The sequence below is a fragment of the Eretmochelys imbricata genome, chromosome 21 (assembly GCF_965152235.1).
Source record: "Eretmochelys imbricata isolate rEreImb1 chromosome 21, rEreImb1.hap1, whole genome shotgun sequence".
Lineage (NCBI taxonomy): Eukaryota > Metazoa > Chordata > Testudines > Cheloniidae > Eretmochelys > Eretmochelys imbricata.
The window spans coordinates 1853711-1925451 of record NC_135592.1 but is presented as its reverse complement, the minus strand read 5'-3'; the positions used below and the strand labels follow the sequence as shown (position 1 = coordinate 1925451).

The 71741-nt window shown below is 47.2% G+C and overlaps 1 protein-coding gene across 3 annotated transcripts; it reads right to left on the bottom strand.

Annotated features, from left to right (window-relative positions):
* Nucleotides 1-37960: 37960 nt before the first annotated feature.
* SLC16A1 (solute carrier family 16 member 1) lies at nucleotides 37961-69880 on the bottom strand. Of its 3 annotated transcripts, XM_077839344.1 has the most exons (7): nucleotides 69789-69880; nucleotides 64977-65090; nucleotides 61507-61562; nucleotides 50097-50354; nucleotides 43774-43917; nucleotides 42389-43261; nucleotides 37961-41589 (listed from the first exon to the last, which is right to left on the bottom strand). In XM_077839344.1, the coding sequence occupies exons 4-7, from the start codon at nucleotides 50311-50313 to the stop codon at nucleotides 41294-41296; spliced, it is 1530 nt and encodes a 509-aa protein (XP_077695470.1). In that variant the 5' UTR covers nucleotides 50314-50354; nucleotides 61507-61562; nucleotides 64977-65090; nucleotides 69789-69880; the 3' UTR covers nucleotides 37961-41293. The 3 variants fall into 3 exon arrangements, with proteins under 3 accessions (XP_077695470.1, XP_077695469.1, XP_077695471.1); XM_077839343.1 differs by lacking the exon at nucleotides 61507-61562; XM_077839345.1 differs by lacking the exons at nucleotides 61507-61562; nucleotides 64977-65090; nucleotides 69789-69880 and adding an exon at nucleotides 59679-59803.
* Nucleotides 69881-71741: the final 1861 nt, after the last annotated feature.

Below are 71741 nucleotides of genomic sequence, written 5' to 3'. Positions count from 1 at the left end.
CTGGTACCAAGGTGCTGCTCTGCCTTGCCCCCCTCCCCTGAGTCTTGCTGTTCCTGGGGAGGTACAAGACCGCTTCCCCTCCCTCTGCCTCTCATTAACTCCCGACTTGTGTCCTCAGTTCATTTACATAATGCTGTTCCATGGGTTGAAATATGAGATGACTCCTCCAATTAACTTGCATTTTGCGATACCATTGGTTCAAATATGAGCCAGAGGCCCATAAGGACAAATACAGAAACGAGCTGTGTGACGATTGCTGGACGGTTGGGTAGAAGGGTATGTACTGGGATGCACAGGGAGGTGGAGGGGCACATATGAGAATGGGTGGATGAACGGATGGCTAGCTAAGACATTTATTTGTTTTCTGCCTCAGAAAGAGCACTTCTTTACTCCATGAGGCTGTGAATTACCCCACATATCATCCTACCAGGGTTGCCCCTTCCATCCTCCTCTAGGCCCCTCCCCAACATCTTACAGCATCACCAGGGATCCCTGGGGGCAGGAGTCATGTCTTATCTGCATTGCGATGAGCAAACTCGTGGGCACCGTAACACCGCGGTAAGAGCACAGAGGAGGAGCACCCGGACATTTCCGGTATGATTCAAATGATGGGCCTGTCCTCACTAGCAATGTTAAAGCTGCCCCGGCAGCTCTGTAACGTGGCTGTGTAGTCGCGGCAGAGCGCTCTCCCAGCGCTATAAAAACCCACCTCCACGAGGGGCGCAGCTCCCAGCGCTGGGGCACTGTCTACCCTGGCACTTCACAGCACTGAAACTGCAGTGCACAGGTGGATGTTTTTTCACCCCCCTGAGCGAGAAAGTGTCAGCGCTGTGAAGTGCCAGGGTAGACGAGCCCTGTGACTCATTTCCCCATGAACTCCTGGGTGAATGGATGCCCTAAGGCCGGGTGCCCAGAATTCCTACTCCTTAGTGACACGAGGGCAGATGGCTTTGACTGACTTCCTCCTGAGTTGGTGTTTTGTTTTTTAATGTTTTACATTGTGTTGATCATAGGCCTTTGCTGAGTGACAGTGTTTGTGTGTGTGTGTAATGTAAGGTTGCACTCGGCTGAATGCATTTGCAGCACGGTTGTGGTAGCATGATACAATCAGGTAAATGATGATCCCTGTGTGTATCATTCATTCTGCCAAACTTAGATCACTAGTATTTTTTTCCTGTATTTTGACTTTTGAGTGTAAAGAAAAGTTGGCCATTACCTCTAATAATAATGAACCAGAGGACTGGAATAAGCAGACAGTGTGTTTCAAACACACCAGTGTTCTCCCTCAATAATAAATCTTGCTTAGCTACAAATCACTAGTTCTGAGAGAAGCTGCTGTCTCTGTAAATACAATGTGATCAGTGATCATCATGAGACTTGGAAATACAAAACATTCCCACTAGATGCCCTAAACATCACTGTGAACGAATGGGAATTGCTGCATTCTTCCCTCTCCCACTCATGCCACGTAGCGTAGTCACCAGTTAAAATGTTTTTGCAGTACAATTCACTTGCCTGCTGCCACTAGACAACTAAATCAACTCAACAAACACCTTTAAGGTATTTGGGGCCAATCTAATCATCCCTTAAAGTAACATTTACGTGCAAATGCTGGTAACAGCAACTTTAATGGTCTGCTTTAACATCACACTGCCCTCTTGTGTCTCCCAGTGCAAAGGACTCTGTTAGAGGCGTTTATGAGGAGGAACACGAGGAGTTAATGTTTCCTTGGCCTTTCACCCTGCTACAATGGGCTATTCTTTCAGGCCAGTCTCCTGCCTGACAAGCTAAGAACCAGTCAGACCTTAGACAACAGAAGGCAGCTCTGTCAGAACCAACAGAGAAGGGAAATTAAAGAAAAAAGGATAAAATGAAATATAAGAATAAGAAACATAAAGCAAGACTGAGCCAGAGAGATGGAAATGGAGCTGACATTCAAACACCAGGGCTACAGACCCCTGATTTCTGTTTATTCTGTCCCCTGAGACCACAGTCCTGGTGTGAGAGAGACACACAAGCCCCAGGGTGCAAAGCCAGTGAGAGAAATGGGGTGGCAAGTTGAGCAAATGCAAGCAGCACAAGGGAAATGAGGTTTAGAAAATTTGTCCAACTTTAGAGCAGCTACTTTGCAAAAGGGCAAGGAAAGAGAGAGAAACACAGAGGATGGAGAATGTGCAGCGGCCCGGAAGAAGAGAAAGAGCCTTCCTGGAAAAGAAAGACATGTAAGCAACTGTTTCAGATCCCAGATCAACTCCAGAATTGCCATCTATGCATTTCTAGCATGCCAGTCACCATGGAATCTAGGCCCCAATGTACATACAGGCTTAGGCATTGCAAACAGAGCTACAGTGTCAGAGAAAGTCTTTGACAATCATTCATTTCCCAGTCTAGTCCTGACCCCAGGATTCTGGGTTTCCTCCAGGAAGAGGTGACATGATCACTGAACCCCCAGCCCCGCAGGGGTGCAGGTAGCTCAGGGGATCACTACTCTGCTTTAGATGCCGCGTTGGGTGGAACAAACAGAATCCAGCAGCTGGAGCTAAGTGAGAAGGGAAAATGGCTCAGAAATAAGCCTCCACAGCTCCACACCCGGTCCTCTTGCTGGTTTGGAGTCGTACAGGTTGCACTCCCACCCTCAGCTCCACACAGCCCCTCCTTCTCTTGTACTTTCACTCCTCAACTCCCTTGCAGTAAGAAGGTGTCGGGTATTTGCTTGGTCCAGGAGAACCACAGCAAACGTCAGCTCCAGCTCCTTGTGAGCTCCGCTGCATGCAGGGCATAATTCATAGGCTCAGAGACAACATTTCTGCCGGGGGCCCAGTCCCACCAGGCCAGAACCCTCCCACCCCCCAGGGCAGCTGCGGCTGTCCATGATGCTTTTCAGTCAATATTTTGACACCCTAGTTTTGATTCATCGTCCGCACAGCTCGATGGGTCCATGAGCATTGGGCCAGACACACCTGGAAGGACAATGGCGTTCCTCCAGGTTTCTGCTGGGCTAACAAAGCACAATCCGGCTGGAGATGTGAAGAGATTCTGACCACTGGCAGAATGAGCAGAACCCCGCAAGCCCAATACCCGTGTTTCAGATTGCTGCAGAGGGCACATTTTTCATTCTTGCTTTCCATGTGACTCCCCCCCGCCTACTGTTTGGTGGGGCAGCAGGGAGTTGTTCCACTGTGAAAAGCTGAGGTCAGTGTGAAAGCAGTAACACTTCCCCACTCAACAGGGGATTTTCCATAAGGGGCAAACTTACAAAGGGATTCATGCTATTGAAATGGGCCCACAAGTTTCACACAGCTCATGAGTTCTGAGCAAGTAGCCCAGGCAGGTATCCTGTAGAAATGCCTATCTGTAAAATAAATAATTAAATTCATTACTTAAATGAAGGCTGTCGGAGGTGAGTCATGGGAACAGCAGTTAGTTTGTTGCATGCTGCACTTTTTGCTACCCAAGTATGTGGAAAAATTCAGGTTAGTATAGAGATAGACCCTGAGCTAGATCCAAACTTCCCCACATGGCACTGGTGTTAGGATCCTGGGTTTTGGTTCTGCCCATTAGAACCAGCCATAAAATCCAGAGCCAGCCCTAACTGACACCAATGTTCCAGGGGACTAGGATCTGCGGGTCTGGCTCTCAGCCCTTCTCTAATGTTCTACATGAGGAAATTGCAACTCTCTTCCTCCTGTTAGAGCCCTCCACACTGGGATGGGCAGATCATAAGAACATAAGAGCATAAGAACAGCCACACTGAGTCAGACCAAAGGTCCATCTAGCCCAGTATCCTGTCTTCCAACAGTGTTCAATGCCAGGTGCCCTAGAAGGAATGAACAGAACAGGGAATCGTCATGTGATTGATCCCCTGTTGCCCATTCCCAGCTTCTGGCAAACAGAGGCTAGGGACACCATTCCTTCCCATCCTGACTAATAGCCATTGATGGACCCATCCTCCATGAACTTATCTAGTTCTTTTTTGAACCCTGTTATGGTCTTGGCCTTCACAACATCCTCTGGCAAGGAGTTCCACAGTCTGACTGTGTGTTGTGTGAAGAAATACTTCCTTTTATTTGTTTTACACCTGCTGCCTAGTAATTTCATTTGGTGACCCCTAGTTCTTGTGTTATGAGAAGTAGTAAACAACACTTCCCTATCTACTTTCTCTACACCAGTCATGATTTATAGATCTCAATCATATCTCTCCTTAGCCATCTCTTTTCAAAGCTGAAAAGTCCCAGCCTTATTAATCATTCCTCATACGGAAGCCGTTCCATATCCCTAATCATTTTTGTTGCCTTTTTCTGAACCTTTTCCAATTCCAATATATCTTTTTTGAGATGGGGCGACCACATCTGCACGCAGTATTCAAGATGTGGGCGTACCATGGATTTATAGAGAGGCAACATGATATTTTCTGTCCTATTATCTATCCCTTTCTTAATTATTCCCAGCATTCTGTTCACCTTTTTGACAGCTGCTGCACATTGAGTGGATGTTTTCAGAGAACTATCCACAATGACTCCAAGATCTCTTTTTTGAGTGGTAGCAGCTAATATAGACCCCATCATTGTATATGTATAGTTGGGATTATAGATTATTATAGATCGAGGCTTCCTCTGCCAAATAAACCAGCTGACAGCTCCAGTGTAGGCTTATCAGCTTGTAATTGCCGGGATCACCTCTGAAGCCTTTTTTAAAAATTGGTGTCACATTAGCTACCCTCCATTGCTCTGGTCCAGAGGCTGATTTAAGTGATAGGTTACATACTGCAGTTCTGCAATTTCACATTTGGGTTCCTTCCGAACTTTTGGGTGATATCATCTGGGCCTGGTGACTTATTGCTGTTTGTCCATTTGTTCGGAAACCTCCTCTATTGACACCTCAATCTGGGACATCCCCTCAGGTTTGTAACCTACAAGCACAGGCCTAGTAAGGCAAGAAAGACCCCAGTGGTTGGTTCTTGCTGCTGCTGTCTTGCACACATGACCTGAAATGATGTAAGAGACACAGTAGCTCCGATTCTGAAGCCAAGGTTCAACCGTCTGCAGATAGACCAACAAAAGATGAGGAGTACTTGTGGCACCTTAGAGACTAACCAGTTTATTTGAGCATGAGCTTTCGTGAGCTACAGCTCACTTCATCAGATACATACCGTGGAAACTGCAGCAGACTTTATATATACACAGAGAATATGAAACAATACCTCCTCCCACCCCACTGTCCTGCTGGTAATAGCTTATCTAAAGTAATCGTCAGGTTAGGCCATTTCCAACAAAAGATGCCGGCTGTTCTCTCAGGAACTGCTGCCATTCTCAATTTCAATGGGCTTTGCAAGTGCATGAGGACATGTTTTTTAAAACAAATGGTTGTTTAACCACAGTGGAGATATGCCCAAGTAGGCAGACATGCTGCAGACACTGAGCTACATCTACTGTTTGGGCCCTGCTGCTCCCCCGCCTTGGACTTCATCTAGTCATTTACCTCTGGGCTGTGTGGGTTTACAAAGAATGCTCAGCTCACTCACATGGCTGGAGCAGTTTTCACCCACTTGGCAGCCCTGTAAATGGTTACAGTGGGATTCCAGGTAATGAAGAAAACGGACTTTTGCCTTTAAATAGTTTTGGGGGTGGAGGCTCTTAGGAAAAGTACAAAAGTCCAGCTGATAGCACCATGCAACCTGAAGAGAACATGAAGATAAACAAGCCCTGCGCACGAAGTGGAGAAGTTTGACCATTGGGGCTGTCAGGAAAGCCCTTTCCACCTGAGTCAAATTCCCCTTCAGAACTAGATGGCATCAAAGTGGAGGGGGGAATCCCATATGGCCTCACAGACCGATTTGTGATACCTCAGGTCTGAATTTCCAAGACTTTTTTCCTGTCATTAAAATCTTCCTGATCCCCAGGGGTGACTCTATTTTAAAGACGGGCTTTTTAGCTTGGAAGACCCCTGTGCTATGCACAGAATATAAAGGAGCCACCTCCAGTCAAAAAGCAAAGCCTGGGGCAAGGGGGAGGGCTCTGAATTCTTTTACCATTTGTTCCCATCTGCTCTCTCCCAGGCTCCCTGTATTGTTTTTCAGGGGATTGCTCAGAGGCTCTTTCCCCGTCCCTCCCAAATGGGAAATGAACACTACAACATTTTATGCCAAACCTTGGAGTCCCAGCTGGGCAAAGTGAGTTAATCCCGCCCTACTCTGAAGGGGAGTAGGGGCTAATTGGTGCAGCAGAGAGTTGGATAAATCAGGAGACTGACGGATAGTTGAGAATGGAGGTACAATATCCATGGCTAAGCCAGCACCCAAAGTGATAGTTAAGGTTATTGAGGTGACTATGAATAAGGCCAAACATGGCATGTGACAATCACAGCCGATTGGAGAGTAATGGGAAAGAGTTTAAAATAATCCATCAAACATGGCTATGAGAAAGACCTCAGTCTCAAACAGGATGAGTCATCAGAACAAGAAATATTTATGCAGACCAGGGAAGCCTATTAAAAAAAAAAAGTAAGAACATTGATCAAATGAAATTGCAATTACTTTGAAGTCTACTGGAGAATGACTAAGACAGGGCGAGTGTCTCTGGAGGTAAAACATGAGTCTCTCTTCAGCAATGCAATTAAAACAAAGAAATGGGAAGGCCTCTTTGGATGTAGCCCTGGGGAATTAGCAAAGGGCAGGAAGGATCTGGAGAGCATCCTGCTCCCAGTTTTTGCAGTGTCCTTATACACAAGGCGTTTGTGCAAACACTCTATATGACTTTTATATAGTAACAGGGCAAAATTGAAAACTGCAGAATGCTGAGAATTTTAACACCTGCAATGAGAAAGCAAATTAGGCTAAATCACATCTGATGGACCAAGAACAATGGAGTTGATTTGATAGGGGATGCATGGAAAGGAGTAAACTGAACACTGTGTAAGCCTGGATTGACCATCTCAAAGAAGCATCAAGAAAAGTGCATAGGGGAACTGGGAAGGCATTCCACTAGCTAAAGGTTAGCATGAGATTCTGCCCTAGTTTGGGAATTCATCCTTCTGGTATTCTTATAGCTGTCTATATGATGGTTTATTGGAGAATCAGTACAGTAGGTTTCAAATTCTTCAGTAGAGCTGGTCAAAAATCTTCATTTTAAACATTTTCCCATTAAAATGGCCTTTTTCCAAAAAATGACTTTTTTGTGTGTTTTTTCAAAATATTCCAAACTTAGTTGAAAAAATTCCCTGAAATTGTTTACATATTTTTCAATTTTCAGAAGCCCAAAATGAAATATTTTTGTTTTGTTAGGGATGTTTGTTTGTTCATTTGTTTTGTTGAGAGATTATTTAGAAGGGAGTTGTTTTGCTTTTTGTTTGGTTAGGTGTTTTGTTTTGCTTGGTTTATTTGTTTGTTTTTGTTACTTTTTCTCTCATTTTCAGTATGAAAAGGAAGAGAAGAGGGAAAAATCAGAAAAATACAATTTTCATTGCAAAAGATGTCAAGAAAATTATTTTAATTTTTTTCATAAAACATACTTTCCAGCTCTATTCTTCAGTGTAGGGTCTGAAAACATTTTGCCATTTAATAACTGAAAGAAAGAAGGAAAGAAAGAAGGAAAGAAGAGCTTCTTTCAAATGAATTCCCCTGAGGAAAACACCACTTGCCTTTAAAAATAAATAAACACTAAGTGTTGATCAAATATGCTCCCAATAATCAAAGTCAGTGTAATTCATCAGGGCGGGAGGGAGAAAGCTGTCTGACTTTCAGAGGGGTGGTCAGTTTTACAGACACCACTGCTTTGACCACTTACTTAGACTCACTCACGTGCTATTGGCTGGCGTTTTGAATTAGCCCAAAGACAAATGGAAGTTAACTCCACCTCAGAATATATGAGACTTGGAGAGCCCTGAGTATGGATCCACAATGGCTTTGGAAAAAATGAATCCAGCTCAGCTATACTAACTATTCAGTGAAACCTTCCCCCTCCTTGCTGGAGGTCCTGCTGTCCTTCCATTTGTCCTTAGGGGCCATTTTTTATTTTTCAGATCGCTGCCACAGCCTGAATACCCCATCTCAACACAGCTTGGCCCAAAGTGGCTGCTCTAAGAACCTCTGAGGTGAATCCCAGGGATCTTTAAGTCATTTCATGCCGTGGAATAGTAGGAGTAACAGAATCAAAAGATACTAGAGCTTTTCCTCACCAAACAAAGGCCTTTGAGTCAGTCTAACAATAAAGACAGCCAGTGAGATAGCTTGGGGAGAAATAAGTGCCCAGCAAAAGGAAACCAAACCTGGCTGCAGCTGCCTGTGACAACTTGAACTGTCTAGGAGACTGTAATGTGCGCTCACAAATCATTATAAATAATTATTAAGGCTGGTATTCTAGGGTAAGACCCCATAATTAAAAATAATGATTTCATGGTGCTTTGGCTGAGTAAGAACCAGACATTGCAAGATAATGGCTTTTCTTGCCTTTTATTTGCAGTGTGTTAGCTCCCCATACAGCCTGAAAGGCTTTTGTTATCACAAGTGCATTTAGGTTTATTCTAACTTGTATGCTATTCATTAACTACTTAAAATCAAACCTGATAAGATCTCGTTGCTAGGACAGGACAGAACTGAGGTCTGAACTAATGGGTGGTCTTATTCCTGTTGACACAGCCGTACATTGAGCTGTGGCAGGGCCTAATATCTATATCCCTTTTACAGCTCCATTAGGAGTAGTCACTCAGCCTCAGAGCCGGCCACAAGACACAATTTCAATACCTGCAAAGTCGAAGTTACAAAGTATAAGGATTTATAAGCAAATCTGTCGTGAGGTGAGAATGGATTCTGCGCAGCACCAGCGCTTTTCAAGGGATTATTGCCAAAGCTCAGAGGCCTTAACCGTTTGACCTGCACTGAGGAGTTGTTTTGTTTCATGTTTTATCCTGATTACTAAAGCAATCAAAAGTGTTTACGAATAAAATAAAAACCAGCAGGATCTTATTAAAGGGGAAACGGCAAAATACCACATTTATTGTGAATACAGAAAGAATCATAGTAAGCAGTTAGTTATAGCTATAACATTCCTTCAATTTCATATTTATTCACACATTCATTCATACACACACACACAGGTTCTGCATGGTTGTTATCATAGTTACCAGCCTTAGAGTTTTCATAGATTCATAGATTCATAGATATTTAGGTCAGAAGGGACCATTATGATCATCTAGTCTGACCTCCTGCACAACGCAGGCCACAGAATTTCACCCACCACTCCTACAAAAAAAAACCTCACACCTATATCTGTGCTATTGAAGTCCTCAAATTGTAGTTTAAAGACCTCAAGGAGCAGAGAATCCTCCAGCAAGTGACCCGTGCCCCATGCTACAGAGGAAGGCGAAAAACCTCCAGGGCCTCTTCCAATCTGCCCTGGAGGAAAATTCCTTCCCGACCCCAAATATGGCGATCAGCTAAACCCTGAGCATATGGGCAAGATTCATCAGCCAGATACTACAGAAAATTCTTTCCCAGGTAACTTGGATCTTACCCCATCTAAAACCCATCACAGGCCATTGGGCCTATTTACCATGAATATTTAATTACCAAAACCATGTTATCCCATCATACCATCTCCTCCATAAACTTATCGAGTTTAATCTTAAAGCAAGATAGATCTTTTGCCCCCACTACTTCCCTCGGAAGGCTATTCCAAAACTTCACTCCTCTGATGGTTAGAAACCTTCGTCTAATTTCTAATCTAAATTTCCTAGTGGCCAGTTTATATCCATTTGTTCTTGTGTCCACATTGGTACTGAGTTTAAATAATTCCTCTCCCTCTCTGGTATTTATCCCTCTGATATATTTATAGAGAGCAATCATATCTCCCCTCAGCCTTCTTTTAGTTAGGCTAAACAAGCCAAGCTCCCTGAGTCTCCTTTCATAAGACAAGTTTTCCATTCCTCGGATCATCCTAGTAGCCCTTCTCTGTACCTGTTCCAGTTTGAATTCATCCTTCTTAAACATGGGAGACCAGAACTGCACACAGTACTCCAGGTGAGGTCTCACCAGTGCCTTATATAACGGTACTAAAACCTCCTTATCCCTACTGGAAATACCTCTCCTGATGCATCCCAAGACGACATTAGCTTTTTTCACAGCCATATCACATTGGCAGCTCATAGTCATCCTATGATCAACCAATACTCCAAGGTCCTTTTCCTCCTCCGTTACTTCTAGTTGATGCGTCCCTAGCTTATAACTAAAATTCTTGTTATTAATCCCCAAATGCATGACCTTACACTTCTCACTATTAAATTTCATCCTATTCCTATTACTCCAGTTTACAAGGTCATCCAGATCCTCCTGTAGGGTATCCCTGTCCTTCTCTAAATTAGCAATACCTCCCAGCTTTGTATCATCTGCAAACTTTAGTAGCACACTCCCACTTTTTGTGCCCAGGTCAGTAATGAGTTGCTCATGCCAAGACTGGCCAGGTGGCCTGGACACGAGGAGGGAGCAGGGCCTTGTCAGATGCTCATCTGATGCTCCTGGAAGTTGGCTTGCAGAATCAGACCCCAAAGTTCTCAGTTTCTAGAGTCCATTTTTATAGGAATTTCTTCCTATGCCAGTCTATGGGAATTGCTTCATCATGCTGTTGCTGAATCAATCAGCAGATGGCACATTCCTGACGGCTCCGTGCTGCCAGATGTTATCTTGTTCTTTGGTTCTCCCATCATTAAGGCTGTTGGGTGGATTCCAGTCTGCCCTCCGGGGGATCCTCTGGTTATTTCCACTTGACGCCTTCTTCAGCCGATGGACACTGGATTCTTAGGCTGGCGCCTCCCTGATCATTCAGTTATTATCCACACCAACCATCCATCCACATACATCCTCTATCTCTATTTTAATCACAATTGTTAACAAAGCAAGATGAATACAACAAAAGGGCGGGGAGTCTCTGGGTGCTGTTTCTGTTGTTACAGAGTATTGCTTTGAGTCTCTCTCTGTGTGAGTGGTTGTTGTTACAAAGAATTGCTTTGAGAACAGACTCTGTCTTAGAATATTAAACCTGTACTAACACAATTAGCAGCTTGCAAGTTTCACACAGAGAGGGAGAGAAACAGTACCAAAAACCAAGAGACCTCTTAATTAGTAATATCCTAGAATTTAAACTATGGGGAATCAAACTCATTTGTGATTTTAATATAGAACTTCTTTAATATGATCCAACAAAAGACCCCCCTGGTTCCTCCAGCTCAAGAGCTAACACGACAAGGCTGCTCACTCCAAGCTGAGCGCTCTTTCTGGTCAAGGATGGCCCACTGAATCAGTTATTTTTCATTGGGGTGAAATTCAACTGTTGCATGGGGCCCACAGAAGGCTGATGCACCCTTCAGTCTCACTTAAGGCCTCTCTGGAGCGCTTAAGTGGTGTCTGGGCCTGGCACTGGGGTGAATTTCCAACTTAAGGAATTATTTTATAGCATGGGTTATTTTCTTTCTTTCTCATAGACCTGCTACAATCCTCCACCATTTTAGCTGATTTGACTTCATCAGCAATCTGAAATCAGTGAGAGAATATAACTCATTTGGCCCTGTTCTTTGAACCTGGCCCTGGAATTTTGAGCTTGGTGGAGGCTGAGATCACTCGTGGCACTCCTTGGGGAGACTGTGTATCTTGCACAAACCCTTGCAAAGTGCAGGCCTCAAGCTGCACTCCTAGAGCACTGAGTGCATCCTAGGTGGTGACACATGAAGGCTACAGGAAAAATATCACCAGCATTTAGTTTGTTTGTTTCCATATCCCCAGTGCAAGGTGCTGAGTACCCATAACTGAAGTCCATTGGAGCTTCAGGTCCTCACACCTCTGAAAATCAGACCTAAGGCATCTCCGGCTGGGCACCCAGAAATAGAGGCACCCTGGTGAAATGTCCAGGCCCCACCATCTGTGAGCCAGGGGCATCCAGGAGGAAGCATGGTGTCAACTGCCCTTTCTGTGGCACTCCTGTCTTCCTTGTAAAATATTCCCTGCTGTTGGGTCTTTGCCTTGCGGAGGGGCAGTGAATGCAGTTCTCAAGCCGGATAGCTGCACACGCTGTGAGAGGAACAGGCTTACCCGCAAGGGATAGCGAAGGCTCACATACTTCAGCGGTAACTACAACTTAGTTAACTTTCTGAATTATTATAAGTGTATCTCGGTTTGATTTTTAATGACCCTTAACTAAGCCAGAAGACTGTTTTGCTTTTAACTGACTCTCAAGAAGGCTACTTTACCATGACTATTTCCCACATGGATGGGGAGGGAGCTGAAAGGAAGCAAACTGTGTTGCACCCCATTTCCTGAGATGTCATGAAATTCTGATGAGCATACACTGGTCTTGACCTCCCCTGCTGTGTGCTTTCTCCAGCTCAGCAGTGTCCTTACAACAACAGGAAGCAGTATTCTCTTTTGTTCTTAGCATTCCACCAGCGTCTCTGCACTCAGGGCTGGGCTTACCGGCTCCCACCAGTGCTGGGCTCAAGAACAAGTTCTCATGAATAAAGAAGCCGGTCCATATGGAGCTAGTTCTGTGTCTAACCCCTTGGAAGGCAGAAAGGTCGGGCACCTTCATGCCATTTGCATTTTTGCTTTTGTGCATTGAAGATTGGAAACACTAACTGAGCTCCCACTTGCCTTTGTGAGACACTCTCCTTTCTTACCTCCTGGGGCATGCCCCTAGCTCTGCTCTCTGCTTACTGCTTCACCAGCTCAGGGTGACTCCCTCTGGGCACTCCTGCTTGGCTGAAGGTCCCAGTTTACTCTAAACCAAAGGGGAACCACCTGAGATTGCCGAATGTGAATCATGGCATTCAGATGCCAGTGTGTGCACAGAGGCTGGGACCTGAACTGATGAGTTTTCTGACCTTGATCACACCGCCCATTCCTTGGGGGGCTGGGAGGATGGACAGTGTTAGCATCAAAGATGTAGTTCTTCTTGCAAATAAAGGTAATGCCCAGGGGCCATATTGAAACCAATGCACATGCTAGGTAATTGTACAGGTGCCTTCTACCATAGGTCTGTCAGAAACAATTGTCTGGCTGCAGTTTTCAGCCCTCATTGCTCTCTAGCGGGGGGGGGGGGGCGGGAGGGAGAAGAGGTATTCAGGAATGTTAAGGATACTGCAGATTAATTTCCTCACACTCCTATTGCATGTCTCTCACCTTTCCTATCTTGTCCTTTCACTGAGCAGTGTTCTCTAGTGGTTAGAGAAGAGGTGTGGGAGTCAGGACTGCTGGGTGCTATTCCCAGCTCTGCCCCTGACTCATCATGCAACCTGGGGAAAGTCACATCAATTCTCTGTGCCTTGATTTCCCCATCTGTATATCAGGACTGCACGCTCCTGTCTCACAGGGCTATTCTGAGGATTAATCAAGCAGATGTGTCTAGATCACTTTGCTCTTCACTGGCCCAAGGATCACTGACTGTAACAAGTTTGAAATTAGCTGAGTACATTATTTATAGCAATTCCTCTGAGTTTTAACCCCTTTTGCTCTCATGTTTCTCATGCATGGTCTCTCTTCCCAGGCCACGTTTGAAAGCCATGTGGTATGAGCTAGTGCATATAATAAAGCATAACATGCTAAAAACACCAGTGTGATTAAACACACACCTCTTCTAGATTAAACTCCAGAAGGCTGGATTGCTAGTGTGCTGTATGGGGGCAGGGGAGAGAGAAGGGCCCCCCGCGGGCAGTGTGTATGGAGGGCGGATCTTGTTCATCATTCACAAAGCACAATGGCCGGGTGTGGGAGGAAAGGACGCTATCGAAAGGAGTGACTGCCATGCCTCTTGTTCTCCCACAGCAAAGGCCCTTTCATCGTCTGATGTACGAGACCCCTAAAGACACAGTGTGTCAGAGCTTGTAATCATCAGGCCAAGGCCCAGCGTTAGCCAGAACCTGCACAAGTCAGAGCCAGGAGTCCGCAGGCACTGCTGTGTTTTCCTGCTGCAGTCTCTGCCCCCAGGGCTTCTCAGACACCAGCTTCACTCTCTCAGGTGTGCCTTTTCTGAGTGCTGCCCACAACCCCGGAGCCTCCTGCATGCCCTTCCCATGCCAGAACGGCTACAAAAACTAGTGCCCTGAAAGGCATGGGGTGGCTGATTGCTAGAGGAGCTGGAGCTGAGGCCTGCCCTTCCATTTGGGGGATTTCCTGTGTATTGCAAAGAATCACATCAATAGATCTTAATATCTGCAATTGACTGATCCTCTGGCTTTTGGGGGAGAATCCTGGTCAGTTTCTGAAGCATTGTTCATTATTTAGATGTTAATCAAATGTTAATGGAAGCTCAGGTCAGCTGCGTCCATACATTTGCTTGAAAGTCTATTATATCACCTAGGAAATCCATTTTTCTTTCTTGACCTTATTACTGTTGATGGCACATGGCTAAGAGTTCCAATAAATCACTGCGGATAGTCTCGGAGTGGCTGTCACTCTTGCCTCAACTTCTACCCCACAGAGCAGGGTGAGCTGGCTTGCCCCACTGCTTTGCCTTCTCTTATGGCAAATCACCACTGAAGTCGTATGAGACAATCTTCCCCCAGCAGCCCACTGCCACAGCGGCGGTCTGGTGACTTTTTGCCATCCTTGGCACAGGGGAACACGTGAGCAAAGCAGGGGCAAGAGGGGTGTGTGCGGGAAATCTCCCATCAAGAGCCCAGCTGGGGCCTGTGTGCAGGGTTCTGCTGCCCCAGCCTCTCATTCCAGCAGGAGCCGCGAGTGAAGTGGGGACAACGTGCCCCAACCCCTGTCGCCCAGGAGGAGACACCTCTGCCCACTGGCCAGCCGGTGCTGCGAGCAGGAAGGTGGCACGTGGGGTCCCCGTGGGGCAGGAGCCCCAGGCAGCTCCCAGAAAGGTTAACACTAGCCCATCAATGGCAGCCTTTCATCCCTAGGGTGCATGCGTTGCTCTTACCACACTTGGATGCCACCAGGCCCAGCCAGGCACAGATGCTCTTGGGAATGTTTTGCTGCACAATGACACGTTTCCACGTGCTCAGCACCATCCCCACTTCCACCCTCGGCAGCAGGGGCAATGCTGCTAATGTACTCAGCCCCCATCTCCATGCAGCTGGGAGCGGTGCTGCGTAAGGGATTGCACCAGGCGACTTTCTGGGGAAAGCCCTGGGGCTGGGCAGGGAAGCTGGGCAAACACATCCATGTTTTCTGTAGACTCCTCTCTGCTTCCCTGACATCCTCTTACTGTCTCCCCGTGCCCCCAGACTGACCTGCACACTTAGAGCAAACCCCCAGCCTTAGGAGGAAACTAAACACGCTTTAAAGACGCCAGCACATTTCAGGGAGAGCCTGAAAAATCCACCAACAACTGTTTTGTGCCAGACACAGAACGTCTTGCTGGATCCCAGCGCAGTGTCCCCCAACAGTGTCCACATGCCGGAAATGCACCCTGGCAATCGGCCCACTCGTTGGGACCAGAGAGCGAGGCCAAGGATTGAATGGGTCACGCAGCCCCAGCTCCGTTTCCCCACTCGCGGCTGAGGCACATTGGCAAAGGGGCAGGCACGGTGTTGGAGGAAGCTTGCCCAGCACCCATCTTGTACCCGCAGTTAAGCAGAGGGATGTTTCTCATGCACCCCAACGATTAGCATCCAGTCAAAGCCAACACCCCAAGTCCTGGCTACAGGAGATGCCAAGCTCTGTGTCCAGTGACCATCCATCCTTTCCCACAATGCACTGTGGATCTTAAATAAACAAGCACATCTAAGGCACTCATCCATGTGCTTCCTGATCTAACCCTGGCCCTCAGAGGGATGGATCACACTGAATTACACTGAGAGAAGGTCAGGCCTGCCACGGCGCTGCAGACTGCGGTGTGCCATTTATCAGTGCCATGGCAATGCTGCCGAGCAGAGCCTGTGCCAAGAGCCTGTGAACAATAAATACAGAGCCAACAACTGTGTGCACGGGGGTGCAGGGTGTGCTTCACCTGGATCAATGATTGGTGCACAGCTGGGTACAGCTGGCACATGGGTGCTTGATTTGCCATTTAACAGCAAAGCTGGAGCATAGGGGAGACCAGGGACCCACATCATCACCCCAAAGGACCAACCAGTCACAAATCAACTTTACTTGCACCCACGTCTGGCCTGATCGACACACCTAGCTAACTCCACCCCAGCCTCGAAGCCACGCAGGCTACAAAACAAACTGCTTGCCAAGGGCCAGTCAGCTACACCTCAGCAAGCTGCTGGAACCACCCATCACAGAGGCCCTGCTATTCCAGTATGTGAACTCCACAGAGGGAAGACGGGAGTAAGGCAAATGGCTGCAGCATCAGACTGAACGCTCCCTCAGCCGGAATAGGAAGCACACATTCCCAGCACCCGGCCCCAGGTCTTCCCCTGCTTGTATGCAGGGGGGTGGTGATTGTAGGGTAGGGGGCTCGGGTGTCTATGGCCCTGGCTTAGGTGCTGGGCAGGATGCATTCTCGGGCACCAGTAGAGAGGGAAGAGGATTTTCAGTGCAAAGGATTTTTTCTTCCTCTGCATTCGTCGGTGGGAAATTGCACATGGTCCTAGCACTGGCAAGCTGACTCCCCGTCACTTCCAAAGATGAATCATACACAGCGCGAGGTCTCCTCTCGAGTGTTAATGTTTGTTTTCATCCCTGACTCGTAGAGCCCTCATCCCACCTGGCAGAGAGGCACTCCAATGATCAAAAACTTGAATGTCAATATTACCCAGGAGATGTCCAGGTGAATTCGCACCCCAAAAAGCAAGACTCAGCCCTACCAAAGCTATTCTGTCCTAGATTCATAGAGCTAAACACCAGACACCATCTGACACAGGCCATTCTATTCCACTCAGTTACCCTTGTGCTGGGCCCAGTGACTGCTTCTTTCACCCTACACCATCACCATCATTCAAAGAACCAGAAAGCCTGTCCATGTGCCCCTACCCACCCCCCCCACACACACACACACCTCTCTCTCTCTCACTCACACACACACACAGAATCATTCTCTTAGGCAGCAGCAGGGAAAGCTGTCACTTTGCATTCACTCTGTTGTTTGGCTGCGTGTGGCTATGCCAGGGCTTCAGGCAGCTGTGTGAAACCACCCCATCAGTCAATGGAACTTCAGCTGTTTTGGATTCCAGTTTGGCTTGTTGGATTGGGGGTAGCTGGGTTGCCCATCCCGGAATCCCTCTCTAAGGTGGATCACCTCTGTGCAGAGACTTATGCACCAATTAAGCCCTCACAGTGTGACCTGAGTGGTGCACAGACCTCTGCATGGGGGTGAGCTTTACCCTGAATTTCCACAGAATCAAAGAGCACTGAAGCAATTATTATTCATGATTAGGGCTCTTAAGTAGCTTTCCAGTGACCCAGATGCTCCTTATCCTCCTGGGGAGTTAGCAATATGTGAGCCCAGCCTGAGATGAGAAAGGTCCCGTCTCCCTGAGTAGCTGAGCCAGCACAATTCCCTGGTACATCTTCAGGGATTGATTATTCCCAAGCCTGAGGATTTCCCATTCAGACCTCTGCTACTAACTCTTCCAGAGACCACAATGACCTTGTGAAGCTGGGAAACATCATGCTCCATTATAGAGCTTTCCCTCTAGAAACTGTGACAAGAAACGCAGCGATGCCACCAAACACTGCCAGTCTGGCAACAGCCTCTTGTCCTCAGCTGCCGAGACAGCACAGGGGCTGGGCTCAGCAAACAGGGATAAAGACTGAACATTTTGTTTTTGCCAGGTCAGGGTCTGCTGAACACATTCAGCTGTGGCCGAGTGGGAAACAAGAGGCTGTGACTTGTCTAATGTGAGCAGAAGCCAGATAGAGAGCAGTAAATACACTAGGATGACCCTGACCTGCTCCAGAATGCCGTGGGAAGTTTACAGGAGGCACCTGTGCTCTTTTGATTATTTTATTCCCCTCTGCCTGCCCGTCACCTGGGACAAGGCATGGCTCCCAAGAATGAACATTGACATGACCCTGCTGTAAAGCAGGGCAGTTGGGATGGCTTCCATACTTCACCAGGGGCCCTTCTTAGTGACTGTGGTGTCCTGACACTGGCTTTTGACTCCCTGTCATGTAGATATTATTTTCCACCAGACCTGGCAACAAAGTAAGGGATAAGTTTAAAAGTCTAATTTTCCTCCCTGGCCTTTCCTCCCTGGGCAGGACATTCCCCCCTTCTCCACCCGTAGCTGCCCAGTGGCTCCCTGTATAAATGTGTCTAGAGCCCCGAGGTACAAATGGGCACCCGTTCCAGCTACCACAGAGAAGCTAGTGCTGCATGGATGAGCTTCGCTTGCACAGCTGGGACCTGTGGAGGTCGATCAAGGGCTTAACCTTCAGGTCTTCGGCAAGAAGAGACTATTCACCAGGCCATGTGATTGTGGGGGCGGGGATCCGCTCCCTCCATGCAGATAAAGGTGATGAAGATATCAGACAGGTGACACACTGCTGTGTGGGACTTGACTCTTCATTACTGAGTCATCAGGCTGCTGAATCGATTCCATTTTCACACACTTTATTGTAGTTCAAAGCTTGGTTGGGTTTTAGCATTTCATTGTCTGCGGGCACCGCGCTCTCCTTAGACAGACATCAAAGAGAGAGGAGTAGGAGAGGGGTCAGCAAAGCACTCACCAGCAGCATTAGCACCAGGAGAGCCAGGGCACTTCGTTCATTAAGATGTGAGACAAGAAGTCTTTCAGTGAGAACATTCGGAAGGAAACAGCCTGTAAAGAAGATGGCTTGTTAATGTCAGGCCAGGGGGGCGATTCGCCACCGCCGGCACACGCCTCAGGAAGGACTTGAGAGCCCAGAACAGAGCGTGGAGGCGATCTGTGTACAAGCAGAGTCTCACTTTAAGGAGAAATGCTTTTTCTTTTCCCAGCTGGCCAGAGGCAGTGGATGTATTGTTTCTTGACTTTAGCAAAGCTTTTGACACGGTCTCCCACAGTATTCTTGTCAGCAAGTTAAGGAAGTATGGGCTGGATGAATGCACTATAGGGTGGGTAGAAAGCTGGCTAGATTGTCGGGCTCAACGGGTAGTGATCAATGGCTCCATGTCTAGTTGGCAGCCGGTGTCAAGTGGAGTGCCCCAGGGGTCGGTCCTGGGGCCGGTTTTGTTCAATATCTTCATAAATGATCTGGAGGATGGTGTGGATTGCACTCTCAGCAAATTTGCGGACGATACTAAACTGGGAGGAGTGGTAGATACGCTGGAGGGGAGGGATAGGATACAGAAGGACCTAGACAAATTGGAGGATTGGGCCAAAAGAAATCTGATGAGGTTCAATAAGGATAAGTGCAGGGTCCTGCACTTAGGACGGAAGAATCCAATGCACCGCTACAGACTAGGGGCCGAATGGCTAGGCAGCAGTTCTGCGGAAAAGGACCTAGGGGTGACAGTGGACGAGAAGCTGGATATGAGTCAGCAGTGTGCCCTTGTTGCCAAGAAGGCCAATGGCATTTTGGGATGTATACGTAGGGGCATAGCGAGCAGATCGAGGGACGTGATCGTCCCCCTCTATTCGACATTGGTGAGGCCTCATCTGGAGTACTGTGTCCAGTTTTGGGCCCCACACTACAAGAAGGATGTGGATAAATTGGAGAGAGTCCAGCGAAGGGCAACAAAAATGATTAGGGGTCTAGAACACATGACTTATGAGGAGAGGCTGAGGGAGCTGGGATTGTTTAGCCTGCAGAAGAGAAGAATGAGGGGGGATTTGATAGCTGCTTTCAACTACCTGAAAGGGGGTTCCAAAGAGGATGGCTCTAGACTGTTCTCAATGGTAGCAGATGACAGAACGAGGAGTAATGGCTTCAAGTTGCAGTGGGGGAGGTTTAGATTGGATATTAGGAAAAACTTTTTCACTAAGAGGGTGGTGAAACACTGGAATGCGTTGCCTAGGGAGGTGGTGGAATCTCCTTCCTTGGAAGTTTTTAAGGTCAGGCTTGACAAAGCCCTGGCTGGGATGATTTAACTGGGAATTGGTCCTGCTTCGAGCAGGGGGTTGGACTAGATGACCTTCAGGGGTCCCTTCCAACCCTGATATTCTATGATTCTATGATTCTATGATTCTAGGTTCAGAGAGCTGGTGGTCTCAGCACCCTTCCATTAAGCCAGAACAGGTGTGACACAGGCAGCAGCAAGGTCCTTCCCCATAATGTGGAGGGACCCTGAGAGTGAGCCTGGAGGTGCAATAGACGAACCTAGAGAGATACACAGACCAAGGGACTGGTCTGTGGTTAAGGAGACCCTGAGACTCCAAATTCTGAGCTCTTACACCTTTGTCCCTCCCCTGACGCCAGGATGGCTGCACCAGTGTAGCTGGGAGCTGAACCTGGCTCTCAGTCCAGCCCTGTCCACCAGAGCGGAGATACATTTAAAATGTTAGGAGCTAAATAAAACAGCAGTCCAGGGTAGCCCTCATTTCCCAGCTGACTGTGGGTGCCAGCCTCATGACACAGACACACCCCAAGCAGCTGTCCCTGCTTGCGTGCAGAGGGCAGCTCCAGCTGTGTTTGTTGCTGTGCCTGTCAGTTGGGGCCAGGCAGCAGAGGAGGCTTCACCCACCCATTTGTGAGGGGCTGGGCGGTGGGGATCACACAGAGAGAGTGTAACAGTGCTATGGAGGGAGTCACCAGATGGGCTGTTACACCGTTTCATGAGCATGTGAGAAGAAATGCTGTGATGTGATGTGGTTTCTTTACAGGAGCTGTTGCAATAAGCGAGCGGGTTTGTTCTCTGTCCCAATCTCCCTAACTAGTCAGTGTTGTGGGTGGAGTTGCTCCCTGAAGCCTGGCGTTGTTGGGCTGAGACTCCTGAGGGGTGGGCTTTCCCTCCATGCTGTTTGTGACCACCTCTGTTCCAGGACTGGTGTGAATAAGCCAGTTACACTAAAAAACAAACTGATTTCTCCTGCAACAGGAAACTGATCTGCAAGGCCCCAGACTCTGCAGAGGATGCACCGAGCCAGCTCCAGCCCAGGACCACACTGATTTCCCAACTAAATTAAGGCTATGGACCTTATAGCAGCACAGATGTACCGCTACAGCTGTGCTGCTGCAAGGTCTCATGTGTAGACGCTCTCCTGCCGGCATAGCGCTGTCTACACCAGCACTTTTCTCGGTGAAACTGAAGTCGGTCAGGGGTGTGTTTTTTTCACACCCCTGACCCACAAAAGTTTTACTGACAAAAGTGGTCAGTTAGCCAGCCCTTCCTGGCTTTCATGTGACTGCTCTGCTTTAACAGGTGCTTATCAAAACAATTCAGACACTATTTGGTTGCAAAACCCTTATATATAACTCCAGAGCACAGCTGGTAAATGGCACCTTAGCATAGGACTCATTGTATTCCTCGGACTTCCTGTGTGCCCCAGTTTAGCTGCAATAAGACCCAAGAAATCCTTTTTGGTCGGCTTGCCACAGAAAACCCTATTGGCCTGCGGGAAGGGCTGGCACAGGGAGTGCCGTTCTGAAGCTCCATATGCCTTAACTAGAATTCCTATTTTGAAAGTAACTGCTCACAATTTGGTCAACACCAGAATTTTCCTTCTACTGGAAAAATGAACTCAATAAAATGTAATCTCCCCAGAATCAAACAGACACAGCTAAGGACATGCATTCTAACGGAACCGGGGCTGCTTCGCTGTTGCTCTGAGTGGATGAGCTGGTAGCTCAGCAGAACATGGAGAACGTACAGATTTCTCCGGTGCACTGGAGCCCAGCGTTTAATGGGAACTGCACCAGGCAGCATAATAACGCAGCAAACAATTGCTGTAAACAAACTGCATTGTAAAAAGGCCACGAGACCAGCCGGGTGGGCAGCAGGCATGGCCACTCTCAGCACCTTCACTTTTCCCCTGGTAGCCAGCCAAAGGAATGGAGCGGCTAGTTTGGTCCCGTTTCTCAAGTAGAGACAACCCTTATCCAGGTTACCCTAATTACCAGAGTCAGATAGGTGCCAGTTCAGCAAAGCACTAAAACATCTGTCATCTAAAAGTCAGGGTAGATAGTAGCCAACTGGTTAGAGCAAGGAGGCTGGGAGTCAGGACTCCCGGGCTCTAGTCCTTACTCTGGGAAGGAGTGTGATGCAGTGGTTAGAACTGGAGGTGGGTATCAGGACAGCTGAGCTCTATTCCAGCCATTGCTTATGCCAGTTAGACTGTCTGTTCCTCAATTTAGTCATCTGGAAAATGGGTATAATATTTCCATACTTGACAGGTCTGTTGAGTCACATTCATCCCTGGTCTCTCTTCACATATTCTAACCGGCTGATACCAGGAATGAACTTGTCCCCTTGTGAGGTTTAACAAATGAATGTCTCTAAACACTACAGGGCTGATTTTACCACCGTGATGCCTATTCCGTGCTACCTGCTGCTGCGAGCTCTCCCAGTGATCCATTGATTTCAGCGGGGAGTTACTTGCCGCTAAAGCTGGCAGTATCTCAGCATAAACACTTTGCACTTCTACATCACTTTGCATCTGAGGGTCATAAAGTATTATTGTTATTATTGTTTATTAGCACCAGCCCCCTAGAAGATGCAAATGCAAGCTGTGTTCAGTACTTGATTCCTGGATCCTTTCTCATGGGAAACAAGAAGAAGGGGCTATGACTGAGGTCCTTAGCTTTGTTGACACCAAAGCAGAGTGTGAGGGACTTATCATCATTTAAAGACCATTGAATGGCAATACGGCTTTCCACTGAGTCCTCTAAAACCACAGGAGATGAGAAAAATTGTAAGAAAATGGTACTGACAATGATATTTCTGTGTAACAAAGCGAAAAAGCAGCTTTTCCTCACCCATGCAATTAAGACGACTTTAAAGGAAAATTGAACTGAGGCCCAAATGAGGTCCCTTGTCTTGAGAGTAAATTGAAATATTTCTCTAAAACATCTTCCCTTAATTCCTGCTCCATCAGACTAGATCCTTGAGGTTGCTTGGCTAATTTCCTCCCCATTGATTATTAGTCTGCTTGGGCACGGCTAGAAGGGCTTTGGGCTTACACATAGAGTTTCTGAAATAAGCACTCAGCTAAGATTTAATAGGATTGTTTTCTGTGTTAAAATGCCAGCTTGTTCTGAATGAGTTTCGCTAGGCTGATGTTAAACAATTATGTAAGAGCGACACCTAGTTGCGAGGTAATTATCTCACAGGGGTGTGCAGCTTGTTGCTTTTTATGCCTCACTCAATAGCTGATCTCTGTATGGAACACAGTTAAGCACAAAGTGATTAAGATTCATCCTATGCGGAACCACTTACCCTCAATGCTTAATCTTCATCCCAAATGTAATGGGATGAAATCAGGAAACGTAAATTCAGTCTGAATATTAGGTAATGCTTCCCACAGGTAGGGTTATGGTGGGTTTCACTAGATGGCACTGTTACACGTAGTCTTACAAGTTCTTTTTGTTAACTTCGAGGCAGGAGAGAGTGTTTGAATCAATGCTGTCTTGTTAGTTTTGTGATGCACAGATTTTGGGGGAGTTGTGGCAAGCAGTGTGGGAATTTCCTACCTCCTTAATCTCTGTCTGTGCCTCTCTCCCCTCCCACTCGTGTATTCAGTGTTGTCCCGCAGTGCGGGGAGGTGCCACTGTCTCCATTGGGAGTGGGAAGGGGCCCTGCATGAGCCATGCCTCATCACCCTGAGCAAGTTTGCCCTCTGCAGCCTGCAGAAATCTGGTTAAAATACAGCCCCCAAATTCAATTAAATGAGGCTGCAGGGACAGCCGAGCACCCTGGATGAAAGTGACATGGGAAGAGTGCACCTCCCCCGGGGATGACAAAGCACCACTGATCCTTCCCCTCCTGCCTCCATCCTTCAGTGAGCGCAGGGTCTGACTGGCGCTGCTGGCCTCCCGCGTGAGAAATGCCCCTTAAACTACCTGGACCCTGTTCATGTGAACGGAGACTCCCCTCTGCTCCTTCCGTCAGCACCGGAGCAGAACAGGGGCCGCACGGGGGGAGCAGAGATGGCCGCACGGAGTGGAAGGAGAAATCATGCAGGTTGTTTGATAAAACTGTGCCAGAGCAAGGCATTGAGGTGAAATGGGCAGCCTGATGCCATTATCACTGGCTGGCCGGGATTCTCTCGGTCCATGAGAGCAAGGCCTCTGAGATCCCACAGCCAGGTAACAGCCAGTTGCCCAGGGTCAGAGGTGGAGGGGCAGGGTAGGGCTAATTAACAGGGTACGGCTAATTAACAAGTGGAACAATAGAACCGCCATCACCAGGGGCAGTGCTGCTGCGGCTTTGACACAGGAACCCGGCTCCGGCTCTGCTCCAGCTTCTTCTCGGTAATGGCTCACCTGTAACCACCCCCCAAGAGATTGGCATGTTCCCAGCCACGCTGGGCAGTCCAGTGAATCTGCTGCTTGTCTTGAAGACTCCTGCCCAGCTGGTTTGTTTATGCAGCTATGGTAAGCCTTTTCATGCATAGAAAGGTGATGCCATTACTCAGCAATAACATTTGCCAAGCAGTGAGTCCAGTGAGAGCTGGCAGCGTTCCCCTTCACTTGCTCCACTGCTCGATACTCATCAGCCGCTGTGTGCTCTGCTTCATTGCCAGCCGAAAGGAGAGCGAAATGGATGTACAGAGCTGTGCGAGAAGGGATGCAGCTAATTGCCTGACAGGGAGGAGATGAAAATGAGACACTGATCTTTAATTGCAAACAATTACATTCACAAGAAACAGGCTCATTCTCATGCACAGCGTGCCAGTGCTAATTAAATTTTAAACATGTTTCATTTTCTCTGCCCCCCCCTTAATTTTCTGTAAAAAGTAATTAACTTTTCTGCAAGTAAGTCATTAATTAATACTTTGTTAATTATGACCAGGATCATACTGTTTTGATTTATGTAGTGTTATTTTTTCCTAATACAGTTAGTCTCCAGCTCTCAGGAAGTAACTTTCTGGTGGAGGCTGATTCTCCAGGACCGGAGCGTTGCCCTAGAAGCATGTGACTCGTGAGTTCACCTCACGCCAAAGCCTTGGGGACCCACTGCCTGCACGCAGGGGACAATCCCGCACTGGCCTTTGTAGGGGAGGACCCATAAACAAGTGGAGATGTCTGTGCTCTGGTCCACTCGAGAGAGCCCACAGGCCACCTGTCCTGCCACAATTCTCTCTAAATCTCCATTTCCAAATGGGGCAGAAGCCAGAGAACGGGGGCCAACTTGCTGCAAGAGCCTCTAGCCACATGGGGACAAAAAGGGCTCCCCCAGCCCCCACTGTGTGCCTGCCTCCGGCAATCACCTCTCCCGAGCCCGGTCGCCATGCTGCTGTTCTGTTAGGCTCTGGTTCCGAGACGCTCAGACGCCCTGGTCCCCACAGAGTCCCGTCTCTACATGCCCTTGCCCACCTACAAAGTAAGAAAAGTCATACCTGTGTAGGGCCCAGCAATGCCCCTCAGTCCTGACCCAGTGTGCCCCCCCCCCAGCCCCTCATTATTCCCTCCCAGGCTTCCCACACAGACACAGCTCTGCTGATACCCTGCTGATCTGTATTCCCGCCCCTCCCTTGCTGTTCCATCCTGGGCTCTTCGCCCATGCCCCTCAACCTTGCTCTTCCAGACAGGGAAGTTCCTGTCTCCAAATGCTGCAGGACTTGAGTTAATCACCACGTTGTATAATACAATGTGACGACTAGAAGCTAGTGAGCTAAGCACACACACACAGGGCTCCAGTGCAGTGATCCAAGCCCTGGGCAGCAGACCTCCCTTCACATCTTTGGGAATATCCCATTGGATCTTTATTTATCCACCTTGCAAATTAAAGCAAACATCCCCCACACCCCTGGAAGAACAACTCTGTAAAATGCCTCAGAGAAAATCAGCCACTGCCATTCTCCTGCACAAACCCACAGACAAAGAGGCTGGGGGCCAGGGAGCCATTTATTCTGCCCCCTCTTGAAGGCATCTGTGGTTATCCCTTAACTATATGCAGCAACAGTCCCTCCAAGCTAAGCCCTGCATTAGCATTCAGATGTTCAGATTCCTCTTTCTGTACAAGGTGGCAACACAAGAAACGGAGACCTGCCAGCCCAGGACGGAGAGTCACCCTGCCCTACGGTAGCTGTGTCTGGAGCCATTTGCTGCACGGCCCCTGAGAAGGCGATGGAATTTGTCCCAGGTTCATGCTGCCCCCTGGGCTGGGAGCAGCAAAGGCTCCACATGCCCCAGGCAGGTGTGAGCTATAGGGGGCACACAGCGCTCTGCGTCTCTTATGGGGCCCTTCCGCCTGGGACACCTCCAGGCAGGGAGCTGCTATTTCTCCTGGCTTCATTCCCAGCCTCACACACACTGCTATGCGTGTAGAAAGACCCACGGGGGCCTGGGTCCAGCCTGGTCCATGTGCCAGCTCTGCAATAAGCAAACCGTGCAGAATGTTACCTGCCAGGACGGGACGCAGGAGCAGCAGGAGTGAGCTGAGACAACATCCCCCTGCTCCTGAGCTTGCAGCACGAGTCAGATGTTGGGAGGAGAAGTTGAAGCCATTGGCCACGAGAGGGCGCTCAAACTGCTGGGTTGTACCAAGCCATCATGCTTGGGGAAAGTAACTTCTCTTCCTAATTGCACTGAGCTGTCATTACCTGGGCTCCCTGCAGCTCCCCCAGGACCCTGGCCCTGGCCCTTTCTTGTGCTCAGACATCCGGCCACTGATGACAATCCATCTCCCGATGCAGGGAGATCCCGGAGCAAAATCTGCCTGACTTCCAAAACCAAATTCCTCCCATTTTTCCAATGCGAGTCGGGGGGTCTGATGCTGCTGCCTCTCACCTACCCCCCTGATCAGCCGGTCCAGCCAACAGGGCCTGAGCGGTGTGGGGTCGTCAGTGCCACAGACAATAATAGGTCCCCAAACTACCTGCTTCTCTCTTCGTCAGAGGAAAGATGCCTGGGGATGGCAAGGGAGCCAGTCCCCTTCGAAAGCAGAGGGGATAATTCAACTTGAATCGTTAGTTCAGTGAATTTTACCTTTTCCTGCTGGAATAATAGCATCACATCCACATCCACTCAGCAAATATCCAGCCAATCGCAACTAAGCAACACAGTTCACTTTTGGACTGTTGAGGGTCTCCCATAAAGCATTTGAAATGCTAGGTCACATGGTGTTTTGTTCTGTTCCTCGAATGGACAAACATGCCAGTGGTACCACCCCTGAGGGCCTGAAGGGTGTGTAAATGCTGGGCACTTCACCACTAGCAGCCTGAGCCTCAAGCACTGGAGCTGAATGAATAACTCCGTTAGGCTGCAGCAGCTGTAGGCTGTTGTCCTCAGTGTGAACCGCACGCTAGAGGTGAGCATGTGACATGCTGGACCAATGGCTTACACAGGCCCGTCCTCTCTGAATACCTGGGTGAGCCGATTTCACAAATAGTTTCCACGAACATTTGTGCCAATGAAACTTGGTCACATTGTGGAAAAAGAAGGTGGTTTGAACATGAATGAAGCAAATTCTCTTACTAACTCCCCCGACTATTGCCGTGAAGCGTTTCTCAGGATTCACCCAGAGCTATAGCCACCCACCAGAGCCTCTCAGTTAATTAGCCTTTCCCTCGGGCTGCAAAGCCGTGCCTTGCAATGAGCAGACGTGCCCTAGCTGTGAGGTTCAAAGGCTTCTTTGGGAGCGAGCAACAAATGACCACGCCCTGACACGCTGCGAGTGGGGCCTTTTATGCTGGGAGCTGCAGCCCATGTGGCTAAACCTGGCTGAGCGCACACCCGTTTGGTTGAGTTAGGAGCATGAGTTAGCTTCAAGTTACATCGCAGCCCAGCCTGCGCCCTCCCTGCTTCCAGGAAAGCACACTGCGCTCCAGGGCTCAGCAGGCCCCATACTCAGCTTGACTCACAGGATGGCCAGTGGGGCCATTTGTGGGTGGCTGGAGCGTCCATCCCAGCAGGGGTATGTCTCGGGCTCTGGCACAGCTGCAGGTCTGGGAGCAGCACTGGGGCATCTTGTGAAGTACGGAGACCTCGCCCCCGGGCCAAGGCAGGGGCATCCCAGCCTTCTCACTCGGCAGGCCTTTCTGGGGGAAAAGGCTCAGATGCACCAAAGGGCCTGTAAGGGCATTTCCATTTGGGGCTGGACACGGTCACATGGCCCATCCCGCAGGCATCTCTCCCCCAATACAACGACATTCCCTAGAGGGCCACCCCCCTGCCCCTGGTGCAGCAAACGTCCCATTCTGGCACCCTCCAGTGCTAGAACATCCCCACAGCTCATTCCCCTCCCAGTCCCTGCCCCTCTCCATTCCCACCCCCAGGACAGGAACCTTCCTTGCTTGACTAGCTAGTTGCTCTGGAGGGTGAGCCTATGGGGGTAGGGGTCGGGGGCTGTAGGTCCCGGACACCTTCCCCTCATCTTCATTCTAACAGCGCCCAGCTGCTCTGGCGAGAAAGCCCAGTGGCTAGCTCTGTAGTCACCGGTTTGGCATCACTGGCCATGATTAATAGCAATAATTCAATTCACATCAAACAGCAGGGAATGTAACGGAACAGCTGGCGAGAAAGCTGCTGCCCAGAGGCCGACAGCGGAAGATGGACGGGGACTCTTTGTGTACAGGCCTCAGTTGGGGAAAGCTCCCCGCATGGCTGGGGGAATTTACGGCAAGTTCAGTCATCGCCATGATGGAGAGGCGATCTACATATGCCCAGAATGAGCCACGGCCACACCTCCCCTCCTCCCCTGGGGAGAGCAGAGCCCCAAGGGGCTGGAAGGGAGCTCCCCAGTGGATGTGAGGATGGACTGGTCAGTGCTATACAGCATTTTGTACGTGCTATGTGCTGTAACTCAGCATTGCCCTCCCTCGGGGTGGGCACGCACGCCAGCCCAAGGCACGGCCTCGGGGTACTCAGCCACTTTGGCCACACCAGCTGCACCAGAGCTGGCTGAGTTCAAAGGGAGGAGCTGGGGAAGTGTCTGTTTCAGCTGCATACAGGATGTGTGCCAATATTAATCCCAGCTGCGAGCACTTGGCCTTGCTGCTGTCGATGAAGGTGGGGGGAGATGGGCAGAGCTGTGTGTCAGGTCCCATGGCCAATGGGCATTAGCGGGTCTGGGGGAAATGGGGTGTTCCCCAGACTGCAGTCACAGGGGGTGCTGCATCTCACCCTGAATTGCTGCTCCCTAGTTTACCTTCCATGCAAAGCTTTGCAACTGACCGGCTCTGCGAGGAGAACACACTGCTCGCTGCTGTCACTGACCAGAGAGACGTGGAGCTGGGTCAGGCCCCCGCTGCCTCCGGGGGAGCTACGTCCCACAGCCCAGTGCTCTAGCAAAATGCTTCGAATGCGACGGTTCCAGACACAGCAGCGGGAGCTGGGCTGTGAGAGCCCAGAACCAGACAGTGTCGCAAAGGGTTAACGGCTGGCACTGAAATAGAGAGCAGGTGAGCAGTGAGTTACATGCACCCCCAGGATACACAAGAAAAGGCACCATGCAGGACATGCCTGCGCCCAGCAGAGCCTCAGGCTAGCCTTACTCACATACACCTACGCTGGCTCCTTGGGCCTGGAGCTGCTCAGAACATGTCTGCACCCGGCCTGGCGCCATGATGCCAGCCTCACCCACTGACACATGCCTGCTCTCCTGCCGGAGACGGAGATGAAGGGATAGGGCTTCCCCCAAGGCTTGGCCTCTGTGCTACATCGTAATGAGCACCACTGTGCTTACACTGCCTGCAGATGCCAGCCCCGAGTGGCAGGTCACGAAGCACCCCCATGCTCCCCACCCAGAGCCATGCACTGCCAGAAGCGCTTCAGGCCAGGGAAACAGGCCTTCTGCTGCAGGGTGACAAAGTTCTGCCCAGGAAGCACAACGAATCCATGGGGCTTATCAGCAAGAACAAAGACCTTTCGGGCACCCACCCTCCTGCATTCCCTCTGCTGAGGCACCGAGCCACCAGAACCCGTTTGTCCAGAATAGGGGGAAGCAAGTGGTGATGGGTGGAATCGCTGTTCCTTGCCCGGCACTAGGCACACAGCATCTGTCTACCGCTCGTAATGGACGTGGGACACAAGTGCAGACTCTCATTAATAGAATATAATGTGCAGTGAGAATCATTGATGGCCATTTTGCAGCAATTATCTGTCCTTGGTGACACTGCTTTGTTAATATATTACAGGAGATAATAAGCCTCTCTCCACACAGCTTCTAACCAGGCAGGAGCAAACACAGCTGTCTGCTTAGAATTCTGTGCTGGCTGGCGTCACTTTCCCTGCCCGTCTGGATTCAGCACAAGCAGAGAATCGGTGCCAGGTTTCCTTGCAGCTTGCTTTAAATATTGCTTTTGCCACAGAGGCACTAGGAAACGGGCTTCATTGACCCTGTCTGAGGACTCAGTCTGGCAGTTTGCAGCTCCACTTCCTGGGGAACATAGTCACATGAGAGCCTGCCCCTGGGAGACAGGGTGAGGTCTGAGTGCATCATCACTGAAGGGAAAACTTGCCTCACTTCCTGCTGTGACGCGAATTCCCATGCAGGACATGACTATGTGATTTTTCAGTCAGACTCAGTTGAAAGCATCAAGCAGTTAATAGGTGGGAGAGGAAACCTTTTTTTAGCCACAGAAAAAGACCTTTCATCATGGGCTTTGCAATGGATCCTGCAGGGAAATCAGCACTGTGAAGTCAGTCATTTTCATGACAACAGACTACAACCACGTCTGCCCTTCACTCAATGTCCCAGACAGCCCCAAACTGAAACTCCCTCCAGCCCCTCCTCCTCTGGGCTTTGTTCCTTTCCCGGGCCAGGAGGTCACCTGATTCCTTTGTTCTCCAACCCTTTAGCTCTCACCTTGCAGGGGGGATGGGCCCAGGCCATCAGTTGCCAGGAAACAGGGTGTTGGCCATTCTCTGTGTCCAGACCCCTGCACACACCTGTCCTCTAGGGCTCTGCAATGATCATACACCCTTATCCCACCCCCTAGATTCTTAAGAACTGCCTAGGGGACACTGAGGCACCCCCACACTATTCAGAGGAACCATTAAGAACAGCCCCACTTCGTCACACCATCCTTTTTAAGGTCAGGCTTGACAAAGCCCTGGCTGGGATGATTTAGTTGGGGATTGGTCCTGCTTTGAGCAGGGGGTTGGACTAGATGACCTCCTGAGGTCCCTTCCAACCCTGATATTCTATGATTCTATGATTCTATGATGTCATATGCACATGATGCCCTCACTGCTAGATGTGGCAGGGAGGGGTGTGCAGGGAAAGGACGGGGTGGAGAGGCAGAGTCGCCCAGGGCTGGGATCAGGAAAGACAAAGCCCTTGCTCCGCATGGATACTCAGTGGAATATCAGTGTCAGACCAGGGCCAGGGCTGTCTCTTTTCCTACAGATGTGTTCACTGCAACATGCATCCCAAAGGAAAAGCTGCCGTGTCCCAGGTCAGGGCACAAGAATCACTTGGGTTCCTGGTACTCTGAGTGGATAGCCATCTGGCTGTCATCCGCTGCCCTGGGACCATCATGGCCTGCCATTGTTTTAGGTTAGAATACTGCCAGGGCAACCCCACAGGTTTACCCGGCCCCCAATGCCCACCTGCCCTTTCAGATCCATTCAGCGCTGCCTTGGCTCAGCCAGCCCAATGAGTGACGCCCCCGCCCCATGCCCTCCAGATGTCTTTGGGGCCCTGCAGTTCCTCGCAAGAGCCGCAGGGCCACAGCACATTCCCCTGCCCTGAACATCTGTGCTGCACCTCCAAAGGCACTGGGCTGAGGGGGACATGGCTCTGGGGCTGGGTAGTTACAGGCCGGCTGAGAGGGGAGCTTAGCCACTGAGGCTGGGTTTCAGCACGTCTCTCTGTTTCCTGGGCCTTGTTTTTCCAAGTCACTGAGCTCTGGATAAGCGGTGTTTTCACCCGTCATGTCCCTGCGCTCCTCCATGGCACTCACTCTGGCATCTCCACAGAGGCATTTGGAATAGAAACGAGTGTTTGCAGAGCTGCAGACACAGCAGAGCTCCAATGCCCTGGAAAATCGGAACAAACTGCCCTGAACTCAGAGCTGGGGAGCAGGGCAGCAGGGAGGGATGCAGCTCCCCTCCTCCAGCCCACCACACGAATGAGCTCTGCTACTTGGGCTGAACCCATCTGTCTCGGACGTGGATTGCAGTGCGCTATGGAGGGTTTAGGCCATTTGACGGTGGCCTGAATGACTCGGTGTGGGCGAGCTCCAGGGATTGTGGGAGAAGAACAGGCCTGGCACAAGGGAAGAGGCTGCCTTATACTGCAACCTGCCTCCGTCCCTGCTGGAATGGACCTGGGTGTGGGCACCATGCTCTGCAGGCAGGGCAGGAGAACCAGCTGCAGAGGCTGAGCCCACACTGATAGCCAGGTGAGCTTAGCCAGGAATGGCCAGACTGGATCAACCTCGGGGGCCATTTAGCCCAGTATCCTGTCTCTGACAACGGCAGTCGCTGCTTCAGAAAGAGAACCCCTGCAATGGGCAGATGTGGGATAATCAACCCCCAGGATGGTCTCCCTCTGGTCTGTAATAGTTAGAGATTGGAAACCCTGAAGCAGGAAGTTTTATCTCCCTTCTAAAATTTCTTAGCATAAACTACTCTAGCTCTGGATAGTCTGGTTGTCCATCAATGTCCAGTCCCTCTGTGAAGCTTGCAAAGTTCTTGGCCTCAATGACAACTTGTGGCAGTGAATTCCAGTCTAGTTATACATCATGTGAAAAAGGATTTCCTTTGGTCGGCTTTGAATTTGCCACCTTCCAGTTGTTCTGGTGTTAGGAGACAGGGAGAACAGAAGCCTCTAGTCACCCTGTTCTAGATCACTCACTTTTATCATGTCCCCTCTAAGGCACCAGACCCTCTTTTCAATCTCTTGCAGGCTCCTTATCATTTCTGTTGCTTTTCTGTGGGCCCCCTTCTCTGTAACGCTAGCCTTATCTGTGCTGTGCTGCGCGTTGCAGCAGAGAGGGAAAGCAGCTTTCACCTCTCTGGACTTTTGCAGCTCTGTATCGTTTTATCACTAAGGCAGATTCATTGTACCAGCCTTGCTATGGCAGTGATAGTAGAAAATTGTTTTGCCCACACTGATGATAACTTGCTTCAAATAGAAGGTAGGAAAAAAGTGACCCGAAAGTAGGGTAAAACTGAAGGATGGCCATGTGCCCACTCCTGTTACCAGGTGTCTCAGGGTAACGTGGATAAGGGGTATAGGAACAAAGCCACCTGCCCAGCATCTGCAATTCCTCTGGGTGCTCGCGTGACTCCTCGCTGCTCTTTGCAAGAATGGCAAGCTGCAAGGCCATTTGTTTTATAGAGGCGCCATCAGTTTCCAGCTCATTTTATTACATAAATAAAGAGTCAGGTAAAAATCTAGTGGTGTAAAGTAAAATTGCTGCTTGTAAAATTAAAAATGTTCAGGTTTAATGAGTGGAGAAGGTTACTTTTGACTCAGCTGCCTTAACGGCTGCAGTGAGTTGACATGTATTCTCCACCGCTGCAGCTGTACCGCGTGCTCTAGTACATGCCTTCAGGGTGTGAGAGAGCTGAGAGAAGAAACATTCCCCAGCCACACATCAGAGTCCTGTCCAGTGACTCCAGTGGGAACTGGCCTGGGAGATTCAGATTTAATCCCCAAAATTCTTTCCCATGCACCGAGAGAGAGAAGTTTAGTTGGGACTATTTATCAATTCCATTAAACTAGCCAGGAGACTGAATGTGTGTGTCTCTCTCTTGTGCACACAGAATGTTGGTCCAACAAGGCCAAGTTTCCATCTAGCCACATACTGACAGCAAGCCGATGAGCTTTGGAAGGCCTTGCTTTAGAGACATTTTCTTGTCACAGCTCAGCTGTTAAAGCTAAATATATTCAGGACCTTCTCAGTGCTATGGAACAGGCTCTGATGCTTTAAAAAAGAACCATTTATTCATCTGAAGACAAGCTGCACCAGAGAGCATGCATTGCAATTATATCCAGCCAGACACAGTGGCAGCTTGTGTGAAGTGAAATAGGGCCCTGTCCACTTCCTCAAGATTGTGGTTCTCTCTCATGTTTACCCGGCCCCCCTCCCCGTGGCGGCTGTGTCAGGTGACATCCGGAACATGCCACAGTGACTGGACTAATCTCAGGCTAACGTGTGGCCCCTATGGACCAGAGCCGACACATGCAGGAAAGGGGCAGCATAGGAACATGCATGTTGGACTAACTCACTCTGAGCTGCAGCAACAGACGTTTGCTCTCCTGTGCTGTTACACTAACACCGGTCACCTGGGCTCAGTGTATTAAGACATAATTGTACAGCGTCAGTCTTAGCCTGCAGCACAGCTGTCCCCCTGCCTCCAGTGCCAGGTGCATGCAGACTCAGCCTCACTCTGGCCGGGTTACCCTGTTGGGCTACTGTAGCCGTTTGCATGGCCGGACTTAGCCAGGCACTGGCAAGTCCGGCCTGCGCCCAGACGCTGCTAGTGCGTGGGCAGTTGCTTCAGAACACTTTGACCTGCCATGCACAGAACCATTGTGAAAGCATTTCTGGCAGACGGCCCGGAAGAAGATTGGGAAAACAAACCATGCGGGAGTTAATTTCCAGCTACTTCTACAATTGTGCCTGCTATGAAGAGAATTTTTGTTTGCTACCGACAGGCAAGAAGGAGGGGGAAAGCCTGAAAAAGCATTCCAAGGAAATCTCTAACAGCCTGCAAGGGCTTCTTCCTTTGGCCAAATGGGGGCTGGATGCATCTGGCTAGTGAAAACTCACCCATGCTTGCCTCCAGTTGGCAGCAGCTAACTGCTTGGTCTAACTAGCTAGAAGCACTCTTTGGACAGCTCCCAAACATGTAGGATAATCAAGATTCTTCAGTCCGAGGTGTTACAAAAGCTTTTTTTTTTTTTTTTTTTTTTTAAAAAAAAAACAACCACCAATTTTCTCCCCACTGTCAGACCCTTCAAGCATAGGATAATACTGATTATGTTAAAATCCAGTGCATTAAATTAACATACAAATTAATGGCAAGTCAGAAAACTGGCCTGAATTCAACAAGGTGCCATTCAGCAAAGACAACTGCAAAGTACTTCACTTAAGCAGGTAAAATCAAACGCACAACTGCACAATGGGAGATAACTGCCACGATGTCAGTACTGTGAAAAGGATGTGGTGGTTACAGTGGATCAGAAATTGAATGAGAGTCAGCAATGCAATGCAGGTGCAAAACAGGCTAATAATCTGGGGTGTATTAACAGGAGCATCATATGTAAGACATGGGGGGAATTGTCCTGCTCTACTCGGCACTGGTGAGGCCCCAGCTGGGGTCCTGTGTCCAGTTCTAGGTGCCAGATTTAAGGAAAAGTGGCTAAACTGGAGAGTCCACAAGAGAGCAACAACAACGATCAAAGGGTTAGAAAACCTGACCTGTGAAGAGAGAGTAAAAACTGGGCATGTTTAGTCTTAGGAAAAGGAGACTCCAGGGGGACTTGATAAATCTTCAGAACAGGCCTTAACATATTTGAAGAGGACAGGGATCAATTGTTCTCCATGCCCAGTAAATACAGGACAAGAAGCAATGGGCTTACCCTGCAGCAAGGGAGATGTAGGTTAGCTATTAACTAGGAAAACACTTTCTAACTCAGGGGAGTTCAGCTCTGGACCAGGCTTCCAAGGGAGGCTGTGGAATCCCCCTCACAGAAGGGGTTTAAGAACAGGTTGCACAAACAGCTGTCAGGGATGGTCTAGAGTTACTTGGTCCTGCCTCAGTGCGGGGGGCTGGGAGCCTCTTAAGGTCCCTTCCAGCACCACATTTCTGATTCCATCCAGGTGTTTCTGCTAAGAGCAAAGTAGTCCGAGGTTCTGTTCTGCATTTGAGCTCGGAGAAGCGATCCCCAGCCTGGGCAGGCACACCCACGCGAGCTCTGCTCCAGCTGGCATGCTACAAATAGCAGTGCAGCTCGGCCTAGGGCCCTGAATATGCACCCAGCTGGCCCCCCTGCACACGTACTCGTGCGGCTAGCTGAGCTAGTCCAGCACCACTATTTCTATTGCGCGGAGGAATCGCACCTTCCTGACCTAGCCAAAGTGAAAGCGCAAGGCTGCCCGTCACAGTAAAGCAACATGGCGGACGATTTCACACCTCCCCCGTCTGCATACCTCACTGCACAAGTCCTAAAAACAAGTGGTTCCAGAAAGCCTCCGCTCCCCGCTCGGGCAGGAGAGCGCTGTCATGTCCCCAGCCACATGGGCCTGGAAGTGGAAGAGGTGGAGACACATGAAGAGATTTGACTGTTAGGGACCTTCGCGGCTTCTACCTCTTCCACCCCCCATCGCCCAGGTTTAACCCGGGCATGCAGTCAAGGGAACTGAAGTTCGTTTATTATTATAAAAAAATTAAGTCCTGGGAAATCTTAAACCAAATACAACCCCCTCCAGACAAAGGGCCTAGAGGACAGTGGCAGGACTTTTCCTTGGCATGTTGCAGAAATGTGCCATCGCTGTTTTTCAGCTTACTGCAGGTCGAGTCACTGCTCATTGCCGCTGATTAAATAGGCCTGTCGCAGAGCTTTTAGAGCAACAGCCAATCTCCATTTTCAAATGGTCAGATGGAGAATCCACACCACACTTGGCAAGTTGTTCCAATAGTTAATTACTCTCTTGGTTAAAAATTTACACCTTATTTCCACTCCGAATTTGTCCAGCTTCAGCTTGCAGCCCTGGGACCATGTTATCCTTTTCTCTGCTAGACTGAAGAGCCCATCATCAAATATTTGTTCCCGGTGTAGATACTTGTAGACTAATCGAGACACCTCTTAACCTTCTCTTTGTGAAGTGAAATAGACTCAGCATCTTGAGTCTACATGCATCTACACAGATTCCATCTTCGGCTAGTTTCTAGGCTAAAAATGTTTTAGGCCCTGATACAGCAAAGCCCTTAAGCAGGAGTAGCCCTATGGACTTTACAGGGACTTCTATTGTGCACAGGTGCTTTGCCTGACTAGGCTACGGACATCTCGGTGGAAGAACACCTGGGAGAATGAGAACGCAGGGAGCAGAAGCCAGTGCTGGGAAATGGCAGCAGAGGTAGCAGCCTGGCCTTATCCCACAAGGAAGTCCAACAGCCCGATCGTTAGCTAAATATTAAATTTCCTGAGGTCTGGACAGTAAGTTTCTGTAAGAGGCTCTCCACCCCCATCTGCCAAGAGCTCCTTAAAAAATCATGGGCTCTCCTTCTAGCTAGAAGTAGGTTTTCACTGTGCTAACCTGTGCACATTTGCTATCCCACCACGCAGTCCTAGGAGGCAAGGCACTGTCGTTTTACCACTAGGTAAACCTAGGCAAGCTCCACCTCAAGCAGTGGGTGGTGCAATGCAGTGGTCACCTCATGGGAAGAGCTACGATGCCTAGTGTCCACTAGGATTCTACAGCGGGGTCACTAACCTGCATTATCTTGTTTAAAACCCCACCACCTCAGACCCCAAGCTTTTTGGCAATGAAGACAACGCCTAAGAGGCTCTAGTACTCATGGCACTGTGTAAGATTAAAGATACAGAAAGCACACTGCTTTGGCCAAGACTGCAAAAGGGCACAGTGCAGCCATTTCACAGCTCCTACAATCAAGAGAAAAGCACTGAAACCACAGCAAGCCCAGCACCAGTCTCCAGTCAGGGGTAGCAACCAAGAGTTGTCACTATATGCCTGTTTAGTGATCCAGTTCTAGGTGTTCACATCACCGTGAGTGGCAACCTTGTGGAAAGCGTAAGGGACTGAATGGTCCCTGGCAGGCAATGCCCCATAAAACTAGTCCCTCTAGGTCATGGCTGAGACTCATTGGTGGGGAAGATTGTCCAGCTGGGGACAGAACCTAGTCTCCAGGGGTCAATGTGGTACCTCACTGATGTGACATTTTTAGTGTTTCCAATTTACCTGGCAAGACTCCATTGTGCAGTCAATGGAAGGACAAACCAAGTGCAAGAATATGTAGCAGCTGGTAACTTGTCTCCTCGTATATACGAGAACAGCAACCACACCTGCAGCTCTTTAAGGTTAGTTTATTGCAATGTGAACTATGACAGACATAAGAAATTTATAAACATACAATATCTTGGTTTTACAAGGTCACAGCTCAGTACAGTACAATAAAAATCTGTTTATACAAAATACTCTATTGGGTTTATAACGTTATTCTAGAGTATGAAAACACCCTGACCTGTTCCTTTTGTAGGTTTAGAATAGACTGAAATTAAACAACAAACAAAAACAACTCACTAAGTCAGCAGCCAAGGAAACAGGGCAGAGGACTTCACAGTTCATTATGTAATACTGTCTGGGGCGCCAAGTGACAGAGCAAAGGCCACCTGCTGTATGTTGTACATATGTAAAGTCTCAAAAAAAAATTAGTTTCAACTTTATTCCTACTAGCCCTAGATCTGTATGAACTACCATCACTACTGTTTGTCTGGCATCTTATGTTGTGCAAACTCAGTTCTTCAGCAAAGTTATAGCTTAAAGTTTCTTTCTTCAATATGGAAATTGACCAGGTAAACCTAGGACAATGGAGAGAGGAAACACTAATAGAACTATGGAACCAGATGAGGTTTAGTTTCATAAAAAAACCCTATCCTTCAGCTGTCTGATTTAACATTTAGGTTTTTTGTTAAGAAATTTATATTTAGGCTTTTTCTTAAAACTTAAGTTATATATTTTAACAAGCCAAGACAGCATGAACGGCTTCTAAGGACTTGTCTACACTACAGGGAAAAGTTGATCTAAGCTACGCAATTTGAGTTACGTGAATAGCGTAACTCAAGTCAACATAGCTTAGATCTACTTACCACGGAGTCCACACTACACTATGTCGACCCCACTCTTCTCGATCTGGTGGAGTACAGGAGTTGATGGGAGAGTGATCTGCGGTCAGTTTAGCAGGTCTTCACGAGACCTCCTAAATCAACTGCTGATGCATTGATGGCCGCGCACTGGTAAGTGTAGACAAGCCCTAAAAACTCCTCTCTAAAACCAAGTAAGGCAGTGGCATCACTGTGTGCGGAGTCCCTGACCATCTGGGGCTACAAGCTACCACATAGAAAAAACCTCTTTCTGCAGTTGAGGAGACTTCTTAATACTTTTAATTTTTTTTTTTTTTTTAAAAGGTGTGTGAACACACTCAGCCCTCAGTGGAGCTACAGAGTCAGTATCTGGAATGGAACACTTCCTTTAGTGTTTTTACTTTCCAATGAGCTTTGTGGATCTCAATTTTAAACTGAGTTTGCATCCGAGTGTGTTGTACTCTCCAGACACACAGAGAACTACAAGTCTTTGTTTTTGTTCTGCTTTGACTTAATCTCACAAGAAATGCAGCGCAGATGATCCCCAACATGCTTCTCTGTGAAAGTGCTCATGGATTAGGTGAACTGCATTACACCACCACCTCTTACGGGCCAACCTGAAGAATCTGTAACTTCAAATATCCCACATGCTTCTCCCCTTAAAAACCTACCAAATACACACCAACTGGTACATCTCTAGAATGTGGCTATGAAACATACTAAAATATTTGACTAGGAAAAGAAAAAAAACAACATTTGATGGGTGAATTATACAAAAGTTTATTAGAGGAAAAAAACCAAAAACCTATGCCTCTTACAGGATATCTGTTTAACATTCACTAAAACACAAGCACCAGGAGCCTACGGGTCACAGGCCATCTGCTTAACCCTCTTCACGCAAGTTGTGATATTTACCAGTGCTAAAAAAATAAATATGTACAAACAGAAGATATCCTCCCCTTCCCACTTTAAGGGTCTTTGATCTGAGCAGTTAGAAATTGCTTTAAATTCTCACTTAAACAGGAGCAAGTAGAGTTTTTTGAGGGGGCAGTTACGCAGCTTTAGCTATTTTACCTCATGGGCATATGAGAGTATTTGACTGTATCTGGCCCCATTTAGTGTGCAAAATAATAGGCCTCAGAGCACAGGACAATATGCCACGTACTCAAGACCACATCAATACCAGTAAGGGAGCCAGTCATGCTCTGAACACAGGACAGACTCCGAGAATATGTAACACAACTGATACCCTCTTGCTAAAAGCCAACTCCACTCCCACTGAAGTGAGTTGCATCCACCCTAGAAGACCAGCAAGCCTTTGCAACATCTTGTTTGGAACAGAGCTCCATGAAGAGTAGAATACTCTATTTTCCTGGAGGGGTGCACAATCTAAAGGAAGCTTCAGGACAGAGAAGCCACCTCTTAGGAAGCTCAGGGTCAGGGCTAGGGAAGAGGAAGGGACATAGTACTGGCCAACACTGGTAGAGATGCTGATTTCCTAAATGAAGCAGCAGTGGAAGACTTCCAGTTCCAAAGCCAAACTCAGTAATAGGATGGGAAAGATGGATGCAGAGACCCGATATGTACCAGCATCAATTCCTTTAGTTCTGACTAAAGCAGGTTCCTAACTAAACAACTCAACTTTCTGCATTTGTACCCATTTGGTTTCATAGTGTTACTTTGAAGAGAGGCATCACAAAGAGAGTTTGGAAATTTCTTTGCCTAGGAAAAGTGGGATGATCTAAATCTGAATCCTTCCTGCATCAGCAAGTGTTCTTTATGAAAATGGGATGATCACAATAAAATGAGGATCCACCCCAAAAGGAGTGGAGTGAAGATAGTTATTTAAAAAAAGCCTTCCACTAATTTCAGTTATCAATTCCAACCCAAGTGTTCCATGAAAATTTAACTAAAGGGGGGAGGTTTAAAAAACTACAGTAGCTAAAAAATGTTTTCAAGAGGTGCTAGAAAAGCCTACAAATAGAGCCAGGTTGTGTCTGTCATCCAAAGGAGTTTGGACTTTGTCATATTTTAAGACCACCCCTCCCACTAACCCACCTCAAAAATATCCCAACTTCCACTAAGAATCTGGCAGTTAAGAAGTATGTGAAGCAGTATTCATTTTAGACTCAGCATTGAAGCCAGTTGAGCCTCAAAATATCCAGTAGCCTTTTTTGTGGCTTTAAAAACAGACATACCCTAAACAGATCACAAAAAAATTAACTAAAACATGGTTTACAGAGTGGTATTAAGGCTCTTCCAGAGTAGTCTAGAGGTGGAAACTTTAAGGCACCTATTAGTACATTCATGTTACTGTTAAAAAAGCCAGAATATAAAAAAGTTTCCCACCCACGTAAGAGGATATGGCACATTTAGCTGTTACCTCTGTTGAATCCAGATGGAAAAACAACTGAGAGCTTTGTTTAAAAATGAACACTTGGTTTATACACTTCTGATGACTGCTCACTACCAGCACAGCATTTTCCCCAGACACTATTTTAGAGGAACAGCACTTCCTCCAATCCTCCAGGATTAAAATCAGTCCCTCACATACGACTCTCCTCCTCTTTTATGCCATCTTCTGTGTTTTTCTGTGGCGCATTAGCCACATCATTGTTTGCCTCTTTTTGTTTCTCAGCCTCTTTTTGTTTCTCGGCCTCATCAATATTGGTTTCCTCCTCTCTCCCTTTGTTTCTCAGCTTGTCCTCTGCCTTTTGTTCTTTCTCCAGCAGCCGGTAGTTGATGCCCATTCCCACAAACAGGTAGATCCCAGAGACGATCAAAATGATTCCACAGGACCAGTATGTGTATTTGTAGTCACCGTACATGTCATTGAGTTTACCTGATGGACCAGAGAGGACAATACATTATGTGGCTGACCATCTCCCATTATACAGCAGGAATCACTCTAAGCTAACATGCATAAGCTCTCCCCAGATGTCTAACCCGTAATGTGCGTGCGTGCACATGCATCTGGCCACAAGAACAATCTCTGCTTGAAAGCTCAGGTTTTTTAAAGCTTGACCTAAGTGTTGATCAAGTGCAGTGCTGGTAAAATGGCAATGCACATGGCAGTAAGCTCTGATTAATGTCCACTTAAATTTTAAAAGCAAACCCACTAGGAAGAGGCTGTTCAGGTATGGTTTGGGTAGACCAAAAAGTCCAGCCATTTTCCAAAACTGTCTAGGAGTCCCCCAGAATTTCCTAGAAAACCTGTTTTTCAGGTGACATTCTTTTTTGACCAGGGTATCCAAGCTGTCACTGTAGCTTTCTCTAGTCACATCTCCCCAAGGTTAAAAGCCGAAGTTTGCTTTGCTTTAGGGGAAAAACTCAAACTTTCCTTGGACCCTGAAATTTCATATAGAAAAAGAGTGTGGACGCTCTCCTTGCGGGAAGACCCTCCCTGCACTGGGATATAATCCACACACACTCTAGTATGTCTATAATCACTTGGCCATTCCTGTTGGGAAGAGCCCTCCCATGTGTGTTCTGGCTACACTCATGCCTTTCTGCACTTCTGTGCCTTCAATTCTCAGCCTTCCCAGCAAGTGCCCTTTGGGAAGGAGCAGTAGTTGTTCCCTCCCCACCTTGGTATTCTCACAGTACACAGGCACCCCAGGAGATACATAAAAATACTCTACCTAGGAGAGGTGGTCCCAGGAGCACAGGGCAGCATTCCACAATAGTCACCAACCCGACAGCGCTGGAGAACCTCTGAGCCCCAACCAAATCCATCAATGTTTCAAACAAGACAGAGCTGAGCCAGCCAAAGGCAAATCCAAAGAACCCAGCATAGACGCAAAACCCAGCATAGGTGGTGGAGAAGGGTGCCAGGAGGTGGCACGCTCCATTATACACCACAGAGACAGCAAAGAAATATTGGATCCTTGGTCTAACCCACTTCGTGTTTGCCACCAGTCCCATGGAAGGCCTAGCCACCATGTCTACAAAGGCCAGAATGGAGAGCAGAAAGGCAGCAGACTCATTACCAAACTCTTTACTCTTGGCATAATTGCTGAGGAAGACTAAGGGAGTAAACAGTCCAAAGAACATAATCACATTGCCGGACAGATAGAGCAAGAAGCCTCTGTGTGTAAACAGGGACAAATCCAAGAACTTGTTAATAGTCTGGTAAACTGTGAGCTTCTGCTTCTTCGTCTTTCCAGCAATGAGGTCCATACTGGCATCACCAGCTCCTTCATCCGCTTTCACAGTGGACTTCCCAGCTTCCTGCAATACTTCTTTTGAGACCTCTTTCTTCAGCTGATCTGGCTTGGGGCCTATAGGTCGCATCAGAGATCCGGCTACACAGCAGTTCAGCAAAAGGCCACCAAGAATTAAAAAACTCCCCCTCCAGCCAAATATACTGAAGAAAAACTGGTTCAGGGGGGCCAGTGTAGACAAGAATACAGGGCTACCTGCCATAGCTAATCCATTGGCCAATGGACGTTTCTTATAGAAGTACTTGCCAATCATGGTCAAGGCTGGGTTCAAGTTAAATGCAAGCCCAAGACCTGGAAAATAAGAGAATACACACATGTGAGTTTAAAAATGAGAGATCTCTACACATCTGTAGATTCTGGGATTAATGGATTGGGTACTGGGCTGAGTTCTTCTCATGTTATACTAAATTTAACTTGCACTGATCTCAGAAGTTATGTAGGGAGTAACTAATGGCAGGATTTGGCCAGTTACTGCAGATTCTCAGTGATATAGGAAGAAGGTGCCAATTTTGCTAGTGAGCAAACTATTGGGGGTTTGTTTTTTAGAGCCAGAATTGAAGGAGTTCCAGGATACAAGAGATAATGAAGTTTACTAGTGTGAAGTAAGTCTGATTTGAGATAAGATGGGGATGTCCAAGTACCAGAACACACATCCTTTGATACACACATCCTTCGCTGAGGAGGATTTCAGATTCAGAGCGTGTATAGATATATAGCAATTTATATACTGACTTAGGACAAGGCTAAGATGAACTTTTACGATTCTAACCCTAAACATGAGGAGTCATGAAAAGACCACTCACCTCCCACAACCCCAACACAGAAGTAGAGCTCTTCCACAGTGTTACAGAAAGAGGCTGCAATCAAGCCACACCCAGACAGACAGCCCCCAGCAATCATTACTGGCCGACTGCCATACTTGTTCACCAAGATGCTGCTGATGGGACCTAGAAGAGATCAAAAGAGAGTTAACCAAAGGGGAGACATCTCTGGGTGGTATGCATGCACTACAAAGCAGATGGACACTAATAAGAGTGCACAGAGGTTTAGCTTCAGGAGTCCGTGAAAGCTGGGCATGGGTGATCAAGATGAGCATTAGCCATGGCTCTCCTGTCAAGAGGAGGGGGGTGGTATAGAAGCGCAGGAGAGCAAGGTGGATGACATAAGGCCATGTTGGGTTAAGTGCTCGGACATCTCACTCCAGAGCACCATGTTCCAGGCGGTTTAGAATCCAGACTGAAACAGTTCACAGTGGAACATCGTACTGGCTCCCCTAAGAGCCTGTCTACTCTGCTTTTTGCAGAGCTTGAGAAAGTTTTTAAGTCCGTAGGGTTGCAGAGAGCCTCACAAATATGAATGGATACAGTTCTGCCTCCCCAAGTTTATAGAGACACAAGGGGACAGATTAGGCCCTGGTGTAACTCCAGGGAATTCAGTGGTGTTATACCACAGATTAATTTGTCCCAATAGCTTTGACACACAAGATCTGGTCCCACCCATCCCTTTGGAGTCAGTGTGGCCTAGTGGATAAGGCACTAGGCTGGAACTCAGAACTCCTAGGATCTATTCCTGCCTCTGGCCAACTGGGTAACCTTGGATGAGTCACTTCCCCTTCCTTTGCCTCAGGTGCAACAAGCTAGTCATTTTTTTCCCCTCAGGAGGGGGTCATGATGTACAGAACGGATATTTTCAAAAGCCTGTATGTTGGATAAGATTCTCTAGTAACTTTTAGATGTTGTTGGTACCAAAATATCAAGTGCACATGGGGGCAGAAACAGGGAGATTTGAAGGGATTTTGTAAAATGCTTTAGTGAGTCAGAACAGAAAGAAGAACAGAGCTCAAGTGAGACTGGAGTTTAAATTGAGTCAATGTTGGTTTTTTTCGTGGTTTTAAAGTTTCACTTTGCTTCAGCCACAGAAGCCCGATGGAAACTTGAATGTTTGAGTCAAGCCATCCCACCACTGTGCCCCAGAGACCATATTACCATGATTGGTTTTGTTAGATCCTGCTCCTTATTTTCCACTGGAGTTCTACACATCAAAAGCCACAGTCACATGGAGATCTTGTCTGCATGCATGTTACCAATCTAGGAAAGGAAAAAGCAGGATGGTCCCCAAACTAAGTGTTTTTTCCCCAAGTTTTCAAGAGTCATCAGTTGCTCTTTAAAGCCTTCAACCAACTGACATCTGACTCAGTCTGTGATGCTAGCTGTGACCACCTCCGCCAGACCAGCAGAGCTTCTGAAACATCAGCATGACTCATCCCCTGCACTAGTTAGTCGCTCTAGCGCAGAGTACTATCTTTCTCTACAGCAGTGTGAAATGTGCTCATGTGTTTCCGAGGAAAAACCTTTTAAACTTGTACACACTCTACTCCTCTGGCTTGGAGGGCAGCACAAGAAAAATTCCCCCACCTTTATACCCAAAGAAAATAGTAACATGAACTTTCATTATAGCTACCCAGGAAAAGAAGTGAGGGGCAGAGAAGTGGGGATGCAGAGCAGTTGTAAAGAAACTTTCCCACAGCTACTTGGAAACAAGAGAGCTTGTGTTTATTTGTGCTGCATGTGATGCTGTCCACTCTTTAGGGATATTTCTGTCCTGAAGATCAGACTGCAGTTTTCCAAGCTGGGTTATGTGGGTCTATCCTGTTTTCAACCATCCAAAATTTGATCTATCGTTTATCTTGTGGTAAAACCCAAGGGAGTCAGCCAGACCGGGGCCCTACTATGCCAGGAACTCTGAAATGTAGGAACCATCCCTGCCCCCAAAGGGCTTACAGCTCAGGCGTAATATGAGGAGGAAACACAGAATCGGGTGGTAGAGCACAGATGGGTAACAAAAACAACAGGATGTTTAGCACAGACTAGCTGTGTGCTGAATGCACAACCAGGGAGTAGCCACAGCTCCAAAGCCCCTCCAGCAGAAATATTTCATGTGCAGGGGAGGGATTTTTGTTCATTTGTTATTTTAATTACTCTTCCAATGTTTGAGAAGTCAGATTGCTGTGTGCACCCACAGTTTAAAATGCTTCATTACAAGAAACCCTAATCCAAAGTAAACAGTGATCAGATACAGTAGTGCATGCTCTACAGACACTAAAATGTAATTAAATAAACTGAATGAGCACCCATTGAACATTAACAGATCTGGTTTCACTATTAACAGACAGCAAGGTCAACATGTTATTCCTGGCTACTCAGATGTGGTTTGACCATTTCACCTCTAGTTGAGCAGAACCTAGAAAATGTTTGAAGAGAGTCCAGTGGCTGTGTCAGCAGCCTGGCTTCCTACCTGGAGCCAAGGCACTCAGAAATCCCAGCGGTATTCCAAATGGCCTATGCCCTCCATCACACGCAGGGCCCGTGCAGGTACTTCCCAGCAGGCACAGAGCGCTGTACAGTTCCCGTAAGGAACCTCTGCAACTGAGCCAAGGCCCCATGCAACTCCGTAAGGACTGACTCTTCCTTTTCACATCCGCAGCACTGCATCTGGAGGCTGGGACGCTCCCTCCCTCACCCACCCACCCACTGTGTAGAGACACACCAGGAGTTTAGCAAAGTTTGAAAGATTTGCACATTGAACATGAAACCACTCCCTGATGTTCCTGGAGCAGATCCTAAGGACAGCACTGCAACATACCAGGGAATAGTAGGACTGAAGGCCTGCTAATATATTGTCAGGGAGCAGTATGCTAAGCTTGGCTTCATGACATTAGCTCTTACTGTGGCAAAAAGCAACGTTCATATCAAGTTGGGCCCAAAATTTAGGCTTCATAAAAAACCCAAAACTGCTCAGGGCAAGAGCCAGATCCAAAGTGCTCTGTGCTGGATGAGACACTTGGCAGTGCTTAAGGATCCCCACAATGGGGAAGGGGATCTTTGGTTTTGATTAAACAAAAGCTCAAAGATTGTGGTAGGACTGTAGCACGCACACCTTTAAAACTGGCCACAAACTTAACAAAATACTGACTAGTCTATTTTCAGTGTGGAGAAAACACAGCAAGAAGCGAAATTAAAATCTGTTTTTTCCTAATTTTATTAGTAACTGAGACAAGGTCATTTCAAATTATTAACTTGTGTCCCTTTAACTCACTTGGACCAAAATCAAAAGCAACAACTACAAACCAGCACCTGAACTCAAGTGCCCTCCCCAGCATAGGCCCAATTATCCTCTGACCATTAACTTCAGATGAGTCACAACAGTGTCAAACTAGCAAGAGTTCAGAATTAGGCCTTGCTTTGCTGCTGCCCATTCGCCTCTTATTCTGGGGAGAGCTAGACCAAGTCCATGTCACTTGGTCAATCTGGCAGCTTTCACCAGAATAAAGCATCCTTTCGACACTATGAAGAAAACTGAGTTCCTTCAAGAATGTGCTTTTCAGGATCCAAATGAGTCTGGGAGTAACAGACCATGCATTGTGGCTGCTCAACAAAGGCTCAGCCAAGCAGAGTTTAGTATTCTCTCTGGCTCTCTGCAGATTTGTGAAAAAGCATGCAGAGCAATAGTACAGTCTGTCTGGGGTGGGGGTGGCAGGAGGATGAGGAGCTGCCTTTGCAAACATCACACACACACAGAACTTCCTCCAAAGATATATTCAGAAGCAGATATTGTATGCAAAGCACCCCTACTTCCTGGAATGAGAGTTAGTCAGACATCCTAAGGTTACAAGAAATGAGTTACTTGGGGAAAGAGGGTGGGACTGATGTCACATCTGGTGACTAACGCTTAACTCTAGGCAACACAGTTTATTATTTACTTAATTATCTCTTTACAAGCTCTTGGCCCATACTGTAAAAAGCTGTGGAAAGCCTGAAAGCAGTAATGCAGTCCTTGTGTGTACTTGTGCCACCCCTAAGTGAAACACCAAAGCTATTACAGAGGAGCATTCCTGCTCTGGAAAATTCTAGACAGTTTCAAACTTGGGCCATAGCGCAAAACAGCACTTAGGTCACGTACACATCAAAAAACCAGTTTGCAGGACCAGGCACGAGTGAGCTGTTGGGATTTTAAGACTTCTTCAGCTGTCATTGTGAAGGAGCTCCCCTAATGCCTGGCAACTGAGAGAGGGAGGCAAATCACTTTAGAAAAAGATTAAGAAGCGTTTCTCATTCCAAGAGCAGGTGACTGGTTCCGTCTTGCCATGTCCCTGTTAGCCATTACTGATCCTTCTGCATACAGGCTCCCAAGAGCGTTCAAGAGAACACGTTCACAGGACCACTAGAGACGGACAGGGAATGGCCTAGATCAGGTCCCACAAAGTCAGTTACAGTTTACAAGCTTGTTATAACATGGAGGCAGGGAAATGTGCCGGCTGCCTCACTAGCTGAGCTAGGACAAAGCAGGGACTGTTCCCCCATGGAAAAGCCTCATGCCCAGCTCCTGCCGGTAGCTGCTTTTGATGCACAAATGCAAATATGCGTCAGGCGGTTTGCCAGTTTGGGACAGCGGCAGCACGACAATCACCAATACTCAGAGCTGCCTCCAGGGTGGACACTATGGCTGTCACAGTGGGAGCTTCTTTTAGCCACGTAGTTTACCACGCACATTCACAGGCTGCTACAGAATACTGAGGAAGAGAGGACGGTGGTAAGAACCCACCTTCCCCATGTAATCAGAAGTTACCTATTTAAGGAAAGTAATGTAAGATTGGTGGTGGTCTGGAGTCTTGCCCCCATCAGTCCAAACCCCCAAGATGTGGCAGAGGGGGGCTTCACCAGCATTTAAAAAAAAAAAGTTGCTGTTTGCCTTGTCCAATTGTTTTCCTATACTTTTGGTCCCTGCTGCCATCTTTCTGCTGTTAAAAGGGGAGTTTGAGACAATCCTTTTGGCTAGGTTTGCAAAATGCCCTTGCTAAAGTTAGCCCAGGACCAGGACTCCCTCTGACCAGGTCAGATTTCTCAGCACTACAAGTGAGAAACACACTGAAAAGAAAGAAAATAAAGGAAGAGCAGTTGTGTTGTTAGTGTTTGGGCCAGATCCTCAGCTGGAACAAATTCACAGATCAGTCCAAAAGGGAACACTGATAGTCTAGTCTGACCTCCTATAGAGCACAGGACATAGAACCTCCCCAAATTCTTGTTTGAACTAGAGCCTCTCTTAGAAAAATATCCAGTCTTGATTTAAAAGTTGTCAGTAGATTACAGCCCCATGGTAAATTGTTCCAATGGTTAACTATCCTAATTATTAAACATTTGAGCCTTATCACCAATCTGAATTTGCCTAGCTTTGGCTTCCCGCCATTGGATCTTGTTATACCTTTGTCTGCTAGACTGAAGAGACCATTATCAAATATCTGTTCCTCACCTACCGACTGAGCAAGTCAATCCTTAACCCTCTCTTTGTTAAGTTAAATAGATTGAGCTCCTTGAGTCTATCACTGTAAGGCAGGTTTTCCAATCTTTTAATCATTCTCATGCCCTTTCTCTGAACCCTGTCCAGTTAAACATCCTTCTCATACAGTGAACATCAGACCTGGACAGACTATTTCTGTAGGGGGCACACTGGTGCCAAAGAAAGAGGTAAAATAACCTCCCTACTCCTACTCAAGATTCCCATTTATACATCCCAGGATCACATTAGCGCTTTCGGCCAGAGTGGTGCTCTGGGAGCTGATGTTCCAATATTATCCACCATGACCCCCAAATCCTCGTCTGCATTCTTTGTTCCTAGATCTATCACTTTACCTTTGGCCACACCACAGTGCATACTTCTATTGATTTGCTGGGTATAGAATCAGCTCTGCAAGCTGTAATTTCTTTCATCTATGACGACTCTCTGTAGGGACTCCTGCATTCACCATAGCTTCGTATGCCAGCTTTCCAGAAGATGTTAGAAGCAGACAAAATGTCACAGGTACATTCTAACGAGGGCAAGTGCAGAATTACGCAAGTCCTAATTCCTTGGAAAGATTTTACTTATAGCTTTGCAGAGGAGCAGGACAGATTAACCTCATTTTCACACTTTGGGCATTAAATAAAGTTTACGCCAAACTTTTCCAGACAAACCAGTTTAGAAAATTTCACCCAAATGGGAAACAGTCAGTCCCTATTCGTGTTTTGGAGAAAGGCAATACAATAGGAGACCATTAAATCACCTCCCTGTTGTCTCTCGTCTGCTTGCTTACCTCCTGCGTACATAACAGCCAGCATGATGGAGGAGATCCAGGAGACTTTGCTGCTAGATGCATCGAAGATGACCTCAATCTCTTTGAAAAACACAGTAATGGATTTGGGAAATGCATAGGAGAAGCCAATGGAGATGAAGGCTCCGATGACCACAGCCCATCCCCATCCTCCTTCTGGTGGGGTGTATCCCTGAGGGCCTCCAATTGCTGGCGGCATCTTGAGTGAAGTTGGTGGTGATTAAGCTGGGTTTCAAAGATCTGCAGAGAACACAAGACGTCAGCACTTAGTAAAGAATACAACAGCATTTTACTCTAGAGTCTTTAGGAAGAAGCAGGTCCCTGGAGCTGTCCAACTGTCACCCTTCTTGGCTTCCCCTAACACACAGAAGAATTCCCTATCAGTGATGGATCAGAAATAGATGCAACACTCACGTGAAACTCAGAAGTTGTTTAAGGGCGTTAGAATGGGGGCAAGGAGGTTACCTGAGAGATTCAACAAGGATCAAGACCACCACCCATTTAAAATAATAAAAGGCAATATTTTCAAGAGTGATTAACGATTCCAGGTGCCTTGATTTTTAAGATTCCCAACCGGCAACACCTTGAACAGAGCAGATTTTTAGAGGGTGGGTGCTCAGCATTTTCAGAAATTCAGACTCCTGAAAGGTGTCAAGACAGTCAATCAAAAGATGCTTTTGAAGGGCTTTGCCTTAAGATATTTATAAGCAGTGAATTAAAAGCATAGATAACCCTTTGAAAGCTGAAAATAGAAGGCAGCTTCCTTGCCAACTACAGATCAGTCACACAGGTTTATTGTGGGGTTGGTCAGCAGTGCTGAGTTATTGGCAGCATTGAAAGTCTTGCTTCTGGAAAGTGCAGGGGTTTCGCATGCTGTTCAGTTATTGTAGAGCCATGGGATTTTACAAGGAACATACTGTACAAACACAATCATGCACTGTCATTTATATTTTAAAATACTGTTATGTGGATTTTTTCAAATTAACTATTTTGGGCCTCCAACCTGGCTAGTATCCACTTCCTCTTCTAAGCTTTAACATTCACAGAGCCATTATCAGTTCACTATTTATCACAGTGAGGGGGAAGACAAGATATATTCCTGCAAAAGTAGGGCAGCACAGGAAATGCAGACTAGCCTTGGGAGGCACCGACCTTACCACAGAGAAGGACAGTGTTAGAGCAGTGGTCAGGGCAAATTAGAAAGTGACTGGAGTGTGAAATAATTTGGGAAGCTGGTTTTGTTTTCTATAGGAAGTTAATATATGCTGGCTAGCATCCATATATTACGCTGATAATACTACTTGCAATACACATTCTAAGCATTTGAAGTATTAATATAGCAGTTATATAGCCCAGATTGCCCTGTACCTTTGTTATAATCCTGTACACTTATGCTAAGTATCCCATAACACTTTGCATTAATTAAAGTAAGTCTTGGCTTGAGTAGATAGGAAAACTGTCAGTATCAGGACAGATGTCTTCATAGCAACAGGAAAGGAGTCACCCATGCAAATCTAAGAGGTGCCTTCATGCCCCTTAGTACCAGGAATCTATGTGCTCAGAACAAAAATAAGGGAGCATCATGACCTGGAATGCATGGGTTCAGAACAAAAGATAAAGGGGTACACCATGATACCAGAAACAAACAAGATAGATAGTTGATTAATTAAATCCAGTTTCAAATGACATATGCAGTACCTTTTACTGGTAAACAAGTAGGGTGTACAGGGATGGATTTAGAGATGTAACTTTGGAGAGCACACCTTCTGCATAAGGGGAATATCACGGCACAGGACTGCTCTTTGGAAATTGGGTATCATACAGAACCTTCTTCCTGTACCATATTAATAAACCTGACTGACATTGATTATTTGGTCTCTTGCGTATATTTCATAACAAAATACCACCACAAAGTACAGCCAAACAACCACCCCTAGTGCCCTTACTAAAAGGAAATTGCTTTAGAAGTTAGTGCTGGACTCTCCCCTTATATCCAAAGGGTCAGATTTTAATACCATCAAAAGGGGGGATGGCAGGTGGAAGTGGGAAGAGACAGGAGAAATAATATCAAATGACTGAAATGTGCCTCTCAGAGAAGAAACAGACGTCTCTCCTTGAGCTAGGTACCATGTCAATGCTTCTATTCTGCTTGTGCGTGTGCATGAAGCAATCTCTGAAGGTCACTAAATGCAGCTAAACTTAGCAATGACTGATAACAATGGAAAGTTTCAATAGGTGCCTACATGCTTGCCACAGAATTCATAGGGCTTGAATTCTTGTCTGCTTTGATGCAGCTCATGTTGCAATTTCACTATCAGGCCATCCCATTATATATAATTCAGGGTGCTTTAAAGTCTAATTTCACAGGCTGAAACCACCAAAGGTTTCCTGCAAGATTTTCCAGTTAGCCTTTGGCAATTTCTAGGCATTTGGTTCATCCTTCCCAATTTCTCCTCTCTGGCCCACTCCTTAAATACAATTCTGCTACTCCATCACCCCCTCTGTTGGGCCCTGGGGTGAAAGCAGCACTGCTGTCTATGCTCAGGATTTTCATCACAAATCTCATGCTATTCGTTGGTTTCGGTAAAGCCCAGCTCCTGGAATCATGTAGTTACAAAGTATATCAACTTTCATTTTTAAAGTAGTACATTTCTAGCCAGCCTGGTTGCAGAGAAAAGCTTGAATGCATGAAGCAAATTTATGCCAAAGGCTCAGAAACAGCAGACAAATACAGAAGCTAGAATGTATTTTTTTAGTCTCATGTTATTTTAGGGCAAGGGTCATAGTTTTTCAATGCTTATGGCTGGCCACACTGAGTAAAATTACACTCATACCAACAAGAAAAGGAGGACTTGTGGCACCCTAGAGACTAACCAATTTATTTGAGCATAAACTTTTGTGAGCTACAGCTCACTTCATCGGATGCAACCTTGATTGTTATCTCAAACTGAACTGACTTGGGACTTCATTGTGCAGCCATAACACTACAATGTGTAGTTGTAAGATAGTTTCCATTATGAGCCCAAGAAAGTCAAAGGAAAATAGCATTTAGACACATTTCTGTATCTCCAAACAGACTGAAGATCCCTAAAGTTCTCCCTTGGTCTTCTGTCACGGTAAGCATTGCTAAAGGAGGAAGAGCTGCTCACAAACAGATTGCAGGGAGGATGTCATGCGGAAGGTAGAGCTCCATGCTGTAGGATGGACATAGCTATTTCATATTATGAAATGGCCTTGTTTTGACAATGCCTCTCACCACAAGCAGCAGTTGAAACAAAGATCATGCACAAGAGCGAGTGCTGAACATTTGTGCTGACTGCAACAATGCAGGGAGAGGATGGAAGAACTTGAAAGGAGCAGATGAGCCGAGGACAAATGCTGTTTGTTTATACATTCGCAAGTGCTATTGACATGCTTAGCTGCAGTTATACTGACATTTCAAAACAGCACCCAATACCTTCAGACCCAGGATACAGAGCAAGACAATTAGAGCACCCCAGACAGGAACCACAAACTAACCAGCCTGCCCCTTCAAACAACAGCTTTGCTACATACAACATAGCAGGCATTCCTACATGCACATGGGACCTGCTAAGGATTTACAGTGTAATCTTGTGAGCACTTATCTCCCCACCCCATAGCAAGACAGGCTCTTGAAAGTCACCATGGAGGAAATGCAGAAGCATGTGCAGCTTTAAGCAGGAAACAGAAGCTTCCTTAAAAATCAGGTAATTGTCAGTTGGCCCATGAGTCTCAGCACAGTCACTGCACCTGAGTTGTTGCAAACCCAAAACGCAGAACAACTATATCAGTGATAACAGAACGCTCTGTAAAGAAGGCATCTCAGGGCTGGGAAGCTCTTCCAGGACTCCATAAGCATGGCCTGGCAGGATAGCATATGGAGATTAATCCTACTCTGGCAAACTGCATCTTGTGAGGAGAGGGTTCCAGGTATTCTGCTGCTGCAGAATTTGGCACAGCATCTACCCCTTGCTGAGCAATTGTGCTCCACAATCTAGATGTTAAATGAAAAGATGGAAAGAATTTCTCGTCTGTAGTTAGCGATTTTTCAAGGTTGACTGGATGTAAACAGACATAGCACTGTCTTCCTGAACCTGTGAGCAGCCTGAAACAATGGCTCCAAGAGGGGCAAATGGCCCTATTTGTAGCAATGCATTCATTCAATGGTAACTGTGAATATTAATTCACATATGACTATGGGCTTTTCTCCACTTACGGGTAGATCAAGGCTGCAACCATCAATCCATCAGGGGGTTCAATTTAGTGGGTCTAGTGAAGACCCGCTAAATCGACCGCAGATTGCTCTCCTTGTTACGGTGGAGTACTAGAGTCAATAGAAGAGTAAGGGTAATCGACGGGAGAGCGTATCCCATCGACATAGCATAGGGTGGACCCTGTGGCAAGTAGATCTAAACTACGTTGACTTGAGTTACACTACTAACATAACTCAAATTGCGTAGGTTAGATAGACTTTCTCTCGTAGTGTAGACCTGCCCTCATTTAGGATGAGCATCCAGCTAGTGTGCTTATTCCACTGTCCTACACTGCCTTGATACCCGCCAGAGTGCCAAAAGTCTCAACTTCCTTTCCCCCGGTGGCCAAAACCTCCAGCTTCACCTCCAGTGGCTTCTACAACATCATCAATATGAGTCATATCAAGAACTGAAAGTGCAGGGACGATGCAATATAGACTAAATTTCACCTAAAGATAGAAGAGACCACTATACAGAAGATATTGTTCATTTTCATACACGATCAATTAAAAAACTTTTATTTAATCTAAATGAAGCTGATGCAGAATTGGCAGCCTGAAGCATCAGAAACCCTGCTGCAGAATTTCATTCCATCCACCTGCAGATTACAAGGGGCCTTGGGTCTACTCACCCCAGCTGAGAAGTACCTCGGGAACACTAGCCAGGACTCCTGAAGATCAAGAAACCTTCTGCTGATCACGCCAAGTACCATGAATGGTGATCTCATGGAAGTGTAATCTGGATCAAAACTGGAGGTGAGGTTGTCAGAAGCCACCTAATACTAGTTCATGTTCAGGCATTTGTGCCTTGAACCAGCATACAGCAGCAGCAAGAGGAAACAAAGCATTGGAGACTGTTTTAATTAAACCTTTAAAACTCGTTTAGTCTCTGTTTGACACCGCCACCACTCATTTCTTTTTTGCTAGAAACATATTTAGACAGCTTTTTGGCCAACACATGACCATCACGAGCAGAACCAAGTCACACTGTAGCTCTGACAAAAGAATCATTTACAACGTATTCCCCCTAAATAAACCCCATTAGTTTAACTATGCTCCCAAGCCCAAAAGGAGTGTTTCTTCTCATTATGTCAGGTGACTGCAGCTTCCATTGAGCTCACTCAATACAGAGAGAAAGTCACATAAATTGGAGCTTTAATGCAGATTAAAGCACACAGGCATTTGAGAAAGAGCTCAGGATTTACAGATTCATGGCCCACTTCTCCAGCAAAATGAGATGCTACACACTGGCTAGCAACTGACATGTGCTATTCAGACTAAATACTCACGTGGCTGACAAGACATGCTTACAACCAGAGTGGAGATCAGAGAGGGTAGGAGAAGGCCCTGTGCAGGGTAAGACACAAATGTCTAGAAACCACATCTTAGGCCATTTTCACTCTCAATACCAAAAGCAGATAGTCTACCATAAGGATTGTTAGCTTTTTCTGTAAAATTTAACTCTTTCAATAGCATCTAAACAAATGTATGATTTAAGAAGTTAACGTCACTTTCCAGAGGAGATTGCATGCACTAGTTTCCAACTATCTCCTACTTTTAGAGTCATATTGAGCGTTCATAAGGATCAATGAACTTCCCCTTTCAGCTGCTGTTATACCAAGATTCTGGACTAGTCCAGTGCAACATTTGAGGACGAGGCTACAAAGAGATCAATCTTTCACCCACTCCAGGAAAACTAAGTTGACTGATCTTACTCAGACTTGGATTCGTTTGCCCTTTCCCAGCAACCCTCTCCCCTTCCCAGCACAGACTAAGATTGCATCATTTGATAAGCAACAGAAATCTCAGTAGGCTATTTCTCCCCCCTCCCAATTTAAATCTAAGCAAAGAGAGAATTACAAACTGCAAGTCACTGCTAACACTAGATTGAAGTAGGAGTTTCACTAGATCTGAAATCACAAAGCAAAATTCGTAGAGAATAGTGCCAGACGAGACCATTAGGGCTGATTTACATTACCAATTCTGCATGCTACATTTTCCCTCCAGCCACTGAGAAGACCAGTTTTAAAGGCTTCTCTCAACTGTGTTTCAGATTTTATCTTTTGTTTTATCTTTCCTACCCTCATATGGAAGAAATTTCAGCCGAAGGAAAAGAACCACACCCAGAAACAGGAGTCAGTTCAACATGAAACATTTCCCCAAAACCCAAGTAATAGTTATGACACTTCCAATTCTGTTTTGGAATAGCTGCTACGTGTCAGACGTGTTTAGAACTCAAATTCACAGCTGCCAAGCAGTCAGCTACAGTTTGCCCTATTTAGGCATTAAAGTAGCCACATTTGAAGTAATTAAGGCTGGTGAGACCAAGCAATGACTGCAAGGGTTGCATCTTCTATGTTGTAAACTCTTTATAAATCCCAGGAATGAATCGCCTCAGGCAACCTCTTCTCCCTGCACGCCACCTTCCCCTGTAGCAAATGTGGTATAAGAGCTAGACTGAATTCCTTTTTGGCATGCAGGGCTGCAGACTCTGGAAGCAAGCCAGAATCTAGTCCCCGCATGTAGCTAGCACCAGGTCCTTCGGACTGCTATAGTCACCCCTTTTGTTTTATTTAGAGGTATAAAAGCAGAATATCCAGGATGTGTATTTCTACCACGCAGTAAATTACTGTATACCGAAAAGCCCAGCTTGGCAGAATTCCACAGCCAAAAACAGAAGCTCTCATTTAGAGACCACAGCAAAATGCAATGAAATATTTCTGCAGCAAGCCCTTCGCAAAATCTCCTTACAATGCCCCTTTATGAAGGTCACAGCAGTAGCCTTTGCACAGCTAGGACCAGGAGGGAGTGCTCAGGGTGGGTGTTTGTTGTTGTTAGTTTTCTGTATAAGATTATAATCCTGCAAGCATGCATCTCATCTTCCCCATCTGCTGAACTGTTAGAAGCCATCACTGTGGAGCAGGGGTGGGCAAACTTTTTGCCTGAGGGCCACATTGGGGTTCTGAAACCGTATGGAGGGCTGGGTAGGCTGTGCCTCCCCAAACAGCCTGGCCCCCCGACCCCTATTTGCTCCTTCCCGCTTCCTGCCCCTTGACTTCCCCCCTCAGAACTCCTGACCCATCCAACCCCCCACTCTTTGTCCCCTGACCGCCCCCTCCCGGGGCCCTCTACACCCCTACCTCCTGACAGGCCCCCCAGGACTCCCACGTCTATCCACCCCACCCCATTCCTTGTCCCTGACGGCACCCCCACCCCCAGAACCTCCGCCCCCTGTCTTCTGACTTCCCCCCGGTACCAACTGCCCCTTAACCAACCTCCCCACTCGCTGCCCTCTTACCTTGCCGCTCAGCAGCAGGACTGGCAGCCGTGCCACCTGGCGGAGCCAGCCATGCTGCCGCACTGCCCGGCAGGACTCACAGCCCCGCCGCCCAGAGCGCTGGCAGCGCAGCGAGCGGAGGCTCCCCGGGAGGGGGGACAGAAGGGGAGGGGCCGGGGGCTAGCCTCCAAGGCCAGGAGCTCAAGGGCCAGGCAGGACAGTCCCGCGGGCCGTAGTTTGCCCGCCTCTGCTGTGGAGGATGTTACCTTGAGCAATTATCAGAATTCATCCATGAAGGCTGAAAAGAGAGACTTCCACCCTTCTGACTTGCAAACAAGACAAAGCCTCAAGTGGGCAGGACCCAAAACTTTGTTCCCAGAGTTCATCACAAGCTCTAGTGTAGACAAGACAAGGATTTTTACTACCATGCCACCCTACCCTGCTCTGAGCTGTCTGACTAGCCCGTGACCCGTCACTGACAATAGGTATGCAGTTGAACAGGTTCTGAGCACCAATCTGCTTCAAATTCAGACAAACCACATTCAACCCTATTTCAGAAACAGAGGCCAAGACTGCTTGGAGCAAGGTTTAAGTAACACAGTAGCACGTTGCTAGAAGCTGCTAGGCCTTTTTCTCCACTAAAGCTCCCATCAATGGGAATTTCCCTCCCCAGAATTCCCTGGTGGAGATTCACATGAATTTTACATGCTTTACAGTGTTTGGACACAAGTGTTTTACTTTTTACCTATTTTTTTGTAATACAGTAGCAACAGAAGGTCCCAGCCAACAGGAAGGCCCCAGTATGCTGGGTGCTGTCTAAACACACAGCAAGAAACAGTCCCTGCCCCACAGTGGTTATAATCTAAACCCACAAGCTAGCTCAAGACGGGGAAGGGATAGACAGGTGAAGTGACTGGCCCAAGGTGTCAGAAGGTGCTGGCAGTCAGGAATTATTCCTGTTGCTGTTTTAGAAAGTCTCCCCTTGTAGCACTAACTGCAAAGCAGAACCCAATTCTCAGTGTCTACACTTCAGAGGAAACCAGAAAAAACCCACAGCCCCTGGAACAAGGATTACCTACTATTCCTACTAAAGCCAAACATTGTGTTTTTCCCTGGGCCGTAAGATTTGGCATGCCACTGACCCATTACCGAAGCCATGGTCAGCGTTCTAAAAATAAATTCCCGAGTAAGATGCTCTTATCAGGCTTTATTTATGTTTATCTGTCTTCCCACTGATTACATCCTCATGCATTTGGGAAATATTTTGCTTCTTCCTGCTGCTGCAGAAGCCAATCCAGCTGCCTCCAGTTTAACTTAATCTGTCCAATAGCCACATGGCATCTGGAGCTTCAGAGACCGGTGTTTTCAGTAGAACTGGGCATTAGCAGAGGCGTAGCCATCTCAGCAAGCCTTGCTCTGCTTTCCATTCAGAGTGTACTAAGCAGCAAAGTGTAGCATTAATTGCTCCTTAAGAACAGCACCAGGAGCTGGACAGGAAGAGCGGCACATGGAAAATGCAACTGGTTTAATCTTCTGCTTCTTTCCTGCTGCTCACTGCCATCTGCATGCTCCACGGGCAGCATTTTAAAAGCACTCCCATTCTTCCAAAGGAGCCAGCAGGCATCTCTAACATGTCCAAATTAGAAACTTGGGCACTTCTGAAAACCTTACCCTTTATTTTCAATCACAATTTAGTTTCTCTCATAGAATGACAAATTGAGCCAAGTGCACACAGCCACCGCCAGATCCAGCCCAGGCTCCCTTCCCACCACACACACTCTGCTGCCCTCCCCCGGCGAGAGGGCAGGAGAGGTTGAATCTGTCCCATCTGATAGTTTCCCTCCCTGTATCATAAACAACTAGTCTCTACCATGCCAGCTCCCCCAAGCCCTCCCTTTCCCCCACAAAAAAACTGCACCCATAGCACATCCCCCACATTGAATAAAATGAACCAGTTACAACCACCCTCATCTCGTAGCCTAGAGACTACAAGTATCAGAATGCTCTATCCCACCTTAATTTACAGACCACATGTAGAACCCAATCAGATGCATTCCTCTGTTATAAAGAGCTCGCAAAGCAACCCAAACTCATTCCCAGGGCTGGCGAGTCTCCTATGAGGATGGAAACAGAGGCCTGCTAAACACTAAAGAACCAAAGCCAAGTCTAACGGCTGTGAAATACGATGAGTTACTATCTGGACTCGCTCAGGGAAGTCTGATTGTGTAATGGCTGCTATTAGCAGTTACAAAACAGTGACATCTGAGATCAGACAAGAAATAAGTGAGCTAAGGAAGTGGTACTCTGTGGTAACTTGTTAAATACTAAAGAGAACAGGAGGACTCGTGGCACCCTAGAGACTAACCAATTTATCTGAGCCTGAGCTTTCGTGAGCTACAGCTCACTTCATCCGATGCATTCAGAGGAAAATACTTGTTAAACACTGAATCTTCTAATCAATGTACCCATTATACAACACCACCCCAATTCTAGCAGAATGCAAAGCACTTGACCCCACACCACCTCTGCATCACTAGGTCAGTTTACATCGCTGCCTATCATCCAGGCAGTACACTTCACAGAGCAAGGGGTAGTGTTACACAGTGTAAATTCAGGTGGGAATTCTGCCCCCAGCAATAAGCTTAGTCTGGAAGAACCCTATGACAGCATATTTCCTTACTGGTTTGCAACAAGAGTGCGTGCTCCTGAGCAACTCACAGGCCTTTCCTCCAGTTGGAAGTGGTTTTTATTGCTTCAAAGTCAACAGTCCTTGCCTGGGCAGGAAGGAGCTGAATTAGGGCTCACTGCAAGCTAATGAAACAGCAATTCTGCTGGCTTTAAGCGGATTTAGAGAATTAGGTTGGGGGACAAAAGTCCACTCCGTACCCCTAGCTGGGGGTTTAACCCAGCTGCACATGGGATATATGACTCACAAGGGCTCTGCACTACACAATGGGCAATTGAGGACCTACTCGGCCACAGTATTTGTGCAAGGGGTGAGATAAGGTCAGCAGCAGGCATCAGGGAACTTAAGGACATCAACCCACAGAAAGAGCTGCAGACAACACTCATTGTTTCATGCTATCAACAGTTTAGTTTGTCCCACAAGTAAATGGTAGTACCATGACACCCCCAACTCACCCCCAGCCAGGCCTACTGTTATATTAAGAATGGCCAGCATCTCTTGAGATGCACTCCAATCCGCAAACCACAGGGTGACAGACTGATAAATGCCCAAAGGCAGCACCCAATACTCATAAAACAGACTAGATAGCAGATGTTCTTATCTGTAGTCCAAAAAGGCAGCCTCCAGAAGCTGTGATACTGTGATACTATTATCAGAGCGAAACTATATACATCAGAAGTACTGGAGCTGCCCACTCACCCTCACATCCTTATGCAGGGCCAGCTGTTAGATTGGCACAGATTCCTTTTCTGATCTGTTGCCTACTTTATACCATCCCTTACTAAAATAGCCGATGGGAGTTGGCTATAGCAAAATCTCTCCAATCACAGTTGAGGGCAGGATGTTGTTTAAGCTTGGAATAAAATTCTGAAGGACGTCCTAGGGAAACATGCTAGAACTCATGAGTCAAACGTGGAAGTGGACTCTACCCCAGTCCCTAGTGATGGGAGAGTGAATTGCTGGGGCTGAGACTCCATGTGGTCAGAGAGTTGGACTGCATGCATTATTGTGTCCCGTCTGTGATGGGACTGTAAGAGGCAAATGGAGCGACTCAGAAACAGAACAGGGGAGTGGATGGTATCACAAAAAAAAAAAAATGAGGCTTTTTTATATTTGAGCATCTGCTGCCTGTGGAGACACTGCTTGGCTCACACACCTTGTGATGCAGATTCAGAAGATTCTCATAGACCAGGGAGACGGACTCAGCTCCTCCTAGTAGGGAGAAGGGGGAAAAAAGGGGAGTGGATTAGACTGGATTACCCTTGTGATCTCTATGATTCTATGACATGGCCAAAGAGCACCCTTTGTGCGTCAAGTGTTTGGTGACCCAGCAAATACAACCAACACTATGAACCATAACTGCCAATCCCTCGTTCCAGACAGGTGAGGAGTCAGACAAGGAGTGTTGAGAGCAGGTTTACAGCAGAATTTTAAGAGCACCAGAAGATTCGGAGAGGAAACACTTTCTTGGCCAAAATACTTCCTGTTAACAAGCATTTTCCTGAATTCACCTACAGCCAATTTGCCTTCTAACTAGGTGGGGACTAGAGTGGATTACTCAGATTCCCCAGGCTCAGCAAATAGAAAGTTTAGTGGTTGTAGATGACATTGCAGGTGAAGTAGCACAGAAAAAAGTGAGGGGCTAATAGCAGAGACTTCACATCAGACCCTGTTAAACTGCACAGAGATAAAAGTTTCTTATTAAGTGATCTTTAAAGTCTGTCCAAGCCAGTAACAGGAATCAAATCACACGACAAAAAGGTATTAAATATCTTCAGGATTTAAAACACACACACCCCCCCACTAAAAAAAAAAAATCACTACTAGGGGAAATAGAGTCCCCAGTCCACACTGCAGAGCTTGCTAAAGTAACTATATGAGGCCCTCAATTTAATTACTGTATTTAACAAGCATAGAGCCAGATCTCTGCAAGGCAGAAATAATCAAAAGCAGATTGTTTTGCTCCTGGCCTCATAGTATGCCTAATGCAGTTTCTTCACTTTCACACTGCACTAGGGCTGGTCAGACATCCACATTTCTATGGCTGGTCCATAGCTGTTCTTGCTCAGCCTCTTCTGCGCCTGTGGGGAGGAGATCTAGTACCTCCTGCCTGCTCCAGACAGGAGCATGTCTAGCGCATGGAGACAGCACGGTCAGCTGCACACAACAAGGGAGCACTGCTGGGTGTGCTTGCCGAGCTGGGCACCCAGGAAAAGGCATTTCAAAAATACACAGGCTATTTTAAGGGGATGGAGGTGGCTTCCAGACTCTGTGACCCCAGGAAGTGGAGTTCACAATAGTGACCAGTGTGCTCACTGTAACAGAATGGGCATTATGGGGCAGCTACTAGAAAATTGTTAGTATCAATGCTCACCATTTCGAGCTCAGTGGGTGGCTCCGTGCCATGGAGGGAGATGGTCTTACTGCGTTTCTTACGTCAACGGGAGACAAATTTTAGTGCGGACGTGTGCACAAATAGGTTGACCCCAGCTGACTTACCGTTCACCCAACATAGTAGCACAGATGAGGCTTTAGACTATCAGGGAGTGTTTTAAAGTCATTTATGTGACAATGTTTGATCAGAAGTGGCTCCAAGTGTTAAATATAACCCTGCACACAACATCTTTGAATTTTACATAATTGTACTCTGCCAGCTTCTAAATGATCTCTCATAAATGAGTCATACTAACAATGGTAGGAAGAGACCCACATTTCCTTGTAAAACTACTTCATATAAGCTGGTTTCATGAGGGGAGGAGGAGAAAAAAAGTCATAAAAGCTGCAAGTGCAACAATAAAACCAGTGCCACAATGTTTAATTAGGATTTAACTTGCAGTGGAATCTCTCCTTAGCTTACGTGCAGCTTTTGAGAAGTTTGATGCTCTTAGTCCAGTACCTAAGGGACCAGGACAGGTTGAGATCATGTCCAGGGCAGCATAGGGGAGCATATAATGCAGTTGCCCAATGCAATTGGTCTGTAGATTTAATTTTTAAGTCAGTATCTAGTTATGTAGATTTCAAGCATGAGACAACACCCTCCACCCACCCCCATCCTTGCAAATAACAGAGCAAAATAGAGTTCTCCTCTTTTATGCTGTCAGAGATCTAAATTACAGACACTCCATCACAAGTACCACGCGTTCAGAACCAAAACTGGCACATCTTCCATTCATCTTCCCACTTCATACTATGCCCAGACAGTAGGGTAGCCTCACATACCATGTCTTCCAACAACAAGGTACAAAAGCACCCAAGAATACAGACAACCTGCATTGAACTGCCTTATTCATTGGTTTATAAAAGGTGTAATTTAGCATGAGCAGGGGACTCTTACACTTATATAAGACATGTTCAGGTACATAGAGGCAGCAATGAAAGTAAAATTCTTGTTTTACATTCAGATTTCAGACATCTTTTCATAAAAAAAACAGCTATTTTCATCATGATTTTCTATGAAGTAGCTTGATCAGTGTTCAGGGTTATCAGCTAGAACTGGCATCAGGAGATGGTCACACCAAATCTGAGAAGGCATGGAAGAATGGTAGAAACATCTGAACAGCAACTGGACCTCAATGGAACAGCTCCACACTTGAATGGGGTCATCCAACAGATTTGCTGCCTCCAGGAAAGGACAAGCTGCATAAACACCATCTCTACACTAATTTAATACAGCAATGAGAACTAGCAGTTCCTTGGGCTTCCGTCTGTCTGTCCGTATCCACCTGCTATCTCTTGTCTTGTACTGAGATTGTAAACTCTCTAGGACAGGGACAGCCCTTGTTGCGTTTGTACAGTGCCTAGGACAATGGGGTCCTGGTCCATGACTGCAACATGTAAGCACTACTGCAATACAAATAAAAATACAGCAGTGGCAAGTGGGTCATAGGAGACAAAGATGAAATGTGAAATGGGACAGCTACAGTGAACTTGTACAGTTTACATAGAGTTACACCTCTGAAACTTGGCTCCTAGATTATTATTCCAAATTTATGAACTGTTTGCCATCTACAGCAGATTAAGGCCAGAACAGAATCACTGTGCAGGAGGTGAGACCAGAGGAGCATAACACAAGCCACAGAATTCCACCCAATAATCCTTATATCAAGTCCAATAATGTCTGTCAGAGACACAGCCAATCTTGTTTTAAAGACTGCAAGTGATGGAGAAACCAGCAAATCCATTGGTAAGCTGCTCCGCTGGTTAATTACTCTGATTGTTAAAAATGTAGACCTTATATGGCTTAGGAGTTCTTTGAGTTATTGTAGGTCTACTGGAAATAAGCCAGCCAATTCATACACTAGTCAACAAGAAAACAGATAGGACTCCACTCTTTGTATTCTCCTCCCATACAAGCTTCTATTACCTTTTAGCAATTTCAGTATCAAGGCTGTAAAATGGCACAAGGACATTAAAAGAAAAAACCCAAGTGCAATTAGGTCAGAATGGTGAAGCTCAATATTTTTATATGACAATTCAGTTGACTCTGGCTTGATCTTTACAATTCAGTCTTGCCCATTTAGCTAACACTTGCAATTTGTCAGTCATAAAAAACAGATCACTCTGAAGCACTAATACTTTATGTTACCAAGTTAAAAGTGTACAAAAAGAAAGCGGACTAATTCTTACCGTGTAACCAACAGAAGTCGGAAGTTTTAAAACTTGCGTTAAGTCACTTTTAAGCTGCGCAGTCAATTATTTTCTGTCAAGATCCAAATTTTTTGGTCAAAGTATAGCCAAGGTCTAGACTCCAGAGAAAAAACAAACAATAATAGTAAGTAAATAAAATGATTTCAGGGTCCATTCAAAAGCATCTGGCGGTCCAGATTTGGCCTGCAGTCTGCCTATTGACTAGCCCTGCTTTAAGCCATTTTCTTTTACTGTATGTAGAAATTAGGCTAGCTACTTAGAAAATGAAGGCCTACATTTTCTTAAGATAAAAGATTTCTTACCAGGTTTCAGAGTAGCAGCCGTTTCTTACCAAACAGCCTATGCAATAGCACATGCACATCAGACATCCTGCGGTGTTAAAAACAAACACTAAATGCTGAGATCTGTACTCAGGGAGTACTGATTTGGTTCAAACTGTTTATTTGGGCTACAATGGTCTGATTTCAGAACTACTGAGCACCTGCCATTCAGCAAAATCCTGAAGCTCTGCAGCTATTTAAAAAAAATAAATAAATCAGGCCATACATTTTAGCACCAGGAGCACATGAGAGTGCAAAGAACCAGTTAAATGCTATGTCTGTACAGTAATAAAGTTCTACTCTACTCCACAGGTCATTTCAGTACATAATGAGATACAGAGTGCAATTTGTTAGGAGAATCACCAGTGATTTTTTTTGTGGGTGTAACAGCAAGTGGACTAAAAGGGCTCCATTCCGTCCATATACAAGATATTAAGATACAACTCACCTAAAAGGCCTCACTCTTGAAACCTAAACTTAACAGGCTTGTCAGTGGGAATTTTATTTGGAGGGGTTGAACAGGGGTGAAAGTAAGTCAACCGACTTACGGTACTGGTACACTGGGGCCAGCTTTGGCCCCTGGAAGGGGTGGGGCCTACGACAGAAGGGGCGGGGCTGAGGGGGGGTCAGAGCCAGAGCCAGCCCCCTCCCTCCTTCCCCACTGGGGTAGCAGCAGCAGCAGCCCAGGGGCTATTTAAAGGGCCCAGGGCTCCCCTGCTTCTACTGCCACGGTCCTTTAATTAGCTGCCAGAGTCCTGGGGAAGTGGGAGCCCCAGGCCCTTTAAATAACTGCTGGAGGCCCGCAGCCTCTACCCCAGGGCTCCAGCAGCAGGGCTCTGGAGGCCCTTTAAATTGCCCCGGGGAAGCCGGGCTGCCTCAGTACAATGCACCAGCTCTTGCCACTACGCCGTACCGGGACATATCGGCTTACTTTCACCTCTGGGGTTGAGCTCTCAGACCAGAGACAAGCATAAGCAGAAGAGATGCTCTGTGATAGGTTATGTTAGTCAGTAAAAAGCCTGAAATTTTTTATTATAAATCTCAACCCCAGAAAAGGTAAACCAGCAATATTTTCCTTCTTTTGGTACAGGGAATCAAAGAGGCTATTGGCAGTTATTTTGGGTACAAATGACCTAGAAGGACAAGAATGAACGACCCCTGAAGAGTACAAATGAAGTTTGCATATATTGTGCAGACCCACTCCTAACTAGAATTAGGTCCCTGTACTCCCCTTACAGATGGGGACACAGCATTAGCCACTAAGCAAAGTAGGTCACATTTTACTAGCTTATGACTGTAGTGCTGTTCCCTGGATTGCATCACAGTCATGAGAGACAGTGTCAAGCATTGCTCCCAACAACTCATAGATTGACAAGAACATGAACAGCTGAAGTGCCCTTCCAGAGCAAGGTCTTGCGCCATCTAGACAAACAGTAACTGCCTTATATTACAGCATTATATTAATAGAGCAGATACAAGCACATGGTTAAATGCAAAGAATCAAGAAGCAGGATGCACTCTGCATTTCAGGGTATTCCTGATAAAAATAGCAAAAGTTTAAGAGCATCTTTAACTTCCTCTAAATTAATTCTTAGAAATGTTTCATTCGCGCTCTTCATTTGGAAGAGCCCTCTAGTAGGTAAATTCACAAGTCCCCAGTGACATAGCTAGCTGCAGGAAGCAGTCCCCTCACTTGTCCACCCATCCTTATTGCTACAGTGAAAGCCTTGAGGTGCAGGAATGGTGCAGTGTTTCATCAGCAGGAGTGAAAGGGGAAGTACAGAGAGAAGCAAGCAACAACCCCACAATGATATGTGCCAATATCCACCACTAAAAATCATTAACTTAACCAGCCTCATTGTGCTAGGACCACAAGCTTAATCAGTAGTAGAGTGAGGCAAGTTTTAGCATTGAAATCCTTTACACCATAGACTCCAAGGCTGTAACAGGAACTACCATTCAGGGTGACCCACACACAACATTCTGCTCACAGGAAGCGGCCAGCCAGGTATCCCCCTTTGTTGTTGTTGCAAATCTTTGTATAATAATAAGGGCTTCTCCCTTCCAGTCCCCAAAACAAACTTTCAGCTGCCAAATCATAATTCTGAGTTTGACTGGCACAGAAACGAAAGACATGATGGAAAAGGGCTTCTGCTCTTTCCTAGCAAGTGTCAATTATAAGGCCATATCTACGCTATAGGTTTCAGAAGCTACAGTGGCATAGTTACTGAGCCATCACCGTGCTGCTGCAACTTCATAGCATAGATGCAGACTAGAGCAACAGAAGGAGAAACTCCACCTCCCCAAACAATGGTAGCTAGGTTGGTGGAAGCATATTTCTGTTGATGTAGGTGCGTCCAGACCAGTGGTTAGGTCTGCATAGCTACAGAGTCAGGGGTGTGAATTTTGCACACCCTGGAGCATCGTACCTATATCAACCTAAATTTAGTCCTAAGTTAGAGTGGCAGAAAAAAATTAAGATAGCAAAGTTTGTATTTTTAAAAGTTTCAAAGATTTTCTTAGTAAGAAAGAAGGGAAGAAATCAGGGACAAGAAAAATACAACACTCTAAATGCTTCAGGATGTAAGTGCGCAGAACCTCCAAAATATCCAGCAGATTTAAAAATGAATTTAGGAGAGAAACAGGATTAGCAAGTCGGGTACAGTAGACAAATGAAGAGCCGAAACATCCATTGCTCTATCATAGGGAGAGATGATTCCACACTGTATCATTTTTTCCTGTATCTCTTCCCCTTTAAAAAAATAATATCATTACTAGATGGAATTATGAGTTCAGGCCTCCGGGAGCAAGCTAGCACCTAAAGAACAAGGGTCCCATTTTTTAAGTGACAAGTCATTTGACTTCTGTAATAGTTTTCAGAGGATTTGAAAGGATTTTATGAAAATTAAGCCTTAGTACCTCTGTGATATAGGCAAGTAGTTTCCCTAAATGGGGGGAAATGAGGCAGAGGTTAAGCAACTTGCCTACAGCCCACAGCAAGTCAGTAGCCGATCCAGGAGTAGAACCCAGAACTGCTAGACCACACTTACTACTGAAGAAAGCAACACAGAATATAGGATTTCAGCAGAATGGTGTCTAAGCAGGGAACATTTTCAAAGTTTGTCAGGAAATGTCAGTAATTCAAAAGCTCAGACTGTACAGAACTGAAGATGCACTAGACAAATCCTTTCCAAAAGTATATGGAGAAACTTTATTTGACCCAACCCAGAGCACATCCCTTGCAGCGATCAAAAACCTACTCTAAAAAGAGCCATATTGGTGATTTTGAAGCTAGCACTGCTTTGCAGCCTGGAATCACAAGTTCTTTCCTAGGGGAACACCAGCAACGTACCCAAAAAGTGAGGTTTGCCTCCTGGAAACTTTGTAATGTATCAAGTGCTGAAACTGTACTTTATGCTTTTCATCCCAGTGAGCACATCTATGCCAAAGTTAAGGAGAGTCATCCACAGCCAATTAAACCAACTACATTAAAACAAACATTTTGATGATAGTACAGTGCACCAGATTAATAGCCCTGAAACAGAAATCCTGTTTCTGCCCATATGTAGCAAAGGTACAGCATGGGAAGCATCAGCAAAGCCTTCCCACACACAATCCCCACTTGGGGACTGATTCTCCCATTCCTCCCAAACAAAGCCAGTCCCCCCAGCGTGGGGCTGTAATGGAATACCTTTAGAGGCAAAAAGTCCCCTATTAATACACTTCCCAGAACTCCCAAACCCCATTCCAACACATGCCTTAGCAGCTAAAGGCCCCACGTCCTTCCCCACAAGCCCTGTTAGCCACTTAGTGCCCCCTGACCTGGGACTAGAGAAAACTGAGGCCCCAGAGAGGAAAGGCCATGTGCCACAGAGAGCAAGCATCCCCGATAGGGGCCCTCATCCATCAGCCAGCATGAGCTCAAACGCCCCACCAGTGAGCTCTTACCTAGCCAGAAGCCTACAGCACCCACTCCAGTGACCCCCCCCCCTCCACCATATCAGGCTTCCATAGCCCTCCCCACCGCCAGTGCCTGTAAGTCTCCTATGACCCACCCCCACATCAGGCTCCCCTACCCATATCGCCCATCCTGCCCCCAACCCCAGTACTTGTAACCCCTCCCCCACAACGATGACCCCCCCTTCCCCCCACCAGTGACCCCCCCATCCCATCCTGCCCCCAACCCCAGTACTTGCAACCCCTCCCCCACCCTATCCCCGCCCATCCCTTCCCCCCACCAGTGACCCCCCCATCCCATCCCATCCTAACCCCAACCCCAGTCTTTGCAACCCTACTCCCTCCACCGGCCACCAGTGACCCCCCCGCCTCATCCTGCCCCCAACCCCACTACTTGTAACCCCCCCCGTGACCCCCACTCCAGCCCTTCCAACCCCTCTCACACTCCCCCGCTCCCCGGCCTCAGGCCGGTCCCGACCCCCGAGCCCGCCACGTGGAGGGGGGGCGGCCCTACCTGTGCACACGGTCCCCGCCGGCCGATCCGCTCCCAGCCGGCTCGCGCCCGCCCCCCGGCTCTTTAAGGTCCCAGCCGGGAGCCCGCGCGCAGGGAGCGCAGCTGGGCGGGGCCAGCCCCGAGGGGCGGGGCCAGCCCGGCGGCGGCTGCCGGCCGCGCTGGGGGGGGGGCGCTGAGGGCTGCCGGCCGCGCTGGGGGGGGGCGCTGAGGGCTGCCGGCCGCGCTGGGGGGGGGGGCGAGGCGCTGTGGGGGACCAGGCTCCTGTGCCCCAGAATGTCCCGGTGCGAGGGGGCGGCCCACGCCCGGCCCCTCAGGGCGGGGGCGCGGGCCAGTTATTTTTTGTCACGGTCCAAACGTCTTGGTCAGGGCAGAGCCAAAGTCCAGACTCCAGAACAGATGGTGAGAAACGCCGACCACGGCGCCCGGACAAGTCGACAGGCAGACCGCGGCTCTGCTCCGGCCTCTGGTGAGGGCCCGGTTGGGCCCCTGCTGCCCCCGGCGCTGTGGCCCCACCTAGGCCCGGGGCTCCGCGGCTGAGGCCGCCCGGCAGAGCCCAGCGCTGGCGGAGCAGCCCCTGCAGAGCCGCCTGGCCGGGCACAGGGCTTGTGGCCCGGGCCTGGCTGCAAAACAACGTTTCCCTCGGGTGAGGCGCTCGGAGAGTTGCACGTTTGTTTTTCATTCTGATGTGGAATGGGAACAGAAACTTTCTGACCTTTTTTGTAAAACAAACAACCTGACGCACAAGAGAGCCCCCTGGTGAGAGCGAACAGCCCTATGGTTAGGGCAGCAGGTCTCAAGTGGGGGTACTTGTAGGCCGGGGGGTACACAGAGGTCTTTCAGGGGGTAGGTCAACTCATCTAGATATTTTCCTAGTTTTACAACACGCTACATAAAAAGCGCTACCAAAGTCAGTAGAAACTAAACTTTCATACAGACAATGACTTGTTTATCCTGCTCTATATACTATGCACTGAAATGGAAATAAAATATTTATATTCCAATTCATTTGTTTTATAATTACATGGTAAAAAATGGGAAAACAAGCAATTTATCAATAACAGTGTGCTGTGACACTTTTGTCTGATTTTTGTAAGCAAGTAGTTTTTCAGTGAGGTGAAAGTTGGGGTATACAAGACAAAGCAGACTCCAGACTGGAAAGGTTGAGAGCCACTGGGTTAGGCTGTACGCTGGGGATGTGGGAGACCCCAGTTGTTCTGCCTGGTCTCAGAGCCACTGGGCCATTGACTATTCAGGGGTCTCACTTCTCTCTTGCTTTGACCAGGAATTCCATTATGGACCTTAGAAACATTTCACAGCACAAGTTTTGTCGAAACGGATATATTTCTGTGAAATGTTTCAGTTTCAACAAATTGGCATTTTTCCATGGAAACACTTTTAGTCAAACGTTCCTGACCAGTCCTAATCATTTTAGCTGTGTGACAGAATGGGGAGCCAAGCCAGCCCTGCTGGTGTTTGAAGCTTTGGTTACAGCACATCTCAGGTCTGCTGCATAGACCACAGAATCATCCTCCCGCCTTCAAACCAGGGGCTGTATTGCTCCAGGGGGCTTCCAGGTTTGGTCTTCTACTGGGGGGCAATGGACTCCTATGTGGTAATTTGCCACTGGGCACCTTTCAAGAGATGACTGTAAGCAGTGGGAAGTGTTCCAGTGGCTTGTTTGAACAAAAGGCTTTAAGGACTCTTCATTTTTAATAGTTTAATTATGAATGCATAAATATTACCTGTCAGCAAATAAAGCACTTCATGTATTTTTTGGATCTGCATCTTGCACGGAAATGGACCAGATCGGGCTTGTGTACTTAGAATGAAGGAAGATTAATGCTTCCACTACCTCATCAGAATCAGCATACCTCATTCCCTGTTATATTAATATCTAGTTACATCCCTCAATGTTAATGGCATATGACATGTTAGCTAGCCATGAGGCACTTC

What these genes read in the sequence shown, in the direction of transcription:
- SLC16A1 (XM_077839344.1), bottom strand. Translation starts at nt 50,313, where the DNA reads ATGCCGCCAGCAATTGGAGGCCCTCAGGGATACACCCCACCAGAAGGA. An exon ending in GGCTGTTATGTACGCAGGAG is followed by an intron (nt 43,918 to 50,096) that starts GTAAGCAAGCAG and finishes GATCTCTTCTAG; the next exon opens with GTCCCATCAGCAGCATCTTG. An exon ending in CCTGGGACCACCTCTCCTAG is followed by an intron (nt 41,590 to 42,388) that starts GTAGAGTATTTT and finishes CTGGTCCATCAG; the next exon opens with GTAAACTCAATGACATGTAC.